The sequence below is a fragment of the Saccostrea cucullata genome, unplaced genomic scaffold (assembly GCF_032062105.1).
Source record: "Saccostrea cucullata isolate Sc308-1 unplaced genomic scaffold, CSIRO_AGI_Scuc_v1 ctg883, whole genome shotgun sequence".
Lineage (NCBI taxonomy): Eukaryota > Metazoa > Mollusca > Bivalvia > Ostreida > Ostreidae > Saccostrea > Saccostrea cuccullata.
The window spans coordinates 172,214-244,302 of NW_026925411.1; the positions used below are offsets into that span (position 1 = coordinate 172,214).

A 72,089-nucleotide genomic window follows, 5' to 3' on the forward strand; every position below is an offset into this window, starting at 1 on the left:
TGAATCTACACTACATTAAGATGATTCCACATGAGTTTCATCTTTCCTGGCCCAGTGGTTCTTGAGAAGAAGATTTTTAAAAAGTTTTCCTACATATTCCTATGTAAAACTTGGGTCGGCCATTTTGGCCCCACCCTAGCCACGGGGGTCTTGATTTGAACAAACTTGAATCTACACTACCTGAAGATAATTTTACATTAGTTTCATCTTTCTTGGCACAGTGGTTCTTGAGAAGAAGATTTTTAAAGAGTTTTCCTATATATCCCTATGTAAAACTTGGGTCGGCCATTTTGGCCCCACCCTTGCCCCGGGGGTCATGATTTGAACAAACTTGAATCTACACTACCTTAGGATGATTCCACGTGAGTGTCATCTTTCCTGGCCCGGTGGTTCTTGAGAAGAAGATTTTTTAAAAATGCCATTAATTTTTTCTCTAATTCATAAGTATCTCCCCTTGGAAAAGGGCGTGGCCCTTCATTTGAACAAACTTGAATCCCCTTTACCCAAGGAAACTTTGTAGCAAGTTTGGTTGAAATTGGCCCAGTGGTTCTTGAGAAGAAGATGAAAATGTGAAAAGTTTACGACGACGACAACAACGACGACAAAGACTACAACGACAGACAACGAACAAATTTTGATCAGAAAAGCTCACTTGAGCCTTCGGCTCAGGTGAGCTAAAAATTTAGTATGTATTAGACCCATTAAAATCATAGCGCTCGTTAGGACAGTTGGTATGGACAGAAAGCGAAAGTAACCTCGGCGCTTTACATTCGAATACGGAATTAGATCATTCGGCAATCCTCGGCTGACTTCGAATGTGCTTTCGCTTTCTGTCCATACCTACTGTCCTAATGAGCGCGTTTGGATTATTTTTAGTCAGAAATGTGTATTGCAGAGGCTCCAAGGGGGAAATTTAAGCATAAGGTTTTAGAACAATCATTTCTTAACAGATCCCAGGCGGTGAGTCAGTAAAATACGGCAAAATATAACGAAAACAGAGGTTGAAGCGAGGAAGGGGTCCAAAATGGCGTCCTCCCTTGTGTAGTTTTGTAGTATATCGGTTTTTTTTTCATAAATAATTTTTACACGCCAGGAGCAAGTCCCTGTGATTTAAACATAGATGTAAATACCCCGACGGAATCCAGGGACTCACTACCTGCCGACTGACCTGGTGCGATAGCGCACCCACAGGTGACTGTGGTGGGAACAGACCTCTTGGAACCCACAAGACTGAATGCCACATGGAATGAATGAATTCAAGTTCTGACCCAGGTCCTCACTCTATACCTGTCTCCCCTGGAATAAGACAACAACATAGGGATAACACCTCCAGGGGTAGCTGGGTACCGTAGACCCCAAACACCTGCCCTTGGTACCACAAGGATCAAGCCGGTTCCTCATGTGCCCTGAGGTAACCCCCAAATCTTCCCCAGTACTGAGGATAGATTACCCAGAGTTTTGAGCCAGACATGGTAGAAATCATCATTCATGGTAATCCCAGAACTCCGCCGCCCCCAACCCAGATTGTGACTTATAGAACGTTACCAACATAATATGTATACAAGCTATGTTGCTTGCGATACTTTAAAAAAAAAACATAACACTGTACAGTAACACTGTACATAACACATAATCATTAATGATCACCATTGACACTGACTTACTGATTATGTATCACACCTTAGAAGTGTCCAATAACTCAGTATTGAATCATTTGTTACAACAGAAAATGTCCGATGAACACCAAACGGTCCCACCATATACATAATAACCACATCCTTCCTTTGATTCTGATTCCAACCGCTTGGGTGTTCCACATACACAACCCTTTCCATTTAGGAATATGCTTCTCTGTCACTGAAATTACAGAAGAGAAAACGGCAAAATCATGTACACAAATTTTAGGGAAGGGTGGGTGGGTGAAATTTTGCAACAAGTCTAACCTTCTAGCTTTTTCGGTAGATTATGACAATCAGCGTCATAAGGTGCTTGATGATATAATGTCATCGATTTAAAACCCATAGTCTCGATAATGTTTAACTAGTACAATTAGAACGCACGAGTTATCGACCTGGGACTGGTATTAAATGCATTTATCAAAATATGGTGATAAATGCGATTAATCCCAGATGCAATGAATAGAAACAAATATTAACTTTAATCACATTTATTGTAAAACAATGATTACATTGTGTGGCATGGATTTGTCACAATCTATTTATACATAGATGTAAATCCCTTGGCGGAATCCAGGGACTCACTACCTGCCGACTGACCTGGTGCGATAGCGCACCCACAGGTGACTGTGGTGGGAACAGACCTCTTGGAACCCACAAGACTGAATGCCACATGGAATGAATGAATTCAAGTTCTGACCCAGGTCCTCACTCTATACCTGTCTCCCCTGGAATAAGACAACAACATGGGGATAACACCCCCAGGGGTAGCTGGGTACCGTAGACCCCAGAAATCTGCCCTTGGTACCACAAGGATCAAGCCGGTTCCTCATGTGCCCTGAGGTAACCCCCAAATCTTCCCCAGTACTGAGGATAGATTACCCAGAGTTTTGAGCCAGACATGGTAGAAATCATCATTCGTGGTAATCCCCGAACTCCGCCGCCCCCAACCCAGATTGTGACTTATAGAACGTTACCAACATAATATGTATACAAGCTATGTTGCTTGCGATACTTTTAAAAAAAAACATAACACTGTACAGTAACACTGTACATAACACATAATCATTAATGATCACCATTGACACTGACTTACTGATTATGTATCACACCTTAGAAGTGTCCAATAACTCAGTATTGAATCATTTGTTACAACAGAAAATGTCCGATGAACACCAAACGGTCCCACCATATACATAATAACCACATCCTTCCTTTGATTCTGATTCCAACCGCTTGGGTGTTCCACATACACAACCCTTTCCATTTAGGAATATGCTTCTCTGTCACTGAAATTACAGAAAAGAAAACGGCAAAATCATGTACACAAATTTTAGGGAAGGGTGGGTGGGTGAAATTTTGCAACAAGTCTAACCTTCTAGCTTTTTCGGTAGATTATGACAATCAGCGTCATAAGGTGCTTGATAATATAATGTCATCGATTTAAAACCCATAGTCTCGATAATGTTTAACTAGTACAATTAGAACGCACGAGTTATCGACCTGGGACTGGTATTAAATGCATTTATCAAAATATGGTGATAAATGCGATTAATCCCAGATGCAATGAATAGAAACAAATATTAATTTTAATCACATTTATTGTAAAACAATGATTACATTGTGTGGCATGGATTTGTCACAATCTATTTATACATAGATGTAAATCCCTTGGCGGAATCCAGGGACTCACTACCTGCCGACTGACCTTGTGCGATAGCGCACCCACAGGTGACTGTGGTGGGAACAGACCTCTTGGAACCCACAAGACTGAATGCCACATGGAATGAATGAATTCAAGTTCTGACCCAGGTCCTCACTCTATGCCCGTCTCCCCTGGAATAAGACAACAACATGGGGATAACACCCCAGGGGTAGCTGGGTACCGTAGACCCCTTGGTACCACAAGGATCAAGCCGGTCCCTCATGTGCCCTGAGGTAACCCCCAAATCTTCCCCAGTACTGAGGATAGATTACTCAGAGTTTTGAGCCAGACGTGGTAGAAATCATCATTCGTGGTAATCCCCGAACCCCGCCAAATGAACTTGTCTATACAAGTTCACCCGCCAATAACGCGTGAGGTGTATATATGAAAGTTTTAATTCAGCATTTCACCCACCTGAGCTTTAAATATCAAATTTTATAAATGTACATGTATAAGAGACACTTGTAAGCTAGGGTCTTCATGTAATCAAGACTCGTCTTTGATTAAACTTCTATCAGACCAAATAATTGAATTTGAACTAATAACTTGCAGGAAAAGCTGGCTCTCCCTATACTATGAAACCATAATGATCCAGGCGAGATTCCCGGGTCATTAAAACCAACTTGTACACGTACCATCCAAGTGCAATTCAATTTATTCTAAAACAAAGAATCAATTAAATTCCTTTTTTTAAAAATTTCTTTTTATCAAATTGAGGGCTTTTTCCATCACGGACAAATGGTCTCACTTTGGGTATCTCAGTATCCTATGAATACCATATCCAAATATCCAAGACTACACACAATCTATGGATACCTGCTACTGGCCTTTTGTTTGATAATTTGTTCAGGAATGACCTATAATGCTGCTGCTGAAAAGAGTGTGATCTAAAACAGCATTTATTCATGTTCCAAAAATGAAAAGCAGATTTTGTCAAAGGGAAGTAATGGTCAAAATTCATTTGCTCTTCCTGAATTTGGCTTGCCCTACCATACGATAATACTGTATTTATATAAAAGGGGAAGACAAATACTGAGTAGATCATGCAAGCCCCTATGCCCAGCTTTAAATCTGTCTTACATATTAATTTTCTTCCCACGGGCAACTGGTTGCTACAATTCACTTGCACATCCCTTACATTTACTAGCCACGGGTGTCAGGCAATGGGGTATGTCATCACCCGAATAACGCATTATTAGTTAGGGGATTACCATTGAAATGTACCCAAAATTGGCCATGGCTGTACCAAGTTCAGACTATAATTCTTAATGATTTTTTCATCCAACTAGCTTAATGATGCCAATGTAACATTGCTGGAAAGGTGTGGACCAATTATCGAAACTTGCGTTTCTGTTATTGACCTGAGATGCACGAGGACCCCAAATCCAAAATGAAGCCACTGTCAAAATAGAAATCTGCAATATAATTTGGTAAAACTACTAATGAGCCCTTAAATAACTTAGCTTGACTAAAATAGCAAAATAATTGATATTAAGTACAACTTTCTAACCAAAAGCCTGACTTAAGCAGAACTAATTGACTATTTGCACACCGATTGCTTGTCAGTATGAAAGGTACCTCTCGCCTCCAGATGTTGCACATTTCACTGGAAGTGAGCAAACTGTATCACCCCAGACCTTAATCATATTATAGTGTTTTTTAATCTTTTAACTGTGAATACTGTTTCTAAACCTTTTATCTTCACTAATAATTTAATACGTTCCCTTTTCACCGCATTGAAATTTACTTTTCTGTACTTTTTATATCTTTTAATCAGCTGCGCACCCTACTCAGAGTACACAAAATTTGAGGGCGAGTATCGAGAGATGGATAGATAGATACCCATAATATTTTGAATAAATGTTGACTTTTATCAAAAACCAAACGTGTCATTCCTATCTATTCGAACATGATATGGCGATCCTCTAAAACTCGCTCATTGTGAAAAGAAAATGTCCCGAAAACTCAAGATATACCACCTGTATATATATCTACATATATGTATATATCTGTAAATTACTGTAATGTATTGAAAGCCAATGACCTCTTCTTTGGAAAAAGAGGGGGGTTGGGTGGTTTTGACCATTTTGACTATTTTGATCTCATCTGAAAGAAGAGCTCCATCTAAAGATATGCTAAAATGATCAAATTTTAAAACTAAAATTCATGAGATTTTCCTTGCCAAATAATAGTTGACAGCTTAAGATATTAATATTACCCCCTAGCCTACTTAAACTGTTAAAATGAATAAGCCAGTCAGCTCCTTCGGATATGAAAATCGGCAATTAATTGAACATTCTAAAAAAAATGCTATCTCATTCGAAAAGTAATGCGTATATTTACATTGTACCTATGATATTTCTTCGAACTTACATGTATCGTTATAGTTACCGGTAATCATGTCATAGAAAGAAAAATTATCCAATTTCAAAATATGTTTTTAGAAATGCAAATGAAAACCCTAAGCTATTGTGCAATTTTACATTGTAAATTAATGGAAAAAAAATATTTATAGGTATCCTAGCAACTGGGGAAATGCATGACATGTTATTTATACTTTATGGTATTTAGTTCTTTTATTAAGGTCTTCCGTTTCCAACGGAAGACCTTCTACTGATTCTGTTGGTAAAGATTATTATTCTTTTTTTTTCTTCTACTTCCTAGATCGCAACTTTGAGGCCTCATATCTCACTCATTTCTCAACGGATTTCGCTCAGATTTTTAGAGGTTATAGACGTTAATAAACTCTCTCAGAATATTGTCTAAAATTTCAAAACGTCATTTCCGGTTTTGAGTTATTTCCCTTTAAACGAAAATTTATAGGCTTTCGTTTCCAGACAAAGGCTCAGAGACGGCTAAAGCTGGAGCAGAAATTCTACTGATTTTAGATAATAGAGAGATTGAAGTTGTGCACATCGGTTTTTGTTTTTCGATTTCTCTATTCAAAATGGCGCTATATAGGGGTCAAAAATTAGAACGCTTAAAAGAACCAAAAATTACTCATATTTTGCTTTTTATCTTTTAAACTTAAAATATTTAGTTAAAATATATAGAACATAATTTGTGCAGAATTAGAAGGTCTTTCAAATGATATGTCGGAAAAAGGGCTGGCCCCTAAAATAAAGGGTCCAGAGGGGCCGAAAGTTTTTCCTTTATATCTCAAAAAGTAGTGAGAATTTGTAATACGTTAAAGAAGCAAAGTTGTTCAAAATGTCAAGCTTAATCTATTCAAGTCGTCAAAATACGTCCGGCGTCGTCACTTCCGGCCAAACCGGAAGTAATCGGGAAACGCGTATTTTTGCCGTTCTTGACAAGTTTTTGGGTAAAATCTGTCACTGGGAGCATAAAATTCACTTTTACGTCCGTCATCTTCACTTCCGGTCAAACCAGAAGTAGGAAAAATGGCTTATTTTTGCATTAGTTAACATAGATTTGGAGGATTTAAACAGTTTTTGGTTGTATTTAGTTTTTTTTTTTTAAATGAAAGTTACTTCCGGTCAAACAGGACGGAAGACCTACTCGTTGCTTTGAAACGAGCTTTGCTCTAGTTTTCTTCAATCATTATATAACACATACCTGGTGTAAAAAAAAAATGTGCTTTTCTTAAGAAAATTACCGTAAATCTGGAATTTCTTACGTCGATTTTATTTTGCGAGTTCGGGTCAAAATGGTGTTGATTAATTTTTATGTTTCAAAATTTTGCGAATTACCACTGCTTTGTTTACATTTTCTTGTTGGTAATTTATTTTTAAGAAAAATATTTTTGCGAATGCAATGAACTCGCAAATTTGCTAAAAATTTATCTTCAGCAAAAATTTCCAGATTTACGGTATCTATATTGTACATAACTTTTCTTTTATTTTAGTTGTGTTACTTAATTGGTGTTAGGCATTCTAGACACCTATCTTTGGGATTATCATATAGCTCAGTTGATGTATCTTGAGATAAACACATAAGCAGGTTGGGGGGAAACGTAAATTCCACTATAATAATGGTATATCACTATTATAGTGAAATTCCGCTATATTTTCAGCCGTATTAACCCTCGATATTATCAAAAAACATGCTTGCTGTTCAAAGCGCAATTCATGATGGGTATAAAAATGGACATTAATTGGCACCCTTACATATTATGAATTTTATTTAATTTTCTGCCGATGCATTTAATAATGCGAACACACTTTGTAAAACGGAAGTTGCATTTTTAACATAGCAACCAGCGATTGTGACAGTATTCAAGAAAGACTGAATGCCAATTTTTTTCACACTTGTGCAGAAATTAATGCTTATAATAATTTTCAACGTGCATTGAAAGAGGTTCGTCGAATTTACAGTAGAAAAGACAATTTTTGTTATGGTTACGGGTATGGAGGCCCGTTGTGACAAATGCTATAAAGCTCATTTCATGTAAACTTTATTTTGGTAGAAACGATATGTCTCGTCTTAATGCAATAAATCGTAAACAATCTATAAGATGACAATTCTTCAGGTTATCACAAGTATAACGTTTCTTTTTATGGTAAATCGACAAGTTCAGACGATTAGATTTATCCCGGAAAGACACTCGCATTATTCTTGCATGGGATTACCTGAACATGTGGAAGTGGCATCTTACATTATAAATTTTCTACGAATTGTTTCTTGTCTAAGTTGCATGGCATATGACATACCTAGTATTTAACTTCGTTATTCACTGAAAAGGGAAATGAAATCTTAAGTTAATTAAAACTGTAACCGAATAAGATTATTTCTCCAACAATTAATGAAATGAAAGGAGAAACAGCTTAAGTAGTTACAATATAACGAACAAAAAACAGTAATAAAGTTCAAAAGGACATTGAAATGATATTAACTTTGAGCACATCAAACACGGACCTCTGAAATCAGGACCCATGCAGAAGTTAGCATCCCCTGTCGACCGTTCACACCTGCCTTCTGCTCTTTGTCACTATCGTTTAAACGGAAATATTCGTAATCGATGAAAATTATGCTTAAAAATTTGTATGAAATACGTTAGTCAACATACATTCGACCTACGACAGATTGTGTTTGCACATAAGGTCAGAGGATTGACCATGACATTTGCGGAGTGTTGACTTCGTGCAAGACTGTGGACCCTTTATTCATCAACTTGTTTTTCAGAAGCCTGTTTTGTTTTAAAAATTGTACGTACGAAGAAAATGCTCATGCGCACTGAATCAACCATGAGGCGTTTATAAATCCATCAGTAGGTAATAATGGTTAATTCCTACATAAAAAAAGGAAGTTGACTATAGAAAAATTGAAGTCATCAGGTTTACCATAAAGTTTAGTAGTTGGTTTTCCATCGATCTCTTTCTCCAATCTAATATCAAAATATGAAGCAGTTGTTTCATAATCCGTAGTGTCTTTTATCACTAAATCCACACGTATTTTTTTTAAATTACAGCTATCTTTCGTGTAATTTTTGTTGGATAAAAATGTAGTATAAATAAACCATTACATACACGTAGTGTCGGGGGGGGGGGGGGGATAATAGCCAAAAAACAGAAAAGAAGACTTTTAAAACGTGTTGGAAATTGGAAGGAATTTTAAATATTGAAAATCCTATTTTCGAGGGGGGGGGGGGGGCGCTGGGTATTAAGTTCCAACTTCGTTTCACAATCAAAATAAATACTTTATCATACATTACGAATTTACTTATGGCAGCGGATATTTGTGATATTGTTATGACATGAAATTTTTCAACATGTCTACCCTTCTAGCTTTTTCGGTAGATTATGACAATCAGCGTCATAAGGTGCTTGATAATATTACGTCATCTATTTAAAACCCATAGTCTCGATAATGTTTAACTACTACAATTAGAACGCACGAGTTATCGCCCTTGCACTGGTATTAAATGCATTCATCAAAATATGGTGATAAATGCGATTATCTTCTAAATAATACATTAATAGTTTGATTATCACACACCTAAAGAATGAAAAACAGAAATTCAAATATCCCACTTAAAAGAACAACACCTGCGGACATGAGCACAATCTCCTCTGAAACATTACGTAGATATGTAAATAAATTGTGCATTTTTAAGCCCATAATGAACATGAGATATCATAATTGCTTAATTAATAAAAATGTAATAATTTATAGTTTTAAAAACAAGACATGTTATTTCCTGATATTTGCAGTACGTACTCTCCCAATGTTTCCATTCTGTTTGCAATGTTCTCCAATTTTCTGAGTTGGTGTCCATATTGTTGGTGTCAGTAGATGTATCATGTACTTCACGGCATTTTAGTGTAACACAGATGGAATCAGTAGTAGACACATAGAAAAATACGTGACTTGTGTCTGTTTACAAATACCTGGCATTTCGTATCGTCACTGCATTTGTCAATGATATCAAAGAAATTCGTCATATTTCCTAGGTATAAAGAGAATGTATTAATTAGTTTTAAAAAATGTGTTTATCGAATTCATTTGACATGGTGTAACATTTATAAGGTACACTACTTGATAAAGATAATTAAAGTACATACCATAAGCTTCAAGAGCATCGAATCTGTTAATAACCACTTTAAGAAACTTTTCCACACCCGAGCTTCTGGCAAAAAGTAAAATTATAATTTCATCATGAAGTTTGAATGAGAGTATTCTTGTCGAAAAGGAGATTCGTATGTATACGAGTATCATTTAGTTTAATTTGGCAAATAGTATAATGTGTATATAAAAAAGAATAAATTTTGTTTTTTAAATATGTAAAATGTAGTAATCTTGAAATTTACCTAATGGCATGAACTGACCACTCTTTATGACGGAGAAGGAACAGACATTCTTACAAGGGACTTTACCTACAAAAAATTAAAATTTACAGCCAGAAAAAATGACAAAGGTATTTAAGAAAAAATGCAAAAATCATGATCTACGAATGAGATGTCTTTTTTAAACCAAAACTATAACCATTAACATGATCAGCAAGCCAACCTCCTGGAGATGAGATTTCTGCCTTTCCCAAAGTTTGTATAGATGTAAAGTTTTCGCAATCAGTTGGTAATTGTGCATTATGTTCCATTGTATATTTACACTTTGTGGCTCTTGCCTTATTTTTCCTTACAATGTTCTTGCATTTAATACCAATGCACAGGCTAGTTTTGACATTGTTTGGATTGCAGGTGCAAAAGTGCTTAGAATCATTGTTGTGTTTTTCTTTGAATTGGCAGGATTCCTTCTTCGTGCATCTCCATATAGCTGCCGATTTCACTTCTGTTCATAACAAACATTTTAATTAAACTAGTATATTGTTATGTAGCCTTAAAATTTACGCACTCCTGCATACTCAAAAACACACATAATGTTACACGCTAAACGTTGCAATTTTATCTTTGAAAAGATGATTCAAGCTAATCATCTATGTTCATTTATCTTTCTTAAATTCAACACTCATTCATTACTGAATTATCTTGTTACATCTATCATGTCACAATAAGAAAATTCTATGATCTTACCGTCCTTGGTTTTGCTCCAGGAATTAGCGATCAAAAGTGTATACTTTGACTTAAATATAAAGTTATTCATACAACCTTTGCTGAAAACGAATGAATAAAAAACTCAATCATATCAGAGAGTAAACAATGAATATCTTAAAGTTACTTGATTATTGTGAGATATTAACATTTGAGCGTATTTTTTATCCTATACATTACCCTGTCGGTTTACGGAAAATGGATATGAGTTTATATATAATTTTTGCATGTCTGTCTGTTTTTCGAGACAGATTCAAAGTTATTTGTTTACTTAGGTATGATCATTGAATGACAAAGTAAAGTTTTGTGTTTTGAAGTACTGATTGCATTTTGTTTGTACTTTTGTATTTGCTTATTCATGTGAACTGTATAATTGCATGTAGTTTTAGGAATGTTTCAGGTAGATATTTTGATGTGTTTCTATTTTATGTTTGGATTGTTGATCAAGATTTATTTTAACAATAAACTACAATTTCAACATAGTTGGTGTTTATGTTATGTGAAGGTAAAGGAAGGAGGCATAAATGGTGTTAGCCGCTATTTTGCATTATTGATCAACTTGTCCATAGTCAGAGGCCAATTGTCTCTATTCTAGATTAACTACAAAATGTCACCTCTGTTTGATTATAGGGCTTACGGCGGACGTGATCGATTTGAGGGTGAGGATTTGAATTGTTGAAGAATTTCATTATATTTTCTGTCGGTGCTATGTGCATGAGTGGTTATATTCATTGTTGTGCTTTAGCAAATAAATAGATAAGTAAACTGGCGTCTGAGAAATTAATATGCGGTATGCATGAAGTCGCCTGACAATGCAGAGTGTGCATGTGATTGTACGATATCTTGTATCATATATATATATATATATATATATATATATATATATATATATATATATATATATATATATATATTTTATACCTCTTACCAGTTTGTTTGAAATGTAAATATGTTACTTATGTACCCCATGTTACAGCACGCTCGTCATTGTAAAACACTTAAGAAAATGTGTTTTTGTTCGGGATCATGACGCTTTAAAAGAAATTAAATTGCTTCGTGCACTAGGTTATAAAAAGGACTACACGCTAAAGCTTTTAAGAATCGTGCAACATCTTTACAGGCAATGCATGATCAACTTAAAAAACCCAATTTTTTACCGTGCGGTTACCTGAGGAGGGGGGGGGGTGTTCATAGTAGTACTAATGTTATTTACCTGAAGACCCCCAATACTCAGGATGTCAAAAATCTGTATACATGTTTCATAAAAAAAATAACAGGAAAATTGTTCTTTTTTGTTTTCCATCAGCAGATTATTTTATTGACTCGGACTAACGTAAACTCGCTTGGCCTGCGGAGGTACCGGGATGGCTCAATTGCGCTATCTCCTTTTATTAAATAATTCCTTTTTAATTTGTGGACCAGAGCGGCTGCCATGGTTGGGGAGTGGAGATGTTACCCAACCTGTATAAAATGCAACCAAGACAGTCATGATTCAGCTTTCCACTCTTTATGAAATTAAACAATCTATTTCTAAGATTTATAATTACAATTAATAATTTTACAAAAGATACTAAACCATATTAAAAATATAACTACTTATAATATAAAAAGTTTAACTTGTAAATAAAATAAGCCATGTGAAAATTTAATAATTTTGATCAAAACGTGCGCAAGTCTACAAAATAATCTCACCTGTATAAAATGCAACCACGACAGTCAAGATTCAGCTTTCCACTGAAGTCCTGTCTATCCCGGCCAGTCATTTTGTACTAGGTGTACCTTTGTCGATTTACATCTCCATATTTGTAACTCCTTCAAAATTTGCAATAATTACTTTAAATTTTTATTTGAATTTTAATTACTATTATTCTGACCTTGAGTACTTTTAAAATTTCTAATGCACTTTTAAAATAATTTCCAATCTTTTGCATAATCTTTAAATATTATTTGTTGTAGCTAATTTATTCAAATATCTGACCTCTGGTCACTTCATTACCATTGGTTCCTTATTCACCCTAACCAAATACATTTTTTCATAAACAAGCAAGTAGCAGCTGCATTCCCATGATCTATTTCGTGGGACCGTCCGATTTAAAAGTTTAATTCCTATTGATCAGCCTCTTTAATTACTTTTATCTTTAGAGCTCGCGTTCGTTATCTTTTGTCAGACTAAAACTGCAAACTCATAAAATTTGTTTCATTCTTATATTTACTGCAATTTTTATTATGATACAAGTAGAAGTACGCAGTAAGTCTGTGTTTGTTAATCAGGGTCAACATTCCGTGTTTCGTGTATAATATTTTGAGTGAAACTACTTAATGAAAGAATTCAATATAAATAAAATGTATTTATAAATACTTTCATCGATATCTAATGAAGAAAAAAACATTATAATGAAACTTCGTGTTTATATTTAAAAAAATGTGAAATTTAAAAAAAGAACACAGATTAAAGCTACAAAGTAATCATATCCTTTTTTTAAAATTAAGTGTGAATATTAAGATAAAAAATAATAAAATATTCCATTTATAGGCCTATCCGTTGTGTGAACCTTTACCATTTGTTTACAATGTACCGCGATAGGAATATTGTTTACGTTTTGACCAGCAATATTGTCGAAAATATTCACCATTTTCGAGTGTTTTTATGTTTGGTAATTTTTATTGTTTGCAAGATTTCTTTTAAGAATTGATCTTTCTTCATTATCTCCACTTTTATCATTTCGAATATAGACAAACGTTATGAAATTTGAACTAAAAGTTACATTCTCGAAACTCGTGTGTTTCTGACATTTCTTTACAACATGGTATAGATTGTATTTATAAATACAAAGATAAAACATTGGATAACGGATTATTGTTATCTATGCCGTTTGTGCTAATATCGCTTTTCTTTATTTATTATAGTCTAAGTTAAGAAAAAAAAGGCAAAGAGAGTTTCTGTTCATGGACGGTCTAAATTCAACAGCAGATATCTTGGACGACATATCGCCCAAAACTACCGCTGTTTTTGTTTCTTTTTTTCCTTTGTTCTTATGACTTTTTTAACTGTTTTCTTTGTCCTGAGGAAGGGACAGTATATTCAAGGTGCGCAATGGAAATATCGACAATATTTTGTAAATAAAAATGTATTCATAATCAGGATGGCGATAATTTTTTGTATATTATTTATATCGGATAACTGTGATTATAGTAAATACAGGACGATTATATTTTATATTTAGATTAGCATAACCAAGTTAAAATTCTAAGCTTAGTTTATAAATATTTTCAACACGAACTGTAGTTTTGTAAAACTGCAATTAAGACCCCTACATTACCCTCCGATGTACTTGCATACAAATATACAGCAGTAGAGATAGAGATATATATATATATATATATATATATATATATATATATATATATATATATATATATATATATATATATATATATATATATATATATATATATATAAAGCACTAAAAATGACCAACGACACGAACAATAAAAATTGTCAAATTTTCGGGACGCCCTGTCCCTTCCTCAGGACAAAGAAAAAAGTTAAAAAGTCATAAGAACAAAGGAAAAACATGAAAAAGAGAAAAAACTAGCACTACTACTAAACTACTAAACACTATATATTTACAAACTTAGCTACATGTTGAATTGGAAATTTTTAAAAACACTATTAAAGAAAGAAATCCGGACCGCTATGAAATACGTCCTGTCTATCGGGTATACTCCGGTGAAGTGCGATTTACATAATTGAACGAATTAATTATGCTAATTAATTACGACAATCAGTAAATCGTACATTGTTTCATTCTCTGAAAATGGCGTAACTATACTTGATAAAGAGTAATCAAAGAAAATAATATAGCAGGGATATTTTAACATATGAATTATAATCTATTATAAATTTTGAAATATTTATTATCGGGAAAAAATGATTAACAAAGGCGTAAGCAATACATAGTTGTGTGGGTTGTTCGAGAGTGTTGTTGGTTTTTTTAGTGCTTTATATATACCGGTATATATATATATGTATATATATATATATATATATATATATATATATATATATATATATATATATATATATATATATATATATATATATATATATATATATATATATATATCACAGATACCCATGTATCACCGGGTTGTATGAGCCTCTCTCTCTCTCTCTCTCTCTCTCTCTCTCTCTCTCTCTCTCTCTCTCTGATATTGTTCTTTACACACTTTGCAAGAAAAAATAACTTATATAAAAATGCATGACGCTATAGTCACACCGGTCGTGTGCTCCTTGTCTTGATCGAGATATAACGGAAAAATCTGTCACCAATTCAGTGTGTAAATAATGGCCTAAGAAATAGTTTGAAAAACGTCAGTCATCATCTGTATCGATGATAAATTTGTTTGTCAATAATTTACCTCGCTTTAGAAATTGTTCATACGTAGAGCATGCTCTTGCGTATCGAATCAACTAAGAGATAAAAACTCCATGTATAGGTGATGAAGGTATATTGCTGCATAAGTAACGAAAGTTGACGATAGAAAAGTTAGTCTTCACGTTTGTCATAGAGCTTGGTTGTTAGATTAGCAATAATGTCTTTTTCCGGTAAAATATTCAAATGTGAATCAGATGATGAATCAGATGTGTCTGATTCTGTGTATTTTTTTTATCGCAAGCTCACCTGTCCGGATTTTAAAATGATCGTTCGTAAAGCATTATTCCGATCTTCAGTATAAGAAAAGACCTTATAACGTAAAAAAAAAAAACAAGCCAGTCAAAATAGGATCCAATGATTATTATTCGTTGAACTTTATTATATCAACCGAAAAATCAACAAAAGATAAATAAATAAATACATTAAATAAATGAAATATTGATATAACGAACAGTCATCATTTTTAAAATCAATTCCAACGTTAACAATACAAATGAGAAGAAGAGCAAACATGAATCTATAAAATTGCTATAAATTATGTATTTCAAAATGTTCATTTAGTAAAGTTTGTATAAGAAAAGGCATATGATTTTAATATTGTTCATGTTTTACTTAAAAAATTGTAAACGTATGAAAATATTTAGAAGAAAGTAGTAATGTTACAGAATCCTCGCTTTCCCTGTTTTCCAAAAAAAAAAATCTTATGTTTATTAAAATGAAAACACTTGACATTTTTCTAACTATAACTGTTATAAACAGTTAGCATCACTTGAAGAATGAACTCACACAAATCATATCTACAAATACACAATCCTACTTTTTATTTATCAAGTTTGTATTTGAAAAAAATTTGAAAGTCTCAATAAATTTCATTCAGTGTTTAAAGGTACTTGGACACATAATTGAAGTCAATATTTTCTCTAAAATATTACGACTTACATATTTTAAAAGCATTTCACACAAAAATTAAAGAAAAATCTTCATTTAAATTCTTCATTTCATTTAAAAGTTTTGAAAACTTCAAATTTTTTGGCGGATTTGATTGACAAATCGAGCACACTCTTGTTATGTACACAGTTTTTGTAAACAGGGCACGAGTTCTGTTATTGTTGATGTTTTCAATTCACCGGGTGCGTTCAATCGTCACAGTCTGCTTACCACAACTGCACGGACTGACAATATATTGTGTGTTTGTTTTGCTTTCGAACATAATTATCTTCTCTGAATTTTTTGGATTATAGTATCAAAATTTTTCATTTATACATAACGAGATTGCCACTTTTCCTAAGGATTAAGAGTAGAATTAATTTGTGAAAGAGCAAGGATGTGTCAATCAAACCCGCCAAAAAATTTGAAATTTTAATATCTTTTATATGAAATAAGATTTTTAATTAATTTTTGTGTGAAATGCTATTCAAATATATAAGTCGTAATATTATAGAGAAAATAATAACTTCAAATCTGTGTCTAAATACCTTTAAAAGGAGTTGCGGATAATAGATGGGTAATAGACGTACACTCCCCACTTTTCAAGCGAAGGGTATAACCAGACACACTTTTGGGCTTTGAGTATGTTGGAAATCAGTACATTTCAGATTTACTAAGCTTGCGTCATCGATTCGAAGGGAGTCAGGTAAAGATAAAAAAAGATTGATATAATCATTAAACAAACCGGCTAATTGAAGTTCATGAGTAATTAATTATCATATGAATATTTCTCCTTCACTTAATATGAAGACTACGGATGTTTATCAGTCAGTATTTAACACCGCTGAACAAGCAACCTTCAGTTGGTAGATTTCTTGAGGAAGCGGCTGTTCAATCGATACAACATAAAATAATGCACATTTCTATGATAAAATGAATTATAACTCAGATAGTTTTGCTCTTAAAAGTATTTATATAGATAAAATAAAAACAATAAAAATTTGTTCTTTGTTTGCTAGTTATGGCATTTATGTTGTAACTATTACAGATACGCAGGTTGTATTTTTCTGCAACAGCTGCAACATCAATGTCCCTATTAAAAATAACCCCCCCCCCCCCCCCCAAAAAAAAAGAGAAACTTTATACAATTCAATATGGTAAAAAAGTTCATTTAAACAAAAAAAAAAGGTTGGAGGCATGTCACACATGATCCTCCAAAAACATCACAATTGGAATCATTAATTTAATTATCGCTGTAAGCCTTGTTTTCAAAGTACACGTGAATACCAGAAGCTGTCTGTGGACGAGATTCTGATTGTTCAGTAGGAGTTTTGTCGCTGTGTGGAACAGGACTAATTGTGTCGTATCTAGGAGGAGGGGACCGAGAGCGGCCCTGTGATATGGTGTCGTAATGTTGACGAGGTGGTTGACTGCATTCAACGGTGCTGGTGCCATCAGTCATTGGACTTGTAAAAGAAAAAATGTGGATATAACTGTTTTGACTTAGACAATACAAAATATTAATATTTTTTTTCTTTAATAATTTGTCCTCCTTAGTATTTATTTGCAATCATCTTATTTCTTGGGGGTAAATTGTCTTTGGTTAGCAATATTTTGTTGGTTCTTGGGGACGTTATTTCCTTCGTAATTTGTACATACATGTACAGAAATTCAATGAATAAATATGTTGAGAAAGTAATTGTGAGCAAGGATGCTGCTTCGTAGATAAAGGTGACCAACGAAATCCTAGATCATTGACCCACCACAAACATTTTTTTGACAGTAGTTTTCATAAAGAAAAAAAATAATAACATTTTGTAATACCTCGGTTTCCTTGAGGGTCGCAACTTCATATACAGTAGAGCACTGACAACAGCCAGAATAAGGACGGCGAGTACAATTAGAGTAAGTATCAAACCCATATGGACATCTACAATGTATATATACATGTGTTTTAAAAGCTGATATGACAAAACCCTTTACATAATGAGAAGAATAAAAAAGAAAAAGTACTGAGTATTACGACAAAGGATATATGTTTTTCTGATATAAATACACGTAATTTTAAACTTAAACATACTTTCCTCTTCATCAGATTCTGGTTTTTCTGGTGGCTGCCATCGTCCACCTCCTTGTTTTGTGGGTGGAGTCTGGGAAGTTGCTGACCATGTACTTCTTGTCCCACTTGTGGTTTGCTCAGTTGTTGTTGCTGTTGTTGTCGTTGCTGTCGGACAAGACGGCTACAGTGGGAAATAACAGGAAATGAAAGAAATTATGATATAATAAATAGTTCTAATCATTGAATTGTAAATAACATTGGAATGAGTGGATAGTTCTGTGTTGCAAACAAAGGAAATATCAGTTTTTATAGTTATACGTGTAATATTATTTGATGTTTTTATGAAAACATTTATATAATTAAGATATATAAAGTGTGATTATAAAATTGATATTATATTAATAACTTAGAAAAGTCATGACGCCAATTATTCCGTAGGACTTTATTAGCTTTTCTTTAAGAATATAATATGGCAAGGGTGTTGTAGAAAATAAAGAACACCTTAATTTTGTTACAAACTATTATAAAAATGTACTTTTTTCAGCATTTTTCAAATGATTTCAAAAAATTACCTTCAAAGTGCATTCAAATGTTGATGCATTACAATTGTAGCACTCATCATTATATATGATAAGTGTCATTGTGTCACCATAATTGACTCCATCATAGGAAAGATTGATATCAAAGCCACTGCCGTAAACATTTGCAGATGATGATCTTTTCCTACGTGAATTCATGGGAAAGTCTGCCCTTATGATAGTTAGCCCAATATACGTAGCAACTGTTGTGTGTGTAGATAGCACTGCTGATTTTCCTGAATCTGTTATCTGAGAAAAAAGGGTTAGATAAAATAAGAACCTTAAAAGTTCTCTCAAAACTAAATTAATCTATGAAATAAATTGAAATATAAAGATAAGGGACCTGTTTCCATGCTTGAGGCTTTTTCCTCTATAAGTTAAATATAAGTTAAAGAAATAGATTAATATCCGATTAAGCCCTTGAAGCTTAAAGTGACGCCATTAATACTTCTAATAAATATTTCCATTAAACATAAAAAGATACCTCAAAGTAATTCAATTTCACATGGATATTTTCCTCTAAAAAGTAACCGTAAATATTTGTTTTTGCGCATTCTCTTTTAAGCCCTTGAAGCTTAAAGTGACGCCATTAATACTTCTAATAAATATTTCCATAAAACATAAAAAGATACCTCAAAGTAATTTAATTTCACATGGATATTTTCCTCTAAAAAGTAACCGTAAATATTTGTCTTTGCGCATTCTCTTTTACTCGTTGTGCACAAGCCATTTTCCGGTAAGGAAGTATTGGTAGGAGGTGTTGATTTGGTGTGTGAACAATCGAAACCAACGAATGAAGCACTGCATATGCATACACCTGTGACGAACATAGATTTAATTCCATTTAAAGCAATTTGAAAAAAAAAAGAATGACGTAAAATTCTGTATTACGTTAACCTCTTGCATTACCTCGAGAAACCAAAAACAGATTTTTAAATTGTACTTTTTTTCTTCATTTCGTGGTCTTTCAATTTATGATTTGTAAACATTTTTAATTGGTACACGCAATCACACATATATTATTAAAGTCAAACCTCCAGTACAGACTCCATTATCCGAACAATTATTTGGACATACGATTTTTCCGATCCTGTCTACGACAGACTCTGTTTGGGTCCCATTTGTGTCGTAGTAAATCTCGTATTTTTTTATTTCTTCAAAACAGAATTGTTTAAGCGACTCGATAGTGTAGCTTGTAAATTCCGTAGTTCCGGCATCCTGTAGGTAAATTGATATTTTTTCACATCAATATATTTTGTTAAGACTATTCACATGAGTAAGTTAAATATAAGTAGTATTCATCAGTGCTCAAAAAATATTTTCATTTTCAGCAATTGAATAATTGTTTTGAAGATCTTATGCATAATTAGCAATTGTCCGGTAATTTCAGAGTTAACTTCAATGTGATATTAGAATGGCATTTTGTTAAAAATCATTATGTTAAAATTTATAATGTAAAAAGCGCTGGAAAACATTCTTATGAAGATAAGTTTTCCATTATTTTTTTTTTCCTTTGGATTTCTGGTCTTTTTTTATTTTGAATCTTCACACTTTACCCGTATATCCAGAATACATTCTTCTATGGCAATGTTGGTTCTGTTCTCCATTGGGATGTATTTCTGACATTCTGCTCTAGCTGGGTCACTAAGGACAGCATTCTCGCAGTGTGAACGAGCAGTCGACTCTGTCCACCCATTCTTCCAGGTAGGTGTCTAAAAAATCCGTCAATTAGTTATACAAAATCAGAGAATAATGCATTAAGTAACGGCGATAACATTACACGCTTTTATTTCTCTTAAGATCTGACTGAAATATTATCATACACTACGCCAGAGAGGGTTACAATAATACTACTGTGATTGATTGTTCGTTAAGGCTAGTAAGTTTTGTCAACAATTTGCTTTATCATAGATGCAGAAATTTTTGCGAGGAACTAATGGTAGTTTTCCAAGAGTTTGATACAATATGAATTGAAGATCACCAAAATTTCATTTCACATGAGAGGTCATCATTCTAGTTATCTTAAAAACGTAAAATTTCTAATTGCAATGTTTAAACATAAATCGTTTAAGCATCGTCCCTCTAAATATTCCACGTATGCGATACAAACGTGCGCTCTCACAAAATTGTTATGATGTTGATGAACGTATATGATTGATTCTTAAAAAATCACCGGTGGGATAAAGTTAGGATCAAACTGTGGATCTACTGTGAGAGGAGGTATATCTGTGACGTCATCAGAGTCCACACTTCTTCGAAGTATCTCATGTGAAAAATCCATATCGTTCGCTTCACGCTTGTACCGGTTTTGGTAGTTCTCACATGTAGATGTGAAACTTTCTGATGTTGTTTTTCGAGAGCATATCAGAGCCGGAGTTGCTATGGAACAATTTGCAGTGTAATGATTAGATAGTGGATCAGTGTAATTGGATACTTTTGTGGCACATTCACAGTATTTCTGTAGCTCAAAGTCACTGCTCTTCAACATTGGATTTGGTCCAAAAAGGCTCATCGTTGAATTAATGGCAACTCTACGATAAAAAGGCAATAAAGTTATTAAATACTTTTTTGGATAATTGTTTATGTTTCAGATCATTAAAGGCAATAATTCGTTAATGTTGAAATTCAGTAGCGCATTTTTTTCAATCCACATGGAAAATTACAAATATGAAAAAAAGAGCAAATCTAGACTTCATATTTTGTTTGCTACCAATCCTTACTGTGTTTTGTATTTATTTTAATTTCTTCATTATAATTCAATGATACTTCATTTTAAGCTTCTCCTTGTGAGTGAACAATTCTCGAGAGGGACGTTAAAAACAAACAAATATCATTTTACATCTGTTGATACTGTTGCCTTCATTTTTACCTCCAACTCGACTGGAAGACATTTTTGTCTGGGGTAGCAGAGGTGGATCCCTGAGGGATAAAGTCGTCAGTGTCATCATTGTTAGGATTGCCACATAATCCATCCACATTGTCCTCATCGAATATGGAGGGCGTAATGTGAATGTTATACAACCATCTGTGTCCTACTCTGTAGTTTACAATAGCTCCAGTAGGTAGAGTAATCTGAGAAGGCAATCGTAGGATCCCATAAAGAAATAAAGCAAGTAGTTGTATCTGCTTTACAAAGTGTTATTTGAAAATGGGCATTTCTTCAAAGTACTTACTGCATTTCGTTTTCAGGTCTTTACATACAATTTTGGAACATTAATGTTTCGTCTTATGTATATATCTTTCATCAATGAATTTAAAACGTATATATCCATTTGAATTTGAAATACTTTAATAAATGTAATATTTAAAGAATTTTCTTTCAGAAGAGAATTTGACTATACCTTTGTCCAAGGATTTCCAGTTTCCACCACAATGTGCCTATTGTCACACACGTGATACACAGTGTCGTGATGAATGAGAGGCGTGGAGTACCGGTATGATATCTCCCCACAGGTACGATGTACAAACAGAGAATTCTCCACCCTAACAGCAATACCGCACCCACAGGGACCCTGTCCTAACCATCCGTCCCAGGTACAGGACGAGAATAAGGCATGAACCTAAGATCAGATTTGTACATCAAATAATAATAAAAAATATTGAAAAAATAAAATATGTTATCCGCACTTCTTTAAATTGTAATATAAAATAAGGCTAAAAGACCTTCTTACGCTTATTTTTCTTCTGAGATCTCGGTACATTATAAATTCTCCTGCTAGCTGGGCGGTCCAATATTTTTTATCGAACGTTTCCATTCTTGGGTCGGTTCTAGCATAACAAAGTTTGTTATTCATGCCTTTATCCACATCATAAAGGAAAACCTAAGCAAATGCAATGAAATAATCTAATGTTAAGCAGAAGTTTGTTGTTTTCTATTTGGGTTTATTGAAAACACGTTATTTTACCTTAATATCAGGAATTGTCACATTGTCCCAAACTCCTGATGGATCCATTCCATTACGTTCAGAGCCAAGTCTGATAAATACATCTCTATCTTTGGCATTAATAAATCCGTCGGTTTTTCCGGTAACATTCAATGTTTTACTGAGCCACCAACTGGAGGATCTTATTTCTATCCCACAGGCTTTATCATCAAATGACACGGGTCCTTGCTCAGTGTAATTCTGACATGCTCCGACCTGGTCTTGGTATTCCGGGGTGAATATGTAGAGATGGGCAAAACAGCCTTCTTTAAATCCGATGTTAAAACAACCAACAGGCACGGACACTGTTAACTCGATAGACATCGTTTCTCCTTCTTTAACGGAATATGTAGAGGATGAAGGCTAAATAAAATGTTTATTATGTAATTTATAAGTATATGCCTTAGAATTATTCCTTTAAAATTCAGAAGATATTTTGTCAGCACGCAAATTCCTTCATAAAGGTTGCGTTTCACCTTCTTTTTTATTCTAAATAATTGCCAATGAAATGTTTCAGACATTACTTTCCCCCGATTTACTATTCTAAACTATTAAAAACTGCTCTCTTCCCATTTTTTGACTCACATACAAAAATTGAATTTATCTCTTTACTAAAACTTTGCAGGTTAAATGTATATCCTTGTCATTAAACACAACATTTTAAATTGTTCCTTTCTTATGTTTTATAAATACAAGGGATGTATAAAATGATCAAGTCCCACTTAAAGAGTTTAGGTAGAGCTAAATAAATCATTTTCTTTTCGGAAGGGGAATGTAAGTATTCTACAAAAGAGAGTTTGAATTATAAAAAAGAATAAAAGTTTCTATAAATCAAAAAAAAAAAAAAAAAAAAACAAAAAAAAAAAAAACTCACAAATATTCCGGCTTGAAATTCCATGCTATAGTTGTGATGACCTGGTGTTCCTCCGTCTGAAAATCGTACTCGCACTGAACACTTTACCTGTAATCGTAGAAAATTGACTTTTACTCATATTATTTATTGTCAAATAAAGCCCTGTTTATATGATATAACAATTTTTCCTGTATCCTTTTATCATGTTTATGTAGAAGACAGCATGCGTTATAATTATCTGTTTTAAGAGCCAAAATTTAACAAATTTAAGTTAAAGCTATTTATGCCTCCTCTTTTCTCAAATGCTACGAAAAAGGACAAAAGACAAATGTATATTAAAGTTGAATTTTATTGATCAAAATAAAGGTTTTGATCAATAAATAAAAATTGCAGTTAATATAAACATCAAAGGTTACCAACAAAATGGACAGTTGTTCTTTACACCTATAAAATATTTCTTACACACATGTATAATAATAACAGAACACAAACTCTATATTAACTACTGTTTGCCGAAAACAATTGTAAAACATGTATACACAGTTTTCTTCATACAAAACAAAATCCAGAATTTAACATGTGAAAACAGAGGGTATACAATGTAGTTTGAATCTCATAACACTGGCAAAGGTGCGGGACCTGAAGTGGTTAAGGGGAGGAGGGAGGGTACATAAAAAAAAAACTGGTTAAAAATATCACAAAAAAATCTTTGTTCTCCTCCAGGCTTAGGCTAGTACAGAAAAACGCCATCTCTTAGCCAATAAAATCAAAGGAAAGTTAAGAGGCTACATACGGGTTACTGACTAAACAAAATATGAGGCTCACCAAGGGTGAGAAATGTAAATCATGGAATTCGTTGTCATAAAATAATTTATTTACATAAGTAGCATAATCATGTATCTGAGATAAAAATATACATACAAAAATAAGTGTAGGTTTACATGATGTTTGTTATTCACGTTCAAATTCAAAGTTTGAAGTTAAATATCCCAACTTTAAACTGTGTCAACTATTTAATTCAGCACCGGAAATAAATCGGTTATTTTTTTTTAAATCTGTGATATTTATTAAACGAATTTGATTTAAAGTGTGTAATTTGCAGGAAAGTCCTATCTTTATGTAAAGAAACAAAACAAATATAAGGAACAATTTAATTTAATAAGTCTGAACTTATCTAAAATACGTCATATAATTAAATGTATATATATATATATAATAAAAAAAACCTTTAAAACACTTTTCGAAATATTTCAACCGTGTTACCGGCCTTCATCAGTCGTGTTTATTTCAATGCATAGCAACTCAACAGCATTATGACGTCAAAATGAACATAGAAATTGAGAGGCAATGTCATGCAATAAAATTGCGCCAAAAACATCTGAAAATATTGTGAGAGCAAAAATTGTACTTGTGTATCAAAATTTTTATCATACAGAATAAAATACTAGAATACGGGGTATATTAAAAAGATGGTTTTAAAGTATATATAAAAGTATATCTGTAAAAATAAGTATCACAGTCAAACAAATGTTCATAAATATATATATATAGAAAGCACAAAGAAATTCACTTTAACATGGATACCCACTTCCGCCCCAGCCCGGGGTTGAACTCTCGACCTTCGGAATCTGTCTCCTAGCAGTGCAGGAACAGCGCGCTAGACCGCTCGGCTATCTAGGCAAGTCAAAAAACTTGCTTTCGATGCCGATGGAATTCTCGCAGGCTGTCCTACACTACACGGTCATTGAGAATAGAAGTGAGATACAGTCATTTGGACATTACTTTTAACAGAGGATTGTTACCAATACATGTTGTAATGAAATTAATTATTATTTATAAAGCACAATTTACAACAACTCTTAAACTAACATAACTGCCCTAAGTGAAGAAATATTAATATGGAAAGCACAAAGAAATTCACTTTTACATGGATACCCACTTCCGCCCCAGCCCGGGGTTGAACTCTCGACCTTCGGAATCTGTCTCCTAGCAGTGCAGGAACAGCGCGCTAGACCGCTCGGCTATTTAGGCAAGTCAAAAAACTTGCTTTCGATGCCGATGGAATTCTCGCGGCGCTGTCCTACACTACACGGTCATTGAGAATAGAAGTGAGATACAGTCATTTGGACATTAGTTTTAACAGAGGATTGTTACCAATGCATGTTGTAATGAAATTAATTATTATTTATAAAGCACAATTTACAACAACTCTTAAACTAACATAACTGCCCTAAGTGAAGAAATATTAATATAGAAAGCACAAAGAAATTCACTTTTACATGGATACCCACTTCCGCCCCAGCCCGGGGTTGAACTCTCGACCTTCGGAATCTGTCTCCTAGCAGTGCAGGAACAGCGCGCTAGACCGCTCGGCTATCTAGGCAAGTCAAAATACTTGCTTTCGATGCCGATGGAATTCTCGCGGTGCTCTCCTACACTACACGGTCATTGAGAATAGAAGTGAGATACAGTCATTTGGACATTACTTTTAACAGAGGATTGTTACCAATACATGTTGTAATGAAATTAATTATTATTTATAAAGCACAATTTACAACAACTCTTAAACTAACATAACTGCCCTAAGTGAAGAAATATTAATATAGAAAGCACAAAGAAACTATATATATATATATATATATATATATATATATATATATATATATATATATATATATATATATATATATATATATATATATATATATATATATATATATGTATGTATGTCCAAAATTTAAATAATGTCTCAGTAATCGGATAACAATATTAAAAAAAGCTAAAAAGAAAACACAAAAATCCTCAGTTAAGCTTTAGCGCTTTCATTTTCAATCTTCAGAAGCTTATAATAGTATCATAGTAACAGTGATTATGACGTCATGTTAAGCGGAACGTTAAATGTCTATTATGACGTCATAGATACAATATGACAAAGGTACGGGGAAATCACAAGTAATTCATAAAACTCTATTAAGTTTTGGCTGAAAAATACTAATAAAATGTTTTTCTTTCTTTTCTTTTTTTTTTTATTAGTATTTTTCAGCCAAAACTTAATAGAGTTTTATAAATTACTTGTGATTTCCCCGTACTTTTGTCATATTGTATCTATGACGTCATAATAGACATTTAACGTTCCGCTTAACATGACGTCATAATCACTGTTACTATGATACTATTATAAGCTTCTGAAGATTGAAAATGAAAGCGCTAAAGCTTAACTGAGGATTTTTGTGTTTTCTTTTTAGCTTTTTTTAATATGTATGTATGTATATATAATCATATATATTATATATAAAATCAATAACTTTACTTGCCATTTGTTTTATCTCTTTACCTGAACAGTTCATTAAATTTTAAATATACTGTTTTGTATTTACATACGTATGTTATTCTTTATTCATATAAAATCTTATATGAATGTTTCCATATAAAGTATGAAGATAACGAACAATATCAAAGCTTCAAATCCATTTAACTAGGACAAATTTGGGTCACAACAAACACAGAAGTATAATCACATTAAAGAATGGTCAGAAGCAATGTAGAAGAAAGCATCCTCTACCGGCCAGTCACACCCGCCATGTTTTCCTTATCGTGATCCAAAAAAAAAAACTCCTGAAAACTTCATAGACAATTTGTGTGCAAGTGACGGCCTAACAATTTAAATGAGGATAGAAGGTCGGCGTTTGACTTAATGATCGATTGTATTTTCATTGTATCGACCATAGTACTTGAGAAATGTAAAAAGTAGTCACTACTTCTAACTAGTTTAATTAATATGTCTTTGATACATTTCAATTCCTAGTTCAAGAGCAATTTTTTTCAGTTCATGTACAAAGTTTTAAGTACCAGTCCACATAAAAATCAGACAAAGGGTTCTCAGAATTTGATGATTTTCAACTCATAGATTTATTTTGAAGAATGAACAATGTATGTAAAATGAAAAATATTTTGAGTCATGGTTACCGTGGAAACCCGGCCAAAGTAATTTCCTTTGCAACCGGCAGATTTTTCACTGTTGATGGACCAAAAATCACCTATCTTTATTGCTTAAAATAACATGTTAATACATTGAGAATTATTCTATCTTATTGGTGTAATAAAGATACATATTTAAAGTGTTCTAACAATGTAATAAAAAATATTTAGGTCTTAAGTCAGTTCTGTGCTAGACACTGGAAGGTACACATGTTTTACAATTTTTGCTGATTCAGCATTTTTCGTGATTTTGGCAATACTCAACGCCAAATTTTAAAAATGGCCAGATTTATACAGTTTTTGCGTTTATTTCACATAAAAGAAGAGGAATTTCTCTTTTAGAATTTGAGGTCAAATCCATGAGCTCTTTTGAAAATCGAATCTGTTGCTTAGCAAAAAATATGGCATTTTGATGCATTAAATGAGAAATAATGGGAAAAGTTTACGGAGAAAACAAATGGACTGCTATCTATGATAAAAGAGATACAAATTTTAAAAAATAGTAGAAATAAAGTTAGACTTCCTAGCAAATTATTTAATATTGCATTATTATTTATCTCCTTAGCAACAACACGTTTTCCATAGCAACGAGGCAAAGAAAGGTAATTTTGGCGTGTATACGTGTAATCTTATTAAGGCTTAATCAAATTAATGCAGAAAAATGTGGTTGAGCAAAATTGACAATGAAATGATGTTCTTCTTAATTTTTTGGGAACTTAATCAACCCATGGCCACGATTCCCTGTACATGGCAACCAATGTGCCATGTCTCCTGTAAAACAAATTTGACTTTGGGATCATATTGTTTGTCATGGAATTGGATATTCAAGTAATATGTTGTTAGTTGCATGTTGAGAGTTCGGAAAGAATGATTATGATGAGCAAGAGTGCCTCTTCCAAAATTATGAATTTCATGGCCCATGTCAGGGGTTCTGGTGTTAGTAAGGGGCTTAATTGATTATATACTGTAGTTAACATGCATTAATTCTTTGAAAATCTTCTCCTCTGCTCCTGGGTATTAAACAAACTAACCATATAAATAGTTATTATGAAGAAAGTAGTCTCTGTGATAATCATGAATTTCATGGCCCCAAGGTGAGGAGTTCTGGTTTTAGGGGGGGGAGCTCTATTGATTATATAGTGAACATACATACAAGTATTTAATATTGAAAATGTGCCTCTCTATCCCTAGGTATTAAAAAAACTAACTACATAGTACATAGTTATGATGAGGAAGAGTGCCTCTTTGATCATGGCCAAAGGATCAGCTTGTGAATTTCATGGCTCAAGGATCAGGGATTCTAGTGTTACTTAGGGTGGAGCTCTAATCATTATATGGTGAAATTGCAATAAGTCTTTGAAAATCTTCATTACTGTTCCCGGGTAAACAAACTAACTACAGACACAGTTATGATAAACTAGGATCATTCTTCCAGAATTGTGAATTTTAAGACCCCTGGAATAGGGGTATCATAGAAAGCTGGGGTTGGGGGTTGAGGTTGGGATTGGGGCTCTAACTATATATTGAAAATGAGTTATTTCTTTGAAATCCACTTCATGATATTAATCAAACATTTATGATGAACAAGGGTACCTTTTGCAAAACTGTGAAATGTGTGGGCCTAGGGTCAGGGGTTCTTGTGGGGTGGGGGCACTACTGATTATTGCTGAATATTACTTAGATTGGTTGAAATGCATTTTTTATCTCCTACTCTGTCTATGGGTATTGATTTACCAAACTAAACATGCTAAGTGTAGTTATGATGAGCAATGGTGCGTCTTTAAAAAATTTTGAATGTCATGGCCTTTGGTTGAAAACATGAACCAAATTCAATTGCAAAACTCATTATTTTGGATTTCAATGATTTATTCATGATTTAATCTTTAATATTTTTGATCAGTTCTGTCTTTAATTATACTTTCATTGCAGAAAAGTACTGCTTGAAAAATGTCAGACACGAAAACTTTAAAATATCGGAAGTAAAAATGATTCAGGAAATAAAATGCAACCATTGAAACCATGCCAATAATACCATGCACAGTGTCTTGAATTTAATCCACAATACACACTAATGTGTATGTACCAGTTACTTAAAATATTATTTATGGAAACTACCATTATTTTGGTATCATATCTGAAATACAATGTACATATACTGTATACAGAGTTATTGTCGCCCCGTGTGATTTTTGCCCGTTCACACTTAAAAGTAATTTTGTCCCGTTTTAAATTCGCCAAGTCAGAGTTCTGTTTAAGCAATTAGACTGTGTTTTTTTAACTAACCCGCTCACCTGTAGTTGTTGCCATGACACCAATTGATAGAACATTTTATATTTTTTTAGCACCCTCAACATATACAATCATCAACACGTTAATTGAATATCCATTTCCATGACAAACACTATGATCCCAAAGTCATATCTGTTTACAGGAGGAATAGGGTACATTGGTTGCCATATACAGGGAATCGTTGCCATGGGTTGATTAAAGTACCAAAAAAAAAAAATACTAAGACTTACCAACAGTTCACTGTTAGTTTTGCTAAATCACATTTTTCTGACTTAAATTGAATGAGCCTTAATAAAATTACACGTATAAACGCCAAAATTACCTTTCTTATCCTCGTTGCTATGGAAAACCTGTTGTTGCTATGGAGATAATGAATAATGAAATATTTAATAATTTGCTTGGGAGTCTAAATTTAATTATACTATTTTTTAAAATTTGTGAATCGTTTATCATAGGTAACAGTTAATTTTATTTTCCCGTAAACTTTTTTGCATTGTTTATTATTTTCTGCATCAAAACAACCAGAATTGTTGCTAGGCAACAGATTTGATTTTCAAAAGAGCCCATAGATTTGACTTCAAATTCTAAAAGAGAAATACCTCTACTTTAATGTGAAATACGCGTAACAACTGTATTAAACTGGCCATTTTTAAAATTTGGCCTTGAATATTGCCAAAATCACGAAAAATGCTGAATCAGCAAAAATTATAAAACATGTGTACCTTCCAATATGTAGCACAGGACTTAAGACCTAAATATTTTTTATTACTTTGTTAGAACACTAAATACACCAATAAGTAAGAATAATTCTCATTGTATTAACATGTTATTTTAAGCAATAAAGATAGGTGATTTTTGGTCCAGTCCATCAACAGTGAAAAATCTTCCGGTTGCAAAGGAAATTACTTTGGCCGGATTTCCATGGTAACCATGACTCAAAACATTTTTCATTTTACATACATTGATAATACTTCAAAATAAATCTATGAATGAAATTCTGAAAACCTTCATGTATCACTTTCATACAATTTTGTCTGATTTTTATGTGGACTGGTACTTAAATAAATCTACTTTATTGCTAGAGTGAAAAAGTCAAGAAAGGGATGTTAAACAACAAACAAACAAAAGAAATTAAAAACAATGGCATTTTTTTTTCATTCTTGTAAAACTAATATTTATATCATTATTTGTCATTACCTATACACTGTGATTACTACATGTGCTTTTAAAAAAGTTTTCATACTTATGTCTCCATCTAACGTATATGATTGTTTTTTATATTGTAATTAGATGTTTACTTGATATCTATCTTTATTAATCTTTGCGCCTATCGTCCAATTTTTAATTGCTATCATATATGTAGATATATCTAAAACTCACCACCATATTCAGGTTGTACTTGTGGACCCAGTCTCTAGGATAAAGCCAGCTTTGGTTGTCCTGGTAGGGTTTGGATTCTATGACCTTTACTTCGTCTTTGTTGATGTACCAGTAGGTGTCGTACCAGTAAGGTCCCCCAGAGGGCTCCATATGAAGACACTTGAAAACAGCTTCTAAAGGTTGATACTGAGCGAGCTGTTGGCCATATTCTAATGACACATTTACTGAAGGTGCTGTGTTCACAGGGGAAAGTGCTGAAACAATTGGTTATATTGTTATTTTACTTAAAACAATACTAAATTTGACAGTGGTGTTACATATATGCATATATGATATTCCGACCAAAACAATAATTACCTTGACAAGGTGTGAATCCAGACGCTGATGTTTGATCTGATGGACAGGGTGATTCCTCTCCTGAGGAAAAGGTTATATGGATAATTGTATCTTGACTTATAAATGATAAAATTCGTTTAAATAACTCAGAGAGTAGCAACTTATATAATAGTAAATAGGTTTAAAAGCATGTAAAATTGCATTGCAATACTTCTTTAAACAAACAATTTTTCTGTAATTATTCAACATAAAATACATAGATGAATACCTTTATTTAGAAAAGCAATAGAAAAGTGCACAATTGACATTTTTTTCTAACACTACTTGACATTATTTACCTATGCAGTATCCAGTAGCCGTTTGAGGAGCGGGTACAAGGTAATATACTCTATATCCGCCACAACTCTTTACTCTGATCGTTAAAGTACTGTCACATGAATTAGCAAAACCCACAATACAGACTGTTCTGGTTACCTCCCCGTCAGCGTCAGAGGGAAGAGTACCTTAAAGAGTAAAGGAACTGTCTATATACCGTAAATCTGGAAATTTTTGCTGTAGATAAATTTTTAGCAAATTTGCGAGTTCATAGCATTCGCTAAACTATTTTTCTTAAAAATAAATTACCAATAAGAAAATGTAATCAAAGCAGTGGTAATTCGCAAAATTTTAAAATGTAAAAATTAATCAACACCAATTTGACCCGAATTCGCAAAATAAAATTGGCGTAAAAATTTCCAGATTTACGGTACTACATTGTTACATAATTTGGAATCACGTAGTTTGACGCCTTGTATGCCATTTAAGGTAAATGTAATTGAATTCTGTATTTCTTCATTCATTCATATTCTGGAGATGAACCTGGATTGACTGAATTTAACTGTGTGTTTAATTTCTTAAGGCAGGATAGAATGAATCAACATTATTTGAAATAACAGTAGATATAACAGTATGATTAGCAATTTATTTACAAATATTTTATAATATTCACATTCTTACAGCAGAAATTTACTAAATATATTCAATTCATTGAGAACTCAAAAGGATACAGATAAGCAAACCCTATTAATAAATAAAAACTTCGAAAAGTAATAAACCAAGCACACTTTTATATACCTTGCATCCACATTGGGAATAAAGTACCACACTGGCTCATAGCAGGAGCTGATGTAACCATATCATTTCCCGCCCCACTATCAAATCGATACCACCCAGTGGATAGAAAATTGTCACTGACAGCGGTATCTGACGATTGTAGTGTATAACCACCGGAGCGCTTGTACTGCCCGCTAAGCAGGGTATACGAAGTACACGGGTCTGCATGAAGAAATGAATAAGAAAAAACGCAAATAATCTAATATTTGTGTAACAGGAAAGGAGAAAATGTATGACTGGAAATGTATGACTGGACCGGGAATCGAACCCGGGTCCCCTGAATCTCTAGTAAGGTGCTCTACCAGCTGAGCTATCCATGCCGATATCCACGGCCCAAACCATTACAATTGCATTTCTACTACTTTTTCAATGTGTCCTTTATTTTACGTTTTAAAAATATTTTGAAATCCTGAACACATTTTATCAGTAGATATTAGACAAAAAGTGATATTGAATCAGTTTGTTTAAGAATTAGATATATATTTTTAATTGATGTGAATAACCTTGCAATACGATTTATTATGTAAATCAAACTCAAGATTTGAAAAAAAAAAGTTTGTGATCTGCATTTATACAATGCGCACCACAGCCCTTTATTCATAGAATAGAAAAAGTTGTAAATGTATAGATACAAAAGCACATTATCAAAAAAATATCCAAGGTTATTACGGAAACTTTTCTATTCTGTTGGCAACTTATAAAAAATCTTATCTTACATATATATAAATGTATTTTTAAGCGGAAAATTTTTAAATATCATAGAATGTTTCAATCTTGTAACTTGTACAAAGAAATCGTCACATACCTGCCAGCGTGTATTGAAGCAGGCAAAGAACTGGTAGGATACTGATAGGAGAGATCATTACCTGGAAAAAAGCATGCACAGTCAACGTTACCTCTCTCTAATGTGAAAAAAAAACCATATGAAGGATATAAAGTGAAATATTACATCAGCGAAATTAAATGTATAAAAAGATACTTTAAAATGGAATGCCTCACTATCTAATAACATTACTTTTTTTTCAAAATATTTCTGAAAACTTTTAAATACAAAATGGAGATTTTAATATAGTTTAACAATGAATTTTCAATAACATAATTCTTTATGCTTGTATATTGCTAACGATAATCTCATATTAAGAGCATAACAATTATTATGTGCTAGCAAAATAAATCATAATTTTAGGGTTAAATTCCTATGAAAAATAGAAACGAAATGATTCTGAATGAAAAATAATATGTATTGTTACATGTATTCTCATTAACTGTTATGAAAAATGTGAAGGTATTTTCTTGAACCAAAACAAAATTAATTGCTCTAAGGAAAATATTTCGCTTTTGCTTAAAAAAATAAATCTAAGGTAAAATGCTCAAAATTTTGTAGATTTTTGAAATCAAATGCTATTGATATGAAATGGCAAAAAGTAATTAAAATGTAAAGTATTACATACCTTGAGATGAAAACACCAGCATACATGAACACTGAGGATGGTTATCTAAAAAGAACAGAAAGAAGTAAAACAATTTTTATCGGGGTAAAAATACGATCAGAAAAATTATATTTTTAATGGTACACATATCAGTGTCGCAGTACCCAATAAATCTATAACGAGCATTTACAAAAAATTAAAAGGGGCTATAGTTTATTATATATTCAAAATTAAGTTTAATGCCGTTATAAAATCAACGTTATTGCCTTGAATTATTATTATTATTATTATTATTCAAGAAAAAAAATTATTTTACATTGTAAACACCAGTACGTCTATATGCAAATAAAGTGACAATCAATGTTTGATTAATTGTAAAGAAAGGAATGAAAGAATAAGTGTTAAATGTATTTAAAGCGTGGATACCGTTATCTTATTAAAATTGAAATAAAAAGATCTCATCAGTTTAATCCTATAAGTGTTACTTACATTTTAATTGTCCCTGTGGGATGTTTGAAAAAAACATGCACACGATCGAGTCTAACCGATTGAATTAAAATTAATTATAAGATCACTCTGACTACAAGTTTTACATGTGTCTATTTAAAGGTATCAGTCACAGGAATGAGCTTTCAAATTAACCAGGAAGTTCAATTATGATTTATTTTTTGAAGACAATTCTTGTCAAGGTTTAAAGATCCTCGTGAAATGCAATCAATATGCTCTATTGATATTTTTTAGATCAAAATCAATGGTTTGCTCATAATAAAAATTATATTTGCTGTTTCTTTATTTAGATCTAGTCGTAAATTCCAAGTTCTAAAGAGAGCTTTATTGATATATTTAAGTTTTAGAACATATGAACGGTCTTAACTACCATTTTTTAGCTATCATTTCTGAAAACAATCATTGGAAACAATGTTTCATCATCATGTATTTGGTCTATGTAATGATATTTTTGGGGACAATGTCCCTTCTGAACAATCTAAGACTTCAATTATCGAAATATCTTACAAACATCATCGGGAGGTAAAGATTCATATATAATTTATTTTACTCATTCCAAAAATTGTACCAAACTTTACAGCTGAATACAAAACTAATGAAAAAAGCCTTTTTGATAAAGTCAAGGACAAGATTATTCAAATTAGTGCGTCAAAATAGTGCGTGTAAAAAGGAAGAATTTTAACGATCGAATGATAATTGTAAATACGGCTACTTTACCCCATCTGAATTTTAAACCAAGGTGGATCAATATTTTTTTTTATAAGTAGGATTACTTCTCATCATTAAGATAATCAAAAAAGTTCATTTCCACTTCCATCACTTCATATATTTTTGAAATTTGTACACTTAATATAGACGACTTTAACTTATATATACTGTATCACTGCAGTATTTTAATCATGCATTTACTCAGATACAAATATGTTTAATGAAAATTTTCTACAAATACAAAATAAAATTTTAGCAAGGTATATTGCAAACATAAACATACAAACGTTTCTTAATACTCGTTCATATTTTATCATTTGCAGATTGCTAGAATAAGTAGAATTATTGATTAGTCCATATATTTTTTTTTCTGGATTGATTTAGTGTTAGACTCTAGATAGACAATCGTCAGAACAGAAACTAATGTCAGATGCCAGATATGTATGGAAAAACCCTAACTAAGTTCAATTGTTGTCCGTCAGCTATCTTTTAAAATACGTTTTGGGGTTATACCTTATAAAAGTTATCCTATGTATCATTGCGTATTTTTTTAAGCTCACGCATTTTTTTCTGACACAGATTAAAGTAACACTGTTTCAATTTGATTTTATGTAACGTAACAAAGCACAAAAATATGTTTTTCATTGTTCAACAGAAAACCAGTTTTTAAAAAGTAATTTGGGCTCTTCACCTTTTGCAACCAACTTCTTACTTTTATGGTATTGTTATTTCACGTAATTTGGGATATTATTTTTCAGTTTATAATCCATTTTAACTATCGAATTGATTAATATTATCTAATTTTTAAAACTTTAATTTCTTTAAGAAGGCTAAATTTAACGTATTAATAAACCATACCATTGGATCGTATTTTGGCATGCTCTACATATGAACAATTTCTAAAACGAGGTAAATTATTGATAAACAAGTTGATGAAAAAAGAATATCAGCAGTTTCGTTTAAATTCATCATTTTTTAAGTTCTAAGGTCGATATAATGGCCTTCGCAGCAAATAAAATTTATCACGTTATGACGTTTTACTAATCAAATGATTAACTGTTTGTTCAAAATCTTATTTGTGAAAAGAAAAAAGACCCACATGCTGTGGCCTTCAACTCAAAATTTAAATATATCGACCGACGTATTGTCAATTAATATATCCTGGTGAGTTTAAGATAAGAGACACCACAGAGTCTTTCCCTGCTGTATCATATTTGGATATTTTACTTGAAAAAGACACTAATGGTAATCTAACAACCAAGCTTTGTGATAAACATGATGACTTTACATTTTCTATCGTCAACCGCCCTTATTTATGCAGCAAAATACCTTCATCACCTGTATACGGAGTTTATATATCTCAGTTGATTCGATCAATTTAATCAGCGTGTAATAAGTATATCACCCGACAATTAATTGATCGAAACTTTTCTAATGAACTTGAATAGTTTAATAGTTTAAAATTAGAATGGAAAAAAGTAATACTCATTTTCCCAAATATCAGGTATTTCCAATTAATGAGAAAAATATAGAATACAAAAGGCAAATAATAAGATTCACAAACATAAGATTTATAGTGCCTATTTCAATACACAATAAACCTTTGTTTAGTCATTCATATCAGGAGGTCCTAACATTAAAAGATAAGACAATGAAGTTTATCTATATGATAAGTATTATTCCAGTGCTATAACGATCGAAATGGATCTACATATATACTTATTTGTGTCACAACTGTGCCTGGTTTTCTTTATTCCATTTGATGTCCAAGGGCTTCTTTTAGAACCCGTCACAACACGCCAGACTGTTGCTCCAGGTATAAAAATATATATCTGCTTATATGTATATGTAATCTACAATATCACTATTAAATAAACTATCTTTTTTTTCTTTGATTATTTCTCTTTGATATTCTAAATATTTTTATGAGACGTACACGAAACAGTGTATATTTTATGTAGGAGAAATTGTTAGTTGTTTTACATTTTCATTTTTATTTTCAATGAAATTTTAGACATAATTGTTAATTATCAAAATCAAACTTTTGTCAAAATATTTCTCTGATTAAAAAAATCAATTCCTCCAAATTTTTGTATAATCATTATAACCATATGTGCTTAGTGCTTATGTATTACGTATAATATTGACATATTTGTGAACATACAGTATTTGCCATTCCTCAAGACTGTCAGGATTATCTGTGGGAGGGATACAGGGAGAATAGGCTGTACACGATTTATCCTCAGAAGGGCGGGAGACTGGACGTGTTCTGTGACCAGCTGACGGACGGGGGAGGATGGACCGTAAGAAATTTGTTTGTAGTTGTAGATGAGCTTTGAATCAATGACGTCTTTGATGTGTAAAATATATATTCTATGAGCCCGGAGCTAGTTTATTATAAAAAAGCAGTTTCAGAATATTTTAATATACTCGATAATATAATCTTTCAGCATGCACTATTATTAAGATTTCGCAAAAACACAGAAATATGTCTTTGTACAATATAATACCTAGCCAAGCAAAACTGTAGAAAAGAGATATAATGTAAAAGTTGGATACAGTTCATGCTTGAAAATTTTATAGACCTATAAATGTAGCAAGGTATAATGTTAACAAACTATTTTAAAAGGTAATCCAAAGAAGAACTGATGGCTCCGAAGATTTCTTTAGGAATTGGACAGACTATAAATATGGATTCGGAAACAAGTCTAATGAGTTCTGGCTTGGTAGGTTTACACACATTCCTCAATTAGTTACAGACTATTGATGAATTATGTGAAGATAACCAACAGTATTCGAGCTCAAAAGTCCATCAAACAATACAAAATTGGAGTGGAGTAAACACAGACCTCCAAAACATCAGAGGTGGGACCAGGTGATATGGAGGAGTGAGCATCCCGTGCCGACCATTCACATCCGTCGTGTGCTCGTTGTCATGCTCGGGAAAGTACAAAATATCCGTGGTCAACTAAGTGTATAAAAAATAACATATGAACGAAGAAAAAGCTTTTTAAAACGTTCATCATAAGCATTTTCCTGCAAAAATCCCTGAAGTTAGTCATGACTTGATGCTTTACAGTTGTGAAAGATGAAGATCTATTGTTTCAAAACCCTAAGGTTCTAAACACTAGATTGTAAAATTGTTTATATAAAATTTTATCAGTAATTATTACTTTAACCTGTCGCATATGAAATAATGTATACAGTAAAACTCAGTTATATCGTAGTCAATGGGACCTATGAAATCACTTTGCTATATCCGTAATTCATTATATTCTTATAAGGAATTTGTCGTATTTTAATAGCTGGTGATCCAAGATAACATCGATAAATCCTTGAATTCGCAATATCCGTGTTCGTACTAAACGAGTTTTACTCTAATTAAGGTTTCGTCAAAGGTCAACGTCTAAAAAAAATTATTTTTGCGATAGCTCCAAAATTATGTCTGGTATAAAGTCAAAACATTTACAGTTTATAAATATATCATTGATTAATAGACAGAAAGTATCACTTGATAACAAATATTTTAAAAAAGATTTTTTTTGTAGAAAAATTGTATCACAAAATGAGCATATTTTTAAAAAAATGCACCTGCTTTATTCTGTCCTTTTTATGAAAACCATCATTGCAGAAATAATACCGTAAATCTGGAAATTTTTACGTCGATTTTATTTTGCGAATCTGGGTCAAAATGCTGTTGATTAATTTTTACGTTTCAAAATTTTGCGAATGACCCCTGTTTTGTTTACATTTTCTTACTGGTATTTTATTTTTAAGAAAAATATTTTTGCGAATGCAATGAACTCGCAAAGAACTATATGCGGTATTAACCAACATTTGCCCCCCAAAATCAAACTTTGATGGAGTAATATTTAATTAAGTCCTTAAACAGGGGAGTATATGCTGACTTCAAAGCACTGAATAATTTCATAAGTAATGACGTCATATGTACGTAATGACGTCACAAATATGACGTAAATTTCAGTTTTTTATGAATTTTGCAGAAAAATGTACATATTTCGTCGATATTTTAAATAAAAGTCACCGAGCGCATGTGTGTTCAGGATAAATATTTTGATATAATGTGTAGAATGATAATATCAATGAAATATGTCAATATTGTTCCTGAACACACATGCGCTCTATAAATTTTAAAGCTTGAATTGTTGAAATTTTGTCCATTTTGCCCTCTTTCTGAAAAAGGATATAAAATCGGACTAGTTTGTGACGTCATAAAAACAGAAATTGTGAATACACTGCTCTGGAACTGTAATATTTTCTGTTTACTTATATTTCTCGTACAATTTATTGAATTCAGCACATTTCAGGAAGTTTTCAAAATTTGACTTTTGTGGGGGCAAACATATGCAATATACCGCATATAGTTCTTTGCTAAAAATTTAACTACAGCAAAAATTTCCAGATTTACGGTATATGTTTATCATTGAAGGGCAAGTCGGATGTGAATAGTCTCTGAAAGGCTGTTATTGAAAGCATGACATGTATAAAGACAAGACCCCTTTAGAACCCGCCATTTGCAATGTACTTTCACTTTCAAGTCTTAACATTTGGACAAAATAAACAGGGAAAACAACTTTCCAGATGCTATCCAAGTCCAACTTGCCCTTCCTTCATAAACATATTTTGTTTCTGCAATAATGGTTTTCACTAAGAGCACGGAATTAATTAGGTGTATTTTTTGAAAATATATGCATTTTTAAGAAGAATTTTTCTCAATTACTATTTTTTCCTACTATTTTTTTTATCAAGTGATACTTTCTATCTGTTAATCAATGAAAAATTGATAAACTGTAAAAGGTTTAACTTTATACCTTACATAGTTTTGGGGCTATTGTAAAAATAAATTTTCGAACATGTTGACCTTTGACGAAACCTTAATTTTTGTATTCAATACGAGGTGTGTGAATCTTAAATACTTAAAAAAGAACGAAAGGCAGACCGGACAGGTGTATAAGCCGGAAACAGGCATTTATGTTTTGTTTCATGAGAACTGAAGAAACACTTTTACCAAGAATGAAATTTATGGAGAAAACGAACAGTATTCGAGCTCAAAAGTTCATTTGAACATTACAGAAAAGGAGCAAATGAACACGGACTTTGGAAATATCAGAGGTGGGATCAGGTGGTGCGGGGGATCGAGCATCCTCTGCCGACCGGTCACGCCCGCTGTCTGATCCTTTATTATGATCAGGAAATAGAAGCACGAGTGAAATATCAAAAAATCCCGTCTCACGAGTGAAATAAGTTCCATATTCAACTACAAACATTGAATTTTCTGTTTATTAGATTTATAAAAAAAAATTCTTTGATTTTTCCTTTGCCTCTGTCTTTTTGTGATTTAGTCATAGGCTCGTGACGTCATAGTTGAGCGGTTGAGACGTCATATAGTTATGTGAAATGAAAACACTGTAAACATGGATTAAGCTACATATTTTTGGTAATCGTGAAGGTTTTATTCACTGATAGAATGGTTTATTAAATTCCATCTATCGTATGTTAGGTCAAGGAAGATTTTTTTTTACAGAAATCTTTGTTTTGGGAAGGGAAATCGAGAGTTTTCCCGCACTTCTGATATTCGTCACACTGTGACAGGATATCATTTTGATATCCTTTCACACTGTGACAGGATATTATTTTTATTCAATGAATAAATTACAGTATTTCACGGGTAAAAATGTAATAAAATGATATATATTTGATGACAATAATTTTGTAAGCGTATACATTAGCTATTTTGATAAATGCATTTTAATTAATATAAAAATGAAAAATCCCAATTATTGAGCAAGAAAATTACTATGTCACATTTCAGCCATTCGCGTACAAGAAATTGTTTTTAAAAATCCAGAAACAGGACGTCAACATGTAAGATAATTGTTTACTTGCAAGGCAGTTATTTTATCGTGCAAGTTACCTATCTATTTGTTAAATCTGATTTTAAGATAGACAGAGAGCAAGGTTTGATTCATGCACGTAGCACTTTTGAGATTCCAAATTCATATAGAAACATTCCAAGTCAAAAATAAATACACGTGTATTACGTAAAGACTGTCATGGCACCTGATCCTAACTTTTATTTTTAGAAGTTTGTGTGTGCTCTGTTCTTGATTTTCATTGTTTAATTGGACGTTTCAGCTTGAATCCTGTTCGTCCTCTCAGTATATCTCATTTTACATTAATAGAAATATTCACGTTGCAACATAATTACACGTTGACAGGGGATAAATGCATTCATACTTGCGATATAAGTGCATAAACATACAACAAATTAAGGTCAACATACTAAAAATATACGTAAACAGGAAAGCTAATGATGTCAACTTAATTGTTCTGCATGCTTATATCCTTTTTACATATTGGTATGGTACTCTTCCATGTATTTTGCAAAAATAATCCAATATTGTAGACACTATTCTACTATATTTTCTAAATTTGCATATCTAAAAAAAAAATAATGATAGAGTAAAACAATTTTAGAACTACGCAAATTTGTTCCTTTTATATTGTGCTAATCATAAATTGCCAAAACTTCTAATTAAATGATCAGAATGGTCCTATATTTTTCTCTGTCATTATGCATCTCTAATTCTCTGTAAATGTGTGTTTCAATATTGATTTCAGGAAATCATAGAATTTATGAAATTGTCAGTCAAGGTTTCTACGAGCTACGTATAGACATGTCTGACTTTTCGGGCCAGTCTCGTTATGCCATCTATAGACGGTTTTCTATTGGAGACGAAAGTCAAGGTTACAAGCTGACGATAGAAGACTACATAGGAACAGCAGGTCAGATTTTGATGTCATTGAAAATAATTAGATTTTTAAATAAATTATTCGTAATGTTTGCTATGCTATGAATTTTAATGAAAACAAGAAGCTACCAATTAACCAGGATTTTTTTATAGGTGATTCAATGACAGGTCACAACGGTGTTCAATTTTACACAAAAGACCATGATTCGAACAACTGCGCTGGCAGATTCAAAGGTGGATGGTGGTACCATAATTGTCACCAGGCCAACTTGAACGGAATATATCTTCGAGGGACACACTCTTCCTTCGCTGATGGAATTGAGTGGCTATCCTGGCATGGTTACAACTACTCACTGAAATTTACTGAGATGAAGATCAGAAGACTCTAAAACATAAATTTTATGTTTAAATAAATCCAAATTTATATTTAAACTTTATTTTTGCAATTAAACAATGATCTCGCAGAAATATCATTCTTTTGTGTCATAGTATCCATAAGTTTATATAGAGCAATAACGACAATTTGTGAAAAAATTAGTCTTGCTTATGAAGAGTCAATGTTTATATCGTGATTAAATATGGCACGAATTATAATTCTTCACGAGTCATCAATTATGCGCAAGTTTATCATAGAGCTTGGATGTTAGATTATCGTTTACGTCTTTTTCAAGTAAATTATACAAATATTAAATTTATCTGTCAAACTCTGTGGAATCTTTATCTCAAGCTCATCTGGATATATCGTATCGACATCAGAATGGAAATTACCATTGTTGATTGGCATTTTGTCGGCGATATATCTAAATGTCGAGTTGGTGGCCACAGCGAGTGTTTTCTTCTTTACATGTACAAGATTTTAGACAAGTTTTTCTTATATAAATTCAAATTTAGGTCTACTAATAACGGGAATTCCAATAGATCGATGGAAGACCGGGTGTCCAAAACACGCATACATGTAGACATTGTCTATCAGAAACTTAAGCATCATTTTGATGTCAACCTTAGAGTACTTGTGACTACTAACAGAATGTTTTTTTTTTAAACTAATTTTGCAAATTATCAATTACAGGGTTTGTAAATTTATGAGTTCCATTTTCATCGCAAAAGCAGCGGGCAATGCTATAAAAAAAGCGTGGGGAATTGCTGTGTATAAAGGTGAAAGTTTTTAAGATGATGTTTAGGTTAAATCTTGTGATTTCAAATTGCCCAAAAGTTTGTTGGAATTTTTAAGTATCTGTATTGATTTACACCACTTTTATAAATTTATTGTTGCACAGTACCCTTGAAATTTCTACTCCACTTCTTTTAATATCTTAGTGAGAAGTAAAAAAGGAGGCTTTGTTTAGCAATTACTGGAACACTCTTTGTATCTTTGTATGGATTTTTATGATGTTTTGGAATACAATATAGATATTGTAGTTCAAAATTCTTGTTTGGTTCTTTGGGATCTTATAAATATTCAAAACTGACATATGATTTTGAAGAATTTATTTTCTATATAGGAAACTATGAGTATGAGTAGGATTGTCACTTATAAAATTAAATCTAAGTTCTTCTAAAATACAACATATATAATAAGCCTTTCAAACGAAGAAAATGTTGTCACTTGCTTTGTCATCAGGGACGAGTACGTACTGATCATGTAAATGATGAACATGTATTTTTTTCTCTTCTATATTGTTGAATACAGAAGGATAGATGGTTTTCATATTGTCCCTTAATCATTCAATACGATTGTAACACTGCGTATTACTATGTCATGACCATCATTGTGATTCTGATGGTCATGAAAGTCATCAAGAACTGATGTGATTTGCAAAATGGCAAAATGAAAAAAAAAATACTTTGTCTTTGTTAATGCAAATTATTTATTATTCCAATGTGAAATGTTCAATGATAATAATGATACATATTAAAAAAAAGTTATCAGAAGAAAAATAAAGAAAACAATTGTTATGTACGTTTTTTAGATCAATATGAGCTGCAACTTTAATGTCAAAATTTTCTGTTGCGAAATTGTCAATAACTATTTTAAGGAGAGAGAAAAAGGACATTTGTATACTTTTGTTGTTCAAAGTTGTAAGCAAGTAACTATTTACAAGCTATTTATGGTGCAAATGTAATTTTTTTTTTTTGTTCCGTACATAATACTTTATTTTAGTCAAATTGATTATGATGTTAATAGTCGTCTAATGATAAGTACAAAAATGTTAGTAAGCATCCATAATACTATATACAGGGTTATTTTCGCCCCGCTTTATTTTCGCCCTTTCACACTTGGAAACAATTTTGCCCCGTTTTAAATTCGCCCAGTCACAGTTTTGTTTAAGAAATTATATTGTATATTTTGAATTCGCCCCTTTTTAAATTCGCCCAAACGAGGTTAGTGCGAAATGGGCGGAAATAAAAAGGGGCGAATATTTCCCTGTATACAGTAACAATATTTGATGTACATGTAAACGATGTAGCTTTTTATGCAAAAAGCTTAAAGACAATTAAAGAAATAACAAACAAAAGGGTGGACGACGAAAACCTTACAATCGAAGTCAATGTTTTTGTTTCAAATTTGGAAAATAAAAAAAAACTAGCGCCTAAAAATACCTATTTTCAGAAGGACTATTCATGTAACTAAAGATGTAAATTCAACAAGATTGAGACAAACATAACATCGGAAATTAAGTTTTATCATAAAAAATCTTTTTTGTTTTCACAATATTAGCTATTTCAAAGGCTTTTACAATGTTTACAGAAGTAAACTATAGTTAACAATACTATTTTAAGTTAAAAGGTAAGTCGATCAAGGTATTCACAATACTTCATAATTTTTCATAATAAATTTTAGGTATTTATATTTTGTTTTCCCAGAATTACGCTTTTCATTTTTTGAATGTCATACCTACTTGCATATAAACATATATTTTTAATCATCTGCGTGGTGCAGTAGTTAAAGCGTGTCCTCCAGACTCGCAAAGTAATTTAAGAAATTGATCCTTGCGTTGCGGGTTCGAACCTCACTGTGTAGACTACTTTGTTGATGAGGTTTTTTGTCGCAGTAGGTGCTGGCACAAAAATGATTCCTCACTGATCAATGGCCACCTTCCTGCAGTTGTTAGACCGTGTGCTCAAAAATCGCGAAGTAAACTGATCCTTACTTCGCGGGTACGAATCCCAGTGTGGGACGTGGAGACCTGTCCTTCGGATGAGGTCGCGTGTCACGGTAGGTGCTGACACGAAAAAGATTCCTCACTGCTTAATGGCCCTGATTGCTGGGCATACTAGCTAGTATAAAATCTGCAGCGGCAAGTGGTGGCGTCTCCAAATCGTTGAAAGATCCTCGAGAGGGACGTTAGACAATATATAATCAATCAATCAATCAATGCTCAATAGCCATAAGTGCTGATGATTGGATAAAAATTTGCCGCCTTCCACCGGCAAATGGTGGTAAATTCATTTGATTGAAAAATTCTCGAAAGGGGCGTTAAATAACATATAAATAAACAAAAAAATATTATTTACAAACCTTAAATCACTAGCATTGAAAAAACTGTAAACTAAAAATCACAAAGAGTTAAAAATTGCTTATTATTTATCACTTTTGTGCCTCTTTGGTAGAGAATCCTTTATTTTGAATGAAAAAAGCCATAATCGTTTTCTGAAATGTTTTGTCGTTCCTCGTGCAGGTGATTGTATGTATCATTTTCCGTTTGGATATTTTGATGTTCGGGATTGTATGATGATAGTTCCTGAAATTAAATATAATGGACACATACTTTGATTTACACTACTTAAATCTTGTCGACGACAAATATTTCTTCAAGTGGGGGATCATTTAAACAAGTAAAACAATCTTATAAACGCTTTTGTAATAAATTCAATACTAGTATAATTGTTGTTGTTGAAAAATTAATTTTTAATTCTATGCATGATTTTTCTTTTCTTCTTTAAAATTCTATGCATGATTTTTGTCGCACTACCTTTTTTACATATTGTTATCTTATTTATTCCTTCAATAAAGTTTTAAAAGCCTTTTATGCTTTGATCACATGTAAAATGGCTCACATAAATTTTATATGGAATTGAAATGGATAATACATGGTGATGATGATGATAATTTACTTTCAAATTTCTTACGATTTGATTTCTGATGTCTCTGTGCTCGACATAAGAGTATTGGTTGACGTCATTTCTGGTATCTGAGGTAAGTCGGATGACAGATCTATAATAAGAATTTGAAAGTTTTATTTATGCCCTTCTCATCTTGAATGCTTTCATGATACAAAGACATGACTGATTTCTACCTTTGATTTTCTCTCCTTGCAAACCCTCCTTTACGAAAAGATGCAAAAACGATCACTGTAGAAAAGACACCGAGAAGAAACCCTCCACTCCCGAGCACAAACGATTTGTAATCTATTTTATTCACTGTAAATAATAAAGAAAATAAAAAGTCTTTTCCAGTAATTTGATTGTACTTATCATAAAAGACGATACGCCTGTGATACAACGAATCAATTCAATTTTGGAATAGGCAAAATAAATATGATTCGTGTGTATCAAAGCGTAATAAAGAATAAATCTTTTTCCTCGTTGAATAAGTCACTTGATACACATGATACAGTAAAGGTTAATTACAAACAGTGCGTGGATGATAAATAGCGTTGAAAAGAATACCTCGCTATCAAATAAACAACACATGTTTCTCAATTTTTTCCGATACAATGTTGATACATACATGGATATATAGTAAACATCTTTTATAAATTTATAATCTGTATCTCAAGCGACTTTGATAAATCCTACATTATAACCGGTGCACGTTATACTAGTAAACGGAAAACGGAAATACTCTGTACATCTCAACCGTTAACACCAGTGAAACCTTTGGTGAGTTATTAATATTCTCAAGTTTGTGTAGTACTATAAAATAACTTATTTTTGTGGGGTTTAATTTGCGCGATTTTCAAGGTATAAAGAAACCCACAAATTTATATTTAACACGAAATGCAAATCTTTCATTTATATTACTACTGAACTGTTCTTTAACCACGAAATAAAATCCCAATGAACCAATATTTTTCCTCAAACCAAGAAAATTTGACCCCTCGAAAATATGTGATTGTACAGTATTTAAAAAGATAACCAGTATATTCTGTGTATTTTCTTCTATAGAGAAAGGTTAATGTTAAATTACATTTTGATTTAAGAGACGTACAATATTGATGATCGTCAGATTATTTAAAAAAGTCCATGATAATTTTCTGTTTTGTCTAACAACGTTTAGTCACAAAAGTCCCCAGTGTTGCAACGGCGGAGAAAACACTAGTTCTGTCTTTCGCTCCTTCACACGAATTTAACTTTTCAGAGGTTTATCCGTGAACAGCAGGCACATCTGCGAGAACTCAGAGTTGAGCAAAAAGAGAGACAAAAGGAGGACAGAGACTATGAATTGAAGAGAGAAGAGTTGGAGGTAGAGAAGCTTCGACTAGAAGAAAAGAAATCACTAGATGCACTGTAAAGTAAGTACCAAGCTAATGTACAAGAACTTAAATACCAGTTGAGTTTGAAAGAGATAGAATCTAAAGCTGCTAAGTCAGACATATCTGATGGTTCATTAGCAAAGGTTCCTAAAATGTCATACTTTTATGAGGTTAAAGATGACATAGACTCTTTTCTTAAACGATTCGAAACATACGCTATAGCACAGAAGTGGAACGAAGGAATGTGGGCCGTGAACTTAAGCCCGTTACTTAAAGGACGAGCTCTTGATGTATATGCCCTACTTCCACAAGAAAAGGCTCTTGATTATTCAGCTCTTAAAACAGCTTTGCTGAGGAGATTCGAGAAAACAGAGGACGGTTTTCGAGAATATTTCCGTAGGTGTAGACCAGAGGTAGGTGAAACCTTTACACAATTTGCAGTTCGTTTAGGAAGTTATCTAGATAGATGGATTGAGTTTGGAAAAGTTAACAAAACTTACAACGGACTATATGACTTAGTGTTGCGAGATCAGTTCATATCAATTTGTAATAGAGACTTAGTGTTGTTTCTAAAGGAGCGTATTCCAAAAAGTATTGAAGAGATGTGTATGGTAGCGGATCAGTTTCTTCTAGCAAAAAGGAGACGACATTTGAAAACAGAAATCCAGTCGCAGCAAGAGATCAACGCAGTCAGAAGGAGCAAGCGCCGAAGACTAATGGTCGGTCCTTTTCACAACAGAATTCGAAGAAGACAGGGAAGGATATCCGATGCTACAAATGTTCCAGGCTAGGACATATAGCATCTCAGTGTAAACAGTCATCAAATAAGAATCATAGCTTTGCGGTGAAAGCGAATACTTTAAGTGAGTCAGGAAGCAGTTTGAAGGAACATAAAGATTCAGGCAAGTGCTCTGCTTTTACATCTATAACATCAACTTCAACGTTTTCAATGGCAAATTCGGCAGATTTATTAACTACAACAGCTTGCAGTGTAGCTAATTTCTCAGATCAGATTCCTGTTTGTGTTGGTGAAATTAATGATCAGTCTGTTCAAGTACTTAGAGACACGGGATGCAATGGTGTTATAGAGCGTAGGAGTCTTGTCCATGATGATCAACTTACTGGAGACCATCAAGTGTGTGTTTTGGTAGACGGATGCAAAATTGAAACCCCTATCGCAAAGGTGAAAGTTGACACTCCGTATTTTGTTGGAGAACTGAATGCGTGGTGCCTTAAAGCTCCATTATATCCTTTGATTATCGGAAACATTCCACATGCTAGAGATCCTCACGATCCGAACAAGGACTGGAAGCCTAGTGTTGTGAATGATGTAGTAACTAGACAACAGAAGCGCATGGACGGTAAGAATATGAAACCTCTTTCTGTTCCAGAAATGATAGGATATGAAGTTTGTCCAGAGTATCTGTTGAAAGCACAGGAAGAAGAAGAGACGCTGAAGAATCTCAGAGCTTTGGTTGGAAAGGATACCAACGGCAACAGAGTAAAGTACATTTTGAAGAAAGGTATGCTGTTTCGAGTTTTTCAGTCAGAGAAAGTCGAGAATGTTGAGCAGTTTACTCAACTAGTTGTTCCTAAGAAGTATAGCCATGCAGTTGATCTGGTGGGACCAATACAGCCAATGACAGATAATGGTAATCTTTATATTTTAACTTTAGTTGACTTTTCAACACGCTATCCAGAAGCGGTTGCACTCAAAGGTATAGAAACTGAAAGAATAGCTGAGGCTCTAGTAGATATATTTTGCATAATCGGAGTTCCGAAAGAGATGCTGACAGACATGGGGACACAGTTTACTTTAGAGTTGATGGGTGAAGTAAGTCGCTTACTTTCGATGAAACAGTTATATCCACGACACCCTATCACCCGATGTGTAATGGCTTCGTGGAGAGATTTAAAGGTACCCTGAAGCAGATTCTTCGACGACTGTGTTCAGAGCGGCCAAATACCTGTCACCAGCACTTTTTGCCTGTCGAGATGCCCCACAGGAGAGCTTGGGATTTTCGCCATTCGAATTGGTATACGGACACAGAGTCAGGGGTCCGATGAGAATCCTACGAGAGCTTTGGACAAAAGAAGAGACGGATTCTGAGGTGAGAAGTACTTATCAATATGTTGTCGATCTTAGAGAACGCCTAGAGTCTACTTGTCAGTTAACCAGAGAGAATTTAGAGAAGTCATCCGAACGTTACCGAGCACACTACAACAAGAAGGCTAAAAACAGAGACATGTCAGTAGGTGAGATGGTGCTTGTACTTTCACCAACAGATAACAACAAATTGTTAATGCAATGGAAAGGTCCTTTTGAGATAGTGAAGAAATTGGGGAAAGTTGATTATAGAATAGACATGAACGGCAAAATTTAGACATTCCATGCAAATATGCTTAAGTTATATTTTGACAGGAAATAATGTTGTGTTGATGCTGGTATCTTAGGTGTTGCTAGTGCAGCTATGGTGGATGTTGAGGAATATGATTCAGTTGATGACAGTGATCTGATAGATTCAACCTTACCTACTTCGAAGGAGAAACCCAGTGATGTCAAAGTAAGTGATGAACTGACAATAAGTGAACGTGAACAAGTGAAATCGTTACTTGAAGACTATAGTGATGTGTTATCAGATATTCCAGGATTCACGACATTGGATGAGCATCATATAAAGTTGACGAGTGACAAGCCTGTTTGATCCAAACCATACCCTTTACCTTTTACAACTCGTGATGAAGTGTGTGAGGAAGTTAGAAACATGATAAAAACGGCAGTGATTGAACATTCTAAAACTCCATTTTGTTCACCCTTTGTGGTTTCGAAAGAGAAAGACAGTTCTTACTTTTATAACTTGATAGGTTCCTTATTGTGGCGATTAAAGGATCAGAGAACGCAGGTGCTGCTAGTCTAAGTAGGTTGTAGGATTTGAGTAAGACATGATGAACATTGTAGTTTTGTAGAAATGTTGTTCTTTGTTGATTGTGAATTTTGCACAAGTTCAGTGAACTTTCTTGAATTGGGGAGGTGATGTCACAATCAATGTCGATTTTGTTACATGTATTTTTGTTTTCTATTTTATTAGTATTGCCCTGTGTTGACCCCTGTTTGTATTTAGTGTTTATCATGCAAGGAGCCCCATTGCGACGCGCAGGTGATTTAAATATGAGGCCAGTCGCTATATAAGGTGATGTCAGGTTTGTCTTGGGTAGCGCACGTTTTCCTTGACCAGTGAAAGTAGTTTCACATTTCCATGGAGGGTTAGGTAGTTTTATTCGTGGTAACTGAATCTCCAATCAGGGTTCCTGTACATATATATGCTTGCACGATGGTTACACGATGGTTTGGTGCTGTCGGCGGTGGCAACCTGGGCGACTACACGAGGGCGTGGTACGCTAGGCCGAGGCCGTGTGTGGGGAAACGTGGTTTCTTTGATTTGTCAGCACTGTGGACGCTTTGGACGCTTTGGATAAGCGGGACGTCGAGAACGTTGTGGCATTCAGTGCAAGGGTGTGGTACCCGTATGACATGGGCAAGGTTTGGACGTGGACGACTTAGGAACGTGGTCCAAGATGAACGCAAATAGACATTTTGAAATTGTTCTTTAATTTTCTTTTGTATATTTGTACATATTTGTTTTTATATAAAATTGTAAATACAACAATAATCTTGTTATCACTGATCAAGCTTAGGGTGTCGTGACAAGTTCATTGAATAGCAAAAATAGATAAGCTAAATAGAATAGCTAAAAACAAAAATTACCAATGCATAGAAATTTCGATTAACTGTGGGAATACCTGGAATACCTAAACACCAAATAGATGTTGTGAATCAGAAACTCTGGAATCTTTTTAAATATCAACTTAAAAGTATATCCTTTATATTGGTTTTACAATTCTGCATTTGACCAGTGACAAGATAAGTAGATCTAAGAATTCAATTTTTATTTTTGAGGATAAAAAATGAAAAGCCTTTTTGTGAAAATTTGTGATTTCAAATTTTGCGAAAGTTCTTTGGAATTGTTAAGAATTCACGTCTGACTAACATTAATTAAGGAGGATTGTGTCTCTCAATACTCATTCACTGTGTTAAGAACTTTTTTCGGTAAATTATCTAAAGCATTAACAATGTCAATGTTAGTAAGGTGAGTTTGGCCTTAAACCGTAAAGAACAAATATTCTTAAATATTATAAAATTGACGTTTACGTTGGAATTAGTTCGGTACTGTTTGGATTTTTTTTTTACATTTTGTTTACAAAGAATACTCTAACTTTTAAATTTTCCGTAGCTTTTCTTCAGCATTTAGAAGGATTGGTATGTCGTTGATGTATTGTAATTATTGTATACCGACCTCTTTGGTATACAACAATTTACACTATTATAACTCAAGATGTTTTAAAAAATTCTCATCTTAAATATAGAAATAAAGTTTGCTATGTCTCAAATGCATTGATTAAAGAAAATAATTTGTTTACACTACCTTCTATACAAGTATTATCCTTTCTAAAGTATCCTTTTTTACATCCACATACTCCACTTTGACATTTAAAGGCATTCTCTGTTCCTGTGCATTGTTCGTCAAGAAAACAAGATTCTTGGAGAAATTTCCCCACTTTAAAACGTACAAATGCATGAATGTTCGATTAGAATTTCTAGTTAAAATATACGACATCCGCAAAAACACACAATATCCAATGCATTGCTTTAGGATAAACAACAATTTTTTTTCAGAAATTAGTAATATTTTTCATAGCTTTAAATTAAAATTGGTAAATTGAAGGATTTTTAACAGGTATGTTGTGGAATTTTATTATATTTTGTCATGAAGTTATAAAATTGCGCAAAATTTGGTATAGAACTATATAGAAAGCGAACCAATTCTCGTGTCTAAGTATTAAAGAAAGTCTACGTTTGGTTTATATTTCAAGATTTTGTTTATATGCTGTTTCAAATTAAGAATATATCTCAATCTACGCATCAATTTTTTGTTTCTGTTTACATGTCTTACCCTTATAAAAATGTTTAAAATGTATGAATATTAAGGTTAGAATTACAACATTTTTATTTATTTATTTCTCAAAGACAAACATCATCAGTTCATTTCGTTTTTGTCAATTTAATGATTACAAAACTCAAAGTAATGAGAATTCTAATTATATTTTTAACAAAACCCCACAAAAAGTTAACAATGTGTTTTTTGTAAAATACTGATGCACCCGCATTACAGCTTTTGGCGAAGATTAAAGTTTTTACAGTGTAAGTCAATCTACAGGGTCAAGGGCTGAAAAATGTTTCCCATAGAAAACATTGTTTTAATGAATATACCTGTAAAGAACAAGAGCCAAAGTATTAGCCTTTAAAACGTGACGGTTAAGGTGAAACATTTTAAATGTGAAAAAGGTTAATGGGGCAATTCAAAGGTACCAGGTCAGAAGCCTTTGCCATAAGTAAAATGTTAAAGCCAAAGTGTTTGCCATTAAAACGTGATGGCTAGATGGCTAAGGTGAAACATTTTAAATGTAAAATTTTAAAGCCCTATCAATAACAATTCAAACGTTAATGCCAAAGGTAAAGTTTTACCAAATACATGTAGGTGAAACTCCAAAGTCAAGATCATATCCAAAATAATACACATTTTATGTACCATAACCTTAGCTCTCACTGTTCAAAAGGTATGGCCAAAGTTAAATATTGGTAAAATTTGCAACAATGGACCAAACACTAAGATCAATTAAAGAAATCAGTTATGTTTTTGCTCCAAAAGACTTTGTCCTAAGAATTACACATGCACAATATCATATGAGAGCTATAGTTCGAATCAATCAAATTTTATGAGCAGTGTTAAAGTTTTTATGGACATACAAATAGACAGAAAGACGGACAGAAAACAAGCGAAAAGGTCTTTAACCCCGAATCTTCGATAACGAGGGCAAAAAATTAAATTGCATTGCTTGTGATCAAACCTTCTAAATGCTCGAAGAAATAAAAACCTTATTCTTATCAAATTACCCTTTAAACATGAACCATTCCAAGGTCTTCCTTGTATGCAAGAACATATCCCTTCCGTTGAGCAGTGTGTGTCATTGTCAGAATTATAACATTGGATGTGATGCTTGCATGGTGCACCGATTGAGAGATTACCTGAAGACAAATATCAAATTACATTTAAACAATATTATTAAACAAAATAGTTTATTAGCAGGTTACATTAACAACATTCTGTGTAATTATTCTTCCATTGACACAATATTAACTTTTTAATTTAAGATTTACTCTTTTCAGAATGAAACATATGAAGATGCGAACTCTATGTAAAATAACACCATCACGGTAGCTCTGTCGGTAGGGCGCCCACTCCATGATTTAAAAACCGTGGGTTCGAACCCAGATTGTGACTGACCTTAGTTGATAAAAAAAATAAGTAGCTATTGTTCCTTCGACAAGCACTTGGCACTATAAAGTTAGGGTCGTGAGATCTCATAATATAACCATAATAAACGAGATCCCCTGTCTTATCAGGCGTCAACTAGCACAATATGAATCTCTCACTATTCATTGGCCTCAAGTGCCAAGTAATGGTCTAAATTTGAAACCCTTTATCGAAATATAGTAGTTGATAATAAAAATGAGTTAATAATTTCAGCTTTATTATCAGATAGATACAAGTTTCAATCCAGTATCTTCTTGACACTGGAGTTCCTACATAGAATACAAAATATAGTGTTATGAGATAAGCTAAACTCGTTTTTGACGTTTATGCCGTTTTAAAGGCATGACATATGTAGAACTGGTTGTATTAATAATTCAATTAAGATTAATATTTCGGAATACGTGTAATATCTACCTAAAATGCATTGTTGATCAAATTTTATATATGGATCCATACAGGAACAGACATTCTGAAGCTTTTTTGGAGAACAATGGGTAAGTAGTCCATTGTTAAGGCATTGTGCATTGAGTTTACATTCGTCACCAAGTCCCACAGAATCTATAGAATATATGAAAATGTTAAATGAATGAATGTGAACTGCATTTTACATAGTTAATCAAGTGATCTTGTTATCTGCTAAATAGTAGCCATCATTAAAGTAATAGAAAAAATAATTGCTATTTCTTAAACTTACAATTTAGACATTCATTCTGAAAGTCGATGAAGTCTTCTTCACATATGCAAACGTTTAAGGAACATTTTGATGCGTGCTCCGTTCCATTACATTGGACGTCTTCTTCACAATGTTCATGAAGGCGTCTATTTTCTGATTTTTTTAATGAACCAGATTTTAAACATGTTCAGTACAAATGAACTAAATATTTCAAAGTTTTTTTTTTAGCTTAACATCATTGGTTTGTGTATGTGTAATGAAACGCAAATTTAAACATGTTAAAATCAAACTTCGTAATTTTGAACTAAATTGGACTTATATGAACAAAACGTAAACATATGAAATATATGGATACAACCAAAAGTATTCAAGATCAAAAGTCGATCCATAATGGATACAAATCAGTAGCAGAACAAACACGGACTACAAAAGGATCAGAGGTGGGATCAGGTAAAACGGAGAAGTGAGCATCCCCTGCCATCTGATCACACCCGCCGTCATGTCCAGGAAATAACAGAAAAAAAATCGTTAACAGTTCAGCGAGTAAAAAAGGTCTCATAATAATTATGAAAAACGTCAGTCAGAAATTGACTTAATAAAAGATTATATTTACAGGCAGGTCCATTGTATCTACCAGAAAATTTTGGAAATGGTTAATTAAAACGTGGTTGCTTTTGTTTTTATTTTGATAACTTGTTTGTAATCAAACTACTGTGATTTAGATACAGTGTACATGTACATGTATATTTTTCATATGTATAGCATTCTATTACGTATCAAATCAACTGACGGATATAAACCCCGTTTGTAGGTGATAAGGGCATATTTTTGTATAAATAAGGGAAATTGACGATTGAAGGTTAGAGTCATTAGATTTATTTTTAAGCTTTGTTGTTAGATTACCTTTTACGTCTTTTTTTGTAATGAAGGATATGTAGATAACAAACAGTATTCAATTTCAAAGATCTTAAAACAATAATATTAGGAGTCCATAAATAATTCAAAAATGAAACAGATGTCAGACTCTGAAGTATGCTCTATTTCTAGCTAATCGAGATACATCATGTCAACATAAGAATGGAAACAAACATCGTTTAAATCTAAGGATCTGATATATCGATGGTAAAATACGAATTTAGGAGTTCCAAATTACATTGACATAGCCATGATTTTCAAGATATGTGTATAATAACAAGAATATTTCTTTTGACCATCTTTTTTCCTCTGATTTGTTCTACAAGATCTTTTAAGATTCGTAGTTTGAATCCTACAAACTGACATACCTTGTAGACATCGATTTCCAAACTCAGTAAAGTCATCATTACAATGACACTTCCCACGTTTATATAAATTTTCTGGGTGTCTACAAATTCCACCGTTTGGAGTTCCGTTACAATCCTCGTTTGTTTGGCATGCGTCACCAAGAAACTTTTTCCCTGAACAAAAAACTTTAATTTAATGAAAAGTTTTATGCAGGTAAGCAGTATCTGACGTCTAAGAAAACCAGTAGGTGCAAGGAAAAAAAATATTTTACCTGGCGGCCGTTAGAAATTTTTATTGCGGTAGTGATTTTTTTCTTGGCGTCAAATTGCAATCCTCTCCCACATTCGTATCCAAGTATATGTATTAAAAGATATTAAAGTAGTAGTTTTTGTGAAGTAACATTCTGTTGTCATATTTTATCTAATTGTGTGTTGTGTGAAAGGAGGGAGAATGATTATTATCATGTCACCAAGAACGAAGTCGGGGAACTCATTGCTATAATACGTCAGAAGACGATTCCTGGGGACTTTTTTGCAGATGGCTGGGAAAATGTTGCTGAAATTTTCCATAAAAAGATGATGACTAGCTGTCTTTGCGCAGAAAAAATGTCAATTTCAACATGGCTACCTTTGCCATGGAAAAGAGTTAGAATTTTGTCCAGAAGTGTTCTAGGTGATTCCCTAGACAATAGTTGCAATGATCTTTATAGAAATTATAAACAGTAGTTGTAGTTATGCGTATGGCAATTTAATTTTTAATCCACCCGTCGTTGTCATGGACAGAAGGAAATTAAATATGCTAAACTACGATTTTCACACAAACTGTCCAGACAATGCTTTTGAAACTTGTAAGGACTGTTCCTTAAATTCTATTAGAGTAATTTCTGTTTTAAATACTTTTCTCATTTTTATGCAAATTAGAGTTCATTTTGTTTTGGCTGACATAGAGAAGAAGTTTTTTATATACCGAATTTATATACATTATAAACTAGTGCCAGATATACAAGTTCATGTGTAAAAATCGTATCTAAGCAAGCGTGTGCTCTATGTTTTCCGAAGATTGATTGTGTACTGTTTAACGTCCATCTCCAGAAGTTTTTTTACTGATATGGAGACGTCACCATTGCCGGTGAAGGGCTGCAAATTTAGGCTATGCTCGGCACTTACGGCCTTTGAGCAGGGAGGTATCTTTATCGTGCCACACATGCAGTGACACGGGGCCTCGGTTTATACGGTGTCATCCGAAGGACCGCCCCATTTAGTCGCCTTTTACGACAAGCAAGGGGGTACTGAGGACTTATTCATCTCCCCTGGCGGTTTTCCGAAGAGAAAAGTATCTCAAATATGATAAAATTTTACCAGAATTGAGGTAATTCGGGAAAATGGCCTACTCCTTCACCCTCTTGTGACCTCCATGTAAGCTTCGAATCTTAATAAAAATTGAGCACGATTCTGCTTAACTAAGAAAATTTACACATACTTTATAGTCTTATAAAAGATGTCATCCCCCTCCATCACTTGCAGAAATGCCTACATTGAAGAGAAAAATTCAGGAATTATTTTCCTTCAGCCATCAATGATTTGACATGAATCAATGCTGTACTTTCAATTTCCGTAAATTTTGTACAATCAAATCAAAACTGGACCGTAATGTATACATGTGAATGTGAAAGGTTGGATTAGGGAGGGGAACATTTTTCTGCTAATACTCACTTATTCAAGGATTGAAGAATCTTACAGCTTATAGTTTAAATCGGAAATGACATTACTTGCAAGATTTTCTAGTTATAATAATTTTGTTTTGTTTTTTTTTTCATAATATTTTTTTTGCAATTTTTCAAATTTGTTCTTTCATGTCAGCCATTCTAAATTTAAAAAAAAAGCTCATTACATTGTCTAGTTTTGTTATTATAGCTTCAATGTTAATTTCTTTTCGAATACATTATGGATGAGATATTATGAATTTGTAGGTACTGTTAACTAAACTTTATTAACGTCAATTTTATTATAATTTTTTTTTTACGCGAGAATAATTTTTGTCATGAAATGGTCATATGTTTTACCTGAAGAATTTATTGCTACAGTGACTATTGTTTTTTGTCTTACCTTTCCTAAAGCCACACAGTAAGTACATCTCTGCTTTCTGATTATAGATGAATTCAGCTCCACAAGAATAATGCTTTATTTTAAACTGGTTTCTATCAATGTCGCCAGCAAATGTTGCATATACTTGGGAGACACTGAAATTGTGAATATTGGCACTGTGCCATTTGTTTTCTAGTGAAATGATAATTCCACAAGTTGTGTTACATGATGAGAAATTAGAATCTGTAAAAAAAAAAATCAAAAATTGTTTAGACATAGTTAGAATATTTTCAAAAAGGTATTTCCATCTTTTAAATAATATTACCATACCTAGAACTGTGAAATAAGAAAAACCAGAAATCTGAAATTCACAACTGCGTCGATCTCCTATAAAGGATTCTATTTCCCCATAACAATATTTACTGAAAAAAAAATTCGTTGTGATAAAATACATATTCTGCAATAAAAAGGAATAATTTTGCAAGTAATAATTTAACTAGAAAAATGAATCTTTGACACAGAAAAAGTTTTTGAGTAGTAAATTTGTTTAATTGTTGAATTCGTTTCATCTGTAAAGTTAATGATAAAATACCTTTTGATAAAATAATCTGTGCAGTTTACGAGTCTAAAGCCAGCCCATAACACCATATCTAGAAGATATAATAAAATTATTTGCTGTGCTTTTATTTTTCAGTATGTAATGGTCCTATACTTATTTTTTATTGCCCAAATTGCAGCTATTGTAAACATCTATTCTGTTGAATATACCTCTATTGATAGAAATGAAATCTTTTTTTACTATTAATAATTTCAGGAGTCATTTACAAACATAATGATATAAACAGAGATTACGATCAGTAAAAAAGCTCAAAAATCTATTAGACAATACAAATTAGGAGCAGAGCAAATATGGACGTCTAAATCATCATAGGTGGAGAAATTAATACACAATTTAAGTATTCCTACTTATTATAGATTACACAGAATACATGCACATTTATCACATCTATTTTTCACGATTAAAGAAGAAAATCATATTATTTTATTTTTTAATTCTTCTTTTCGCATTTTAGAGAGTATTAAAAACCATGCTCAAATGAGAAGAGAGAAACTAATAAAAAAAATTTATACATATTAATTTTTGTATCAGTCAGACAATAGAGCGAATCAGAATGACTATTTCACTGAATTTACTTACATACTAATTTGATCATAAATTTCCACATCTTAACATCTCTATGACAAATGAGATAAGTTGGTTTTGATATTCAATTACTGTTACTAGTATCCTGTATGCTACAGTATATAGACGTCAATGTTTATACTTCCTCTTTCCTGAAGTTTTGAGGATTTTCAAATAAAGTACTTTGTTATTTTAGATATTTTTAAATACTGTAAGAGCACAAATTTTCGTGGGGATAAAATTTCGTTGATTTGTCATCAAAAATAGTTTCGTGTGCATTTAGTTTCGTTGTTTTGAGAGTAAGCCTATTCAATATAGAGTCATATAAAATTTCGTGTGGGATTTAATTTCGTTGATAATTGATAACAACGAAATAAACGAAATTTAATCCCCCACGAATATTTGTACTTTTACAGTATATAAATAGTTCAGACATACATGTAGATTTTCTCTCTTGAATTGAAAACATTTTACAGATATTTTTCTCGTTTATTTGAGGCTTATGTTCATTTCAATATTTAAAAAAAATTATTACTTTCTTAATGTCACAAATGAGTAAATCATTTTCAAAGGATTCCTACTACAAAAAATATCCTCACCGTCAATAGAAAGGCAACACCCTATTTTAAGGGGTGAAAATTATGTACGGGATATAACTATGTACCAGTAAATTAGGACATCTTTTACTTTGCCAGACCATTTATTTAACGGTTGAATGATTTTCATTCCATTACCGGAAGTTGTTTTTTAGCCCCCTGAACAGAAATCAAAAATTAGCATTTTAAATAAAATTATTGACAATATTTTGGGTTTTCAAGGTTTTGTACCTGTTAATCATAAGTCTTGTACTAAAAGTCCGGAAAAATATCCTTCTTTCTTTTCCGGATGTGATGCCTGTATTTCCTCAAAGTAACTGAAAGCACACATTTTCATTGCTAATGTTGGAAATTCTCAAAATAAAGAAAAGCTAGAGCTACAGATGCAAATATACACTACATAGCGACTTTTCGGGCCCATGTGTTTCAAAAGCATGAATGACAGTTCCTTGACCGGAAGTCCAAGGGTTACTACACTACGCCAAGTTAGAGAAAATTCGACATCAGTTTTTGAAAAACAGGCATTTAAAGATGCACAAAAATATTTATTTCGCTCAGGTTAAAACATTGATAAACCTACTGCATGATAGAATTCGGGCTGTGTTTGTTGTACCTGGCGGACTAGGACGTTTTAATTGAATGGTCGGAAGGGGGGATATTTTAAAAGTTATGTGTTACTTTCTAAGGTCTAAAGATAACATTTAAAGTTTAAATGAAGTATCATTGTTTTGTAAATTTACTTTTATATTTATGTATTCATTCTTAATATTATCTTTAAACCTTATAAAGTAATACATAACACTAAAACATCCCCCCTTCCGACCTGTCAATTAAAACGTCCTAGTACGTAAGGTACAACATGTACAAACACAGCCCGAATTCTATCATGCAGTAGGTTTATCAATGTCTAACCTGAGCGAAATAAATATTTTTGTGCATCTTTAAATGCCTGTTTTTCAGATACTGAGGTCGAATTTTCTCTAACTTGGCGTAGTGTAGTAACCCTTGGACTTCCGGTCAAGGAACTGTCATTCATGCTTTTGAATTACATGGGCCCGAAAAGTCGTTATGTAGTGTATATTTGCATCTGTAGCTCTAGCTTTTCTTTATTTTGAGAATTTCCAACATTAGCAATGAAAATGTGTGCTTTCAGTTACTTTGAGGAAATACAGGCATCACTTCCGGAAAAGAAAGAAGGATGTTTTTCCGGACTTTTAGTACAAGACTTATGATTAACAGGTACAAAACCCGGAAAACCCAAAATATTGTCAATAATTTTATTAAAAATGCTAATTTTTGATTTCTGTTCAGGGGGTTTAAAAAACAACTTCCGGTAATGGAATGAAAATCATTCAACCATTAAATTAATGATTTGGCAAAGTAAAAGATGTCCTAATTTTTCTGGTACATAGTTATATCCCGAACATAATTTTCACCCCTTAAATTAGGGTGTTGCGTTTCTATTGACGGTGAGTATATATTAATCTCGACATACCGGTCTTAAATGGACATGAGTCACTGTCAATAATTTGAAATATTTTTGCTGTTACAGAATGCAATTGAGAATTAAGCATTGTAATTTTCATCAGCATAGATGAAAAGATGATGTGTTAGTACCACATTGGATTGCTTTTTTAAATGGGACATTATCGAGAGAATTCTTTAGCTGGTAATATTTCCCTGAAACCTGAAAAATATATATTCAAATTAATCTATGCGGCTTGATAAATTTATCAACGATTTCGACTATAATTTATTCGTTTGGAAAAAAATAAATCATAAGATTTTGATTGATCCTATATTCCTCCAATTTTCTATATGCTTTATTTTAAAGAAACAAAAAGAGATAGCAACATACTGTTGTCTAAGTTATTTAAAGAAGATAAGAATTGGTCCTTAAAACATTTGAAACACCAATTCACGGATTTTTTCCCCAGATAACTATTGACCCATTATCTCCTGTCAATACTTGACGTATTTCCGAAGTACAATTCACGTAGACAAAAATTGTCAACTCTGTGTTCTATTCTAGGAAACTCTTGACTTGAATGAGTTCCACTAGTAAGCTAAGGCAATAAATACAATGTTCCTTCAATAGATTTCAATCAAAAACCCTCTTTTTATCTGATATTTAAAAAAAAAGAAATTCATACATTCTACAGATTCCTTATTTAGTTTAGCCTTGTTGCTATGAAACAAAATTGAGGCAACCCTATATTTGTATTTCAGTCCGAAATTTGACATGTACCCAGAGTGTTTTTCAATCAAAATTAATAGGAGGCAGGGCTATCGATCGGCGTCAGTATCAATAAATAAAAAAAGGCAGCGAAACGTCGATTATAAAACATTTAATTTGATAAATTTTGAAAAAAAAGACTTTGTTTTAGATTGAGATCAGGTAAAGTGGTTTTTTTAGTACTCTCGCAGGTGGACATCACGTGGTGAATTGTAATATTCAGCAGGTCAGTCGAAGTCAAGTAAAAATTAACGTAGTCTTAATTATCAATGGAAGCGTGAAGCTGTATTTTGATCACATTTTTGTAAATTTAAGTGTAGGCATACGTTTGTAGGTTAATCTCCTTTTAAAACGACATATTTTTTTCAATTCGTTGTTCAGTTATCTTAAGAGTAGCCGGCAAACATAAACTGATTATGTATTCAGGCGATAATAAACGCGTGACCCTGAATATCTATTGATATACAAGAAATCTTCAAACCTAATGCCTTCGAATTCGATATTTATTTAGTTTTCCTCAAACATAGCGTTTTAAATTCATATCTGTAGACAAAATCCAAGGTAACGATATCCTGAATTTAAAGGATACGTGTAGAGAAATAAACATTAATAAACTTTAATTTCTGTCATTTGTTTCTAAAGAGAGAAGTCCACCCACTCTTTGCCTCGGAAAGTTAATTATTTTGACGAACTGGAGACACAAAAAAGAATGGTAATAAAATTGTTAAACTGTAACTTCTACAAATTAGCAATCTCAATCGAGTTTTACGTATACATGTAAGCCAGACGATTGTTCTAAAAAAGTCTGAAGGTTATTATATTTTTAGTTTTTTTGTAAATAATTAATTGTTTATTTGAATTACAACTCAGTCATAAAACTAAGATATTTTTCGTTTAAGATTTATTATAGAAATAATAAGCAAACACCGACTTCTAACACATCAGATTTTGGATCAGGTGCGATGGAGGACTGAACATCCCCTGTCGACCACTCATATCCACCGTGAGTTCCGTGTCATGATCGGGAAATAGCAAAAAAATTGTGTAAATAACAATGTGCGTTAGCGCTTCATGATGAATATGCCGGAGTGAAGCGTTGTAGTTCATATACCTCATGAATCTTCAAAAAATAAATTCATTTCTTATATTTACATTATTTTCTGGTGACTTGCCATAAATTTAATTCGTATTTCAGTATTTCAGTAACCTATTCTCATTTATAGTCATGGCACAAAATAGAAAATCATCCAAAGCTCATACAGTACCAACTCCTGTCTGACAATAAAGCAAAAGACTATACGGGTATACGGAGGCTGTGATGACAGCTTTATCCCAAACGACCTGGAAATAATTACTCAACCAGTAACACAGCGGATCACTGCAACAATCAGAGAGGAGCTCATTAGTTATATTCTAGGGAGTTTTAGTAATAATACTGTGGGGGTGGGGGTTTCGAGTACCAACCCACAATGACCAGGCTATTCAACAGTCGCTTGGAGCCTTGGTCTTTAACCTAATGAAAAAAATCATGTAAGATTCTCATTGTTTCGTCAGTGCAACAGTAGCATTATAGTTGCTTGGGTGTCAGATTAACTTAACTCAAGTCCAAAATTTTGTCAAACCAGTATTTTGACTTCTTAAAACTGCTGTCCAAAGACAAGCAAAAGAAAGGTAAGTTTTCACAAGTCGAAGATGATGACAGTCTTGGTAAGTTGACAATCCTCTAGGTGGACAATGATTCATTAAATGACACATATGTCTCCTCCATGCATTACTGGCTTACAGCATGGAACAAATTTTCGGCAATTTATTGCATGAAATACAATGAGTAACAAGCAAATTTGGCAAAGCATTTATAATTAGAAGCAATTAGGAAATAGCAGATGTAAAGGACAAATGGAAGTTTATGATATGGACTTTTGAATGGTAGTTGCTCAGGGACAGGTTCCCTGGAGGATGTCCACAGGCATATGGAGTTGAGTTGTATGTCCTTGCCAGACTGACAACAAGCCAGACAACAAAACCACGCAAATGTAGTAAGGACGTACAGTATAAAATTAATTCCCAATGGTGCCTGCTTTCACTATCATTCAGGTTAACACTGTCAGGTAGGAATGTCCTGTAGTTTTCAGCATAGATGATATAAATGTGTCGGGGCTCAAAACCAACTGCGCATCCCTTTCGTGTCATGCAAAAATACCAAAACCGAACAAGCAACACAAATAAACAATATAGCCAAACAAAAAAAAAAAAAACAAATTCTACTACCAAATAAGGGGTCAACTCAAATCAATTTGAGGAAAAATACTTCCTCATCGGTTATCTGCTTATGAAGAATATGAAACAAAAAAAATCGATTTTTCGATTTGATGGATTTGCAAGTGGGTTTTACTTTGAATTCGGGAATAGAGTAAAAGAAAAAGAAATTGAATTCCACTCTCACTGAACCCCAAAACATTGATCAAAGAATACATAAAGAAATTGTGCCTGGTAGGATCAAGGGCGCATTTGAAAGTAAGCCTATTCCTAATTTAAAATTTTCACCATTAGGTTTAGAAAGAACCAGGGAAATATAGAATGAGTCATCACTTATCATAACAATATCTATAGGAGGGTTGTCCCAAAAAGTCGTAGACAAGGAAAACAGTTTTGTTTCTTTGCTTAATTAAATTTATTTCCTTTTCATAGCAAAGAGTAATATTTTATGACCATGCACTTCAAGTTTCATGATGATATCACATCTTATAAGAAAATTATGGAAAAATAAAGAAAGAATATTAGTGTACACCAGTGCACGAAAGCAAGCATGAATTATGTCTCTTATAACGTCATGATCTCGTTGTCTGCTTCACTCGCATGAATTAACATTCAATATTTTTGTTTAAGTGATAGATCGCTCTTGACTAAGGGATATTTTTAAATTCACTACTGTCCGTTTGTTTTTTACTTGTTTTTGTTTAAAGCAGATTCAAATTATAGTCGTAATTTAGTCGAAATATCGCCTTACATTGTAGGTAGCAGAGAATACACATTGTTTGACGTCGTTAGCGGTCCAGATTGTTCCCAACTGTATGCGTTAAACAAACAGTACTCTACTTCTTACATGCCCTAATTAACTGTTTTCGGTATAGAAGAAAACCTCTCATTGAATATCGTGCAATTTGAAAATAACTTCTTTAAAATCGTGTGTGAAATGTCACTTTTGTACTTTTTCCCCCGTCCCTGATGTATATTAACCATATCCAACACAATTTATTACATCTCCGTGGGCCGGTTTTGCGTTTGACGACGTCATTTTCATCAAACTCAATTTCAACGATACTATGAAAACCATGACACCAATCGTCTGTTTCTAATGATATTCACAATTGTTCAAATTATGACCCCCGGGGGTAGGCCAGGATTACAAAAGGGAATCAAAGTTTAACAGTGAAATAAATAGGAAAAAACTTTAAAAGTCTTCTTCTTAAGAACCGATGGGTCAGAAAAGCTAAAACTTATGTGAAAGTATTCTGGGGTAGTGTAGATTCTTTATTATTTAAATCATGACCTCCGGAGGTAGAGCGGGGCCACAATAGGGAGTCAAAGTTTCACATAGAAATATATAGAAAGAAGCTTGAAAAATCTTCTTCTTTAGAATCATTAGGCCAAAAAAGCTAAATCTTATGTGGAAGCATACTAGGGTAATGTAGATTCTAAATTTTTCAACCATGACCCCTGGGGTTAAGGCAGGGCCACAATAGGGAATCAAAGTTTAACATAAAAATGTATCGGAAAAAAATGAAAAAATCTTCGTCTTAAGAACCACTTGGCTAAAAAAGCTGAAACTAATGTGGAAGCATACTTGGGTAGTGTAGATTTTAAATTGTGCAAATTATGACACATGTGGTAGGGTTAGGTCACAATATGTTTAATAAGGGGGATATTTGGTAAAGAAGTGCATAGTAAAAACCTACTCAGTTGAGTGATGTGGCCCATGTGCCTCTTATTGGACTTAGTAAAGCAATATGTTGAATTTATGCATGTGTATTTCAACAGATATAACTGAACTTAGAGGCCTTTTATATATCTTTTCTTAAGTAAAGTTATATTTATAGAAGCAAAAGTATCCAAAATAGTAGTACACTGTAGTTGTAGTAGTAGAAGTAGCAGTAGTAGTAATAATAGTAATAGTAGTAGTAGTAAAAGTAGTAGCAGTAGTAGGAGTAGTAGTAGTAGTAGTAGTAGAGGTAGTAGCAGTAGTAGTAGTTATAGTAATAGTAGTAGTAGTAAAAGTAGTAGTAATAGTAGTCGAAATAGTAGTAGTAGTAGCAGAAGTAGTAGTAGTAGTAGAAGTAGGAGTGGTAGTAGTAGTTGTTGTAGTGGTAGTAATTGTAGTAGTAGTAGTAGTAGTGGTAGTAGTAGTAGTAGTAGTAGTAGTAGTAGTAGTAGTAGTAGTAGTAGTAGTAGTAGTAGTAGTAGTAGTAGTAGTAGTAGTAGAAATAGTAGTAGTAGTAGTCGTAGTAGTAGTAGTAGTAGTCGAAATAGTAGTAGTAGTAGTAGTAGTAGTAGTAGCCGAAATAGTAGTAGTAGACGTAGTAGTAGTAGTAGTAGTCGAAATAGTAGTAGGAGTAGTAGTAGAAATAGCAGTAGTAGTGGTAATAGCAGTAGTAGTGGTAGTAGTAGTAGTATAGTAGGAGTAGTAGTAGTAGTAGTAGTAGTAGTAGTAGTAGTAGTAGTAGTAGTAGTAGTAGTAGTAGTAGTAGAAGTAGTAGTAGTAATAATAGTACTATAGTAGTAGAAGTAGTAGTAGTAGAAGAAGCAGAAGAAGTAGTAGTTGTTGTTCTTGTAGTAGTAGTAGTAGTAGTAGTAGTAGTAGTATTAGAAGAAGTAGTTGTAGTAGAAGTAGTAGTAGTAGTACGAGTAGCAGTAGTAGTGGTAGTACTAGTAGTATAGTAGTAGAAGTAGTAGTAGTAGTAGTGGTAGTAGTAAAAGTAAAAGTAGTAGCAGTAGTAGAAGTAGTAATAGTAGTAATAGTAGTAGTTGTAGTAGTAGTAGTAGTAGTAGAAGTAGGAGTAGTAGTAGAAGTAGCAGTAGTAGTGGTAGTAGCAGTAGTAGTGGTAGTAGTAGTAGTAGTAGTAATAGTGGTGGTGGTAGTAGTAGTAGTAGTAGTTGTAGTAGTAGTAGTAGAAGTTGGTGAGTTATAATTGATCATCTCTACTTTTTGTAGGATTTATCGGCCTTACACTGATTCTGAAAACATGTGCTGAAACAATTTCCACTCACAATAGGTATCTTGTACAAATAAGTTATAAATCTAACTTCTATTTACATGGAATTGTTTGATTTGAACATATTTTATTGTAATATAATTACAAAGGGATTGAGCACAAGTACTGAATACTTATGGATTTGTTCAACATGTACCATATGAATTAATTCTACAAAACTTTTTTAATTGATGATTTACTCAATGTTATTGTAGTACCTTGTGCTTTGAGCATGCTCTTGAAATTCATGCTGCTTTACGAAATAAGGAATGTCCAACAAGGCTCCTCGGAGAGAAAAGTAAGAATAATGTTCTCGAATACACTTCTTAAATTACAATTACCTTAAATTAATGGTATCTCAGATAACAACATAGACTACAAATCGAAGAAACGATTGTTGCGTTCATCTTTTTTAGGCGTGGCATTGCAACATCAACATTGTAATCAAAGCAAAACTATGAGTTTAAAAGGGGTGTTTATTGTTTCTCTAAATCCAAAATTTCATTGAAAATAGACCCCCAATTTACAAGAAATCATGCAAAAAACTATTTTCATAAACATGATTAATTAAAGGAAATAATTCAACAATTATTTAAGAGCTTATGATTTTCTTTAAATAGGTCACAGGAAACTAATGATAAAAAAGGTAGTTGTTCCATATACTTTTTTCAAAATTTCTTTGATGAGTTAAACAATATGCGTTTTTTTTTTTTTTTGTTTTTTTTTTTTGCTGAGTAAATATTAATATTTATACAACACTCACATTATTATTATAATATGTTCTAATTGAGCCAAAGGATATTTTTTTTTTTCATTTTCAAACATAATGAAACGACTTTGTCAGACTTGATTTGCTAAAATGTTTTTTCGGTTGTCTTTTTCAGTTCAACCCTGCTCATATTTATGCTATGGGAAGTATCCTTTTGTTGGAAATAGAGGCACACGTTGTGTAGGTTATAGCGTAAGTTTTAGGATGAAAGAGATATCTACAACCCTGAAAGATTTTGTATGCAATATCAATGAATGCAACGTTGATATAGTTGAATTTACATGCTTGATAAATAATACCTTCGATGCAATTTTAGATGAATTGAATATTAATAGAACGATGACGGGAAATACTTGTGTATTTTCTACAAACAAAGCAGGTTTGGTTATGTTATTTAGATACTTCCTTTAATATGTAAATCAATTCACCTAAAAGCAAGTTTACAAAATATTTTTGATAAATATAATGAAATACATAGGCATGCAAAGGTCATTCTGAGATATTTTAAATCGTCTATACAGTTGGACGTCAATGTAAGCTATATGATATGCCATTAAGATATAACGATTTTTTTTAATTTTAACAGGCATATTCTAAAAATAATTTCATATCTTAGAAATAAATGAAAATATTTTAAGTAAAACATACTAAAAATAAATTATATATACACGTGCATTATAGAACGATCCAAGTTTGAAATCTCGACCTACGGTATTTGTCATCCTAGAAATACAGAAGCAGCTCGCTAATCCGCTCGTTAAAAACTCGCTTTCGATGCTGTTAGAATTCTTAAGGTGCTGGCCTTCACTACATGGTCATTGAGAGTTGATGAGAGATACGGTTATTTAGAAATAAGTTTATATATATGAGAGAAAGGGAAAGAGAGAGCACTACAAACCAACAACATTGTTTGACCTGAAGTGTCGGATCTTTAAAATGGGTAAAAGGTCAACTCAAGTAATTAATTTCATATAAAGCACTGAAAATGACTTATGACATAATAAGGGTTTAATTGAATCTGTGTTCAGATACTTTTCTTTTTTTAAGTGCACAAAACATTCCTCTCCTGACATGCACTTTATGTCAATAAGAACATATAATAATGTGTAATATTGGACTAACGCTTTTCATACAAATTGTCATGATCAGGTTATTATCACTGACTTTTTTTTTTAAGTTTTTGTATTTAGTACCTAGTCGTGTCAAGAAGAATACTGTGGTAAACAAATCGTTTAATGTTGCTTTATTTCAAGTAAAATTTATTTCTCCATTCTTTTTTATTGTAATAAATCTTCAGGCAACCGAAAGTGATTTTGAAGATGTTTCTCTATGAAGATATTCTTTGGAGCAATGCTAACATTTACAGGAATAATTGAAAAAAAAAACACTACAAAGTACAATTCAATATTCCTCACTGAAAAACTTCATCATTAAAAGCTTTGGTATAATAAATAAAGAGTTAACTGCTTGACATTTTACTCTTGAAAAAAGGAATAGTTAACTGCTTAGATATATACAAAATTCATAGTATTACAATATTAAATTATAATGCATTATTTTGTACAAATGCATAAGATGAAAATATATAACACTGTTATACAACCATAATTGATATCCAGGATTTTAAGTGACTGTGATTCTATGTAATCAAAATTAAGGATAAAAGAATCAAGTTAATGTAAAATAAGGGTAATCCGTACCTCGAGTTTTGAAAAAGCTAACGGGTAGGTGTTTAAATACTTGCAAATGTTTACAGAAATGACATCAAATTGGAATATTACATGTATTAATGTGAATAGAAAAGAGAAAAGTTACTATTGCTACCTTGTTTTCCTCATCACATGGCGATAATTCAAAAGTAAGTATAGTGTACTTTTCTGTGCCATTGTATGCATTGTATGGTATAAGATATGATATTCTTTGTTGGTAGACGAAGCGGTATTTAAAAGGATAATTAAATAAAATAGAAACTTCCTTGTAAATGGAGAGATAAAACACATTTGTTTACCTTAGATTTTCTTTATATCATAAAAAAATTGCAATGTTTTCATGATAAAAAAAAGCATATATATATATATATATTTAAAAAAAATCAAAAATATCACAAAACAAGCGCTTTCGCCATGGGCTCTTCAGGCAGTTATACAAAAAGATGTCAAAAGCATAAAGTTCATTGTGACGTCATAATAGATGTAGGTAGCGTTAAGTTGGCGTACTTGTTAATGTACAAATCTTGCACTAACTTTCACACATTATACAAATGAAATTTCAAAATATAAAATATACAGTATCATTTCCGATTAAGTTTGGGTTTAAAGAGGTTGATAAAAAAGTCCTTTTGCCAAAAAATTTTCGTTTTGGCTTGGAAGTTTATAAAAAGGGAAAATCTTAAATATTCCTTTACACATTTTGCGAAATGTTACAAAGGAAAAATCTTTAAAAATCGTTTGTCCCTTGTGGCAATTTTCTCGCCAGTATACCCGCGACATGCTGCAGCCATCCTGGTTAAATTCAAAATTTTTTACATGATTCCCTGGGACAGTTAATTTGCGTCACCAACTCTCGAACAACCCACATAACTATGTAGTCTTTGTTAATTAATTATTATATTCATAAGTTTAAAACATTTCAAATTAAAATTTATAATAGATCATAATTTATATGTTAAAATGCCCCTTCTATATTATTTTTCTTTGGTTATTCTTTATCAAGTATAGTTACGCCATTTTGAGAGAATGAAACAAAAATTTTCGTAATTAATTAGCATAATTAATTCGTTCAAATAAACACTTCGTTAACCGGACGCATTTCAGATCTTTTTAATATAAAAATCATCAAATATTTAAATATATCTTTTATTAGTAGTGCTAGTTGTTTTTTTTCGCTTTTTCCTTTGTTCTTATGACTTTTTAAAAAAAAATGCGAAAATTTGACAATATATATTTTCGTGTCGTTGGTCATTTTTAGTGCTTTATATATATATATATATAAATGTAAATATAAAAAATAAATTTTTGGACTTTTCAGTTGTTTAATATGTTTTAAAATGTATTAGTATGAACGGTTGAAGAGATCGATTTAAAATTGATTGAAAGGATTAAAGCATTGCTTAAGTGATTTACTGAATATATAACATACACGGAAAATGGAAAAGCCAGTTGCTATAAAATGCAATTTTAATAAAATATATCGGTTTATTTTCCAATTTCAGGATAATAGGATCACACACAAAAGGGAAGTTTTTAAAATAGTTCCTTATATTAATTGCAAATTTAGCTTGATCATATATATTTTATCATTTGTATAACACGTCGTTTGTTGAATCTAAAAAATAGCCACTCATCGTACCAATTGGAGACGGTTCGCTTTTCTGGTTATTATAGGCATTAGAATTCAAAAAATTTCTATTCATCTGAAACAAAGACTGAATAACATTGTATTAACTGCTACGTCTTGGCGCATTTTTCTTTCTTAGAATGATTCTTCTGTCGAAATGTTTTTTGGCTTTATTTTGTGAGTTCCCTTTTGTTCTTGTTTTTTATTAAGTTTCTTTGTTTTGATTTGTTTGTTTTGTGTGTGTGGTTTTTTTTTTGTGTGTGGTTTTTTTTTGTGTGTGTGTTTTGTTTTGTTTTTTTTTGCTTGGCTTCCTTGTCCATTTTATAAAATGTGGTCTTAATATTATATGCAGATAATGAATTTAAAGCCGCTTGGTCCGATTCTAATCGCTAAAATAATATATTCGTTTTTCTTCTTTAAAAAAATAATTGTCTATAAATTATTTCAACTTTTGTCAAATTATATCCCCAAAGTCTTTTTCTTTTTAAACTTTTCAAAATTTAAAAGTTAAAAAAATAATTTTTGTTAGGTCACACAAAAAATAATCCTTTGTTTACATTGCGTGAAATCA

General features: G+C 32.5%; 4 protein-coding genes across 7 annotated transcripts; 2 read left to right on the top strand and 2 right to left on the bottom strand.

Annotated features, from left to right (window-relative positions):
• Window positions 1-17,398: 17,398 nt before the first annotated feature.
• LOC134268787 (von Willebrand factor D and EGF domain-containing protein-like) lies at window positions 17,399-33,663 on the bottom strand. Its single transcript, XM_062751036.1, has 18 exons — window positions 33,606-33,663; window positions 32,762-32,962; window positions 31,987-32,151; window positions 31,670-31,729; window positions 31,313-31,566; window positions 23,687-23,773; window positions 22,795-23,175; window positions 22,561-22,710; window positions 22,231-22,449; window positions 21,759-21,961; window positions 21,063-21,420; window positions 20,446-20,601; window positions 19,924-20,107; window positions 19,522-19,706; window positions 18,884-19,138; window positions 18,333-18,492; window positions 18,077-18,182; window positions 17,399-17,718 (listed from the first exon to the last, which is right to left on the bottom strand). The coding sequence occupies exons 1-18, from the start codon at window positions 33,661-33,663 to the stop codon at window positions 17,496-17,498; spliced, it is 3,405 nt and encodes a 1,134-aa protein (XP_062607020.1). The 3' UTR covers window positions 17,399-17,495.
• A 3,426-nt stretch (window positions 33,664-37,089) lies between these two features.
• On the top strand, window positions 37,090-42,652 carry LOC134268782 (fibrinogen C domain-containing protein 1-like). Its single transcript, XM_062751028.1, has 5 exons — window positions 37,090-37,261; window positions 37,612-37,748; window positions 38,075-38,171; window positions 42,088-42,252; window positions 42,372-42,652. Exons 1-5 carry the CDS (start codon window positions 37,147-37,149, stop codon window positions 42,605-42,607), a joined length of 750 nt encoding a protein of 249 aa, XP_062607012.1. The 5' UTR covers window positions 37,090-37,146; the 3' UTR covers window positions 42,608-42,652.
• Window positions 42,653-45,680: 3,028 nt separating this feature from the next.
• On the bottom strand, window positions 45,681-59,482 carry LOC134268783 (rh5-interacting protein-like). 4 transcript variants are annotated; one of them, XM_062751029.1, is made up of 12 exons: window positions 59,348-59,481; window positions 58,742-58,799; window positions 58,480-58,571; window positions 58,171-58,392; window positions 56,086-56,238; window positions 54,824-54,955; window positions 54,544-54,687; window positions 53,709-53,840; window positions 52,180-52,311; window positions 46,517-46,640; window positions 46,350-46,434; window positions 45,721-45,961 (listed from the first exon to the last, which is right to left on the bottom strand). In XM_062751029.1, exons 1-12 carry the CDS (start codon window positions 59,373-59,375, stop codon window positions 45,839-45,841), a joined length of 1,425 nt encoding a protein of 474 aa, XP_062607013.1. In that variant the 5' UTR covers window positions 59,376-59,481; the 3' UTR covers window positions 45,721-45,838. The 4 variants fall into 4 exon arrangements, with proteins under 4 accessions (XP_062607016.1, XP_062607015.1, XP_062607014.1 ...); XM_062751032.1 differs by lacking the exon at window positions 54,544-54,687 and having other exon boundaries at window positions 45,681-45,961; window positions 59,348-59,482; XM_062751031.1 differs by lacking the exon at window positions 53,709-53,840 and having other exon boundaries at window positions 45,686-45,961; window positions 59,348-59,482.
• Window positions 59,483-63,856: 4,374 nt separating this feature from the next.
• LOC134268788 (uncharacterized) lies at window positions 63,857-67,350 on the top strand. Its single transcript, XM_062751037.1, has 5 exons — window positions 63,857-63,871; window positions 64,095-64,200; window positions 66,262-66,498; window positions 66,731-66,836; window positions 66,996-67,350. Exons 1-5 carry the CDS (start codon window positions 63,857-63,859, stop codon window positions 67,348-67,350), a joined length of 819 nt encoding a protein of 272 aa, XP_062607021.1.
• Window positions 67,351-72,089: the final 4,739 nt, after the last annotated feature.

What these genes read in the sequence shown, in the direction of transcription:
- LOC134268783 (XM_062751029.1), bottom strand. Translation starts at nt 59,375, where the DNA reads ATGTGGAAATTTATGATCAAATTAGTAT. An exon ending in ATTTATGATCAAATTAGTAT is followed by an intron (nt 58,800 to 59,347) that starts GTAAGTAAATTC and finishes TATATCTTCTAG; the next exon opens with ATATGGTGTTATGGGCTGGC. An exon ending in GGATAATACTTGTATAGAAG is followed by an intron (nt 46,641 to 52,179) that starts GTAGTGTAAACA and finishes TATTATTTACAG; the next exon opens with TGAATAAAATAGATTACAAA.
- LOC134268788 (XM_062751037.1), top strand. An exon ending in AACAAAACCACGCAAATGTA is followed by an intron (nt 64,201 to 66,261) that starts GTAAGGACGTAC and finishes TTATATTTATAG; the next exon opens with AAGCAAAAGTATCCAAAATA. An exon ending in AAGTAGTAGTAGTAGTAGAA is followed by an intron (nt 66,499 to 66,730) that starts GTAGGAGTGGTA and finishes CCGAAATAGTAG; the next exon opens with TAGTAGACGTAGTAGTAGTA.
- LOC134268787 (XM_062751036.1), bottom strand. Translation starts at nt 33,663, where the DNA reads ATGATCTCTCCTATCAGTATCCTACCAGTTCTTTGCCTGCTTCAATAC. An exon ending in ATCTCAGAAGAAAAATAAGC is followed by an intron (nt 22,450 to 22,560) that starts GTAAGAAGGTCT and finishes ATCTGATCTTAG; the next exon opens with GTTCATGCCTTATTCTCGTC. An exon ending in CGACCCTCAAGGAAACCGAG is followed by an intron (nt 17,719 to 18,076) that starts GTATTACAAAAT and finishes TTCTTTTACAAG; the next exon opens with TCCAATGACTGATGGCACCA.
- LOC134268782 (XM_062751028.1), top strand. Translation starts at nt 37,147, where the DNA reads ATGGATCTACATATATACTTATTTGTGTCACAACTGTGCCTGGTTTTC. An exon ending in ACGCCAGACTGTTGCTCCAG is followed by an intron (nt 37,262 to 37,611) that starts GTATAAAAATAT and finishes GTGAACATACAG; the next exon opens with TATTTGCCATTCCTCAAGAC. An exon ending in GTCTAATGAGTTCTGGCTTG is followed by an intron (nt 38,172 to 42,087) that starts GTAGGTTTACAC and finishes TATTGATTTCAG; the next exon opens with GAAATCATAGAATTTATGAA.